This window comes from Lagopus muta, chromosome 7 (genome assembly GCF_023343835.1).
Source record: "Lagopus muta isolate bLagMut1 chromosome 7, bLagMut1 primary, whole genome shotgun sequence".
In the NCBI taxonomy this organism is placed as follows: Eukaryota; Metazoa; Chordata; class Aves; order Galliformes; family Phasianidae; genus Lagopus; species Lagopus muta.
Window position 1 is genome coordinate 49,912,337 of NC_064439.1, and position 72,089 is coordinate 49,984,425.

Here is a 72,089-nt window from a genome sequence, read left to right on the forward strand (position 1 = left end):
TGGCAGGCAGGGTTTCTATAAGTCTCTATCAGTTTGGAAAAAGAAAACGTAATTAAACACAGCATTCTTCACAAGATTAACTTGATGCTCAGCATTCTACATTTCATGTCTAAACTTTTTATGCTGTTGCTGTTAAAATCCATGCTCCAAGGACGCATAAGTTCCTCTTATAATGGCATTCTGGAATTAGTAACGAAAAAAAAAGTTGTTACATGTCAGCAGACAAGGCAGAAAATGGAGACGATGCATACAGATTTATGTTGGAAAGGCAGAGGGGTAGTTTTTGACTGGTTTTGAGTTTGCTTGTGAGAATAGAGAAAGTGAAGCGCTTGCTGCAGGCCAGCCAAAAAGTCTTTCACCTGTAAAACGAAGCAGAAGAGCAAAATGGTGGTTGTCATTGCAAAGCTCCACCAGAAGCCTCCTTTCAGTTCCAAGGGCTCTTTGTGCCCTGGGATGCTGTTAGCCCCTTGTTAGTCATTGCTAGCAAAAAAACTCAACGACACACAACTGAGTTTGGTCAGTTTGCTCAGCTGCTGTTGATGTCACTCCTTGCCCACTAAGAGTAAGTTACTGTAATAATCCTCCCTGTTTATTAATCATAGCTCTGGAGAAAGCAAAAGTCGGCTGACATCACTTCTCAAGAGGACTGGCTAACTCATGCTCAGCTTTAGTCAGCTTTGCTATAGCATCTCTCGCATGTCATATGAAAATAATTACCACCTCACACTTTCCATGTCTGACCAATCATCCTCTTTTTTTCCTCTTTATGAGGTTACAGACCTTTGCCTATTTCAAACACCTGCTGAAGGTGTAATCTATTTAGAGATGAAGGAGAACTTTTTTAACTGGAAGCAGGGACATTCCAGGAGATCCTCATAGTATGACGCCACTTGCCATATAAAACATTAGTGACATATATTATAGTGAAAACATCATCTTCCAAAGTGTATTAAAATGCTTCAGACGTAGGCCATCATAGTCTGAATGCAGAGTATTCATTGCACTAGGCAATTTGTGCTCTACTTTTGCTTTGAATAGCATAAAATTTTGCCTGCCTGTCTACATATCTTTATAAGAAGGCTGATAAGCCAAATTTCAAGGGTAATTTCTTCATTGTTGATTTTCTGAAGGATATTTAATTAGTGATTTGCTAAGAAGCCAATGTCTTTCTGTCTTGCTGACCTTGCTGTATTCCACCCAACATCGAGGAAGAGATAGAGTCTACCCTTGGCTTTTAACTCCATATTTCAGTGAGTTGGAGGCCAAAATTCCCACTTCCCACTTTGAGAGAAGTTAAGTAGGGAGAAGTTCTTAGCCAGACAGGGAGAGCTATTTCACTTCAGCAAGTGACTCTTTCTCACTGGGGAAGGAAATAGAGATAAGACATTGAGTTAAACAACTGTCACCTGTTATGGATCAGGGAAAAAGGCAAAAAGGGACAGTCATTTTTATCTCAACAAGTCACTTGTCTCTCTTGAACTTTTCAGTGTTTCAGCTTACGTGAGATAACTATGGTGATGGTCGGTTTTGCTTTCCAAGTACTGGAAATTTCTTAAAGAAAGCATCACAGCATGATACAATTGCAGAAGAATAGATTTAACCTTATATGATACAGTCTCATCTCTTACATGATAAAAGATGCAGGATTTCAGTCGCTGATACCTGTGTTCCCATCTTTCCTATGAGACTTCTATGTCCTCTCATTTACAAGGATCCTAAAGACCAGGTTCAATAGCATAAAAAGTTCCTAAATTCTCAGCAGAATTATTTGTTGAATCTGATTAAAAGAAATGGAAAATCAGGCACTTTTCTTGGTAAATTACTTGGCCTTCATTTGTAGGTTAATGCACCTTAGGCCCAGATTAAATTCAGCTAATGTCAGCTTCCAGGCATTGTATGTTTTCATGGATTTGTCTTCTTATGAGAGGTGTCATTACTGTCTGATACCCATTCTTCCTGTAAGGATTGTGAAACCATCATTAAAATAGCATCTTAATATTCTCTTTGGAAGGTGAATAAGTTTGAGCTTCTTAAGGTTATTACTGATTAAATAATGTCAGTCTTGTATTTTTCCTGAAACTTTTCTGATTTCATGCTCTTGCTTCAAAAATGCTTCTTTTCTCTTTTTTTCTTTTTTCTATTTTCTTTTTTCTTTCTTCTTTTTCCTTTTTCTTTTTTTTATGTGTGTGCATAGTGCCATACACTGAGGAAACACTGGTTTCTTACTGCTTTGCAGCACAGTATAAGAAGCTTTGCTCATTTCCTCTATTTACTGTAACCTCTTAATTTGTTTCACTGTTTCATCCTGTATGGCATGTATTCTTTGTTGAAAGGTGTACAGCATTGCTCTCCATAGTTCTAAGACACCTGTTATGTGCTTTAACAGAACACAGAAGCTAAGGCAGCCTGTAGGATGGGTCTCTTGTACAGATCATTGTCATCTGAGCACTCTGCCTAAATGGTCTGCTGATATAGTTATTTATTGTGGCACCAAACTTTCATCACTTCTAGCTGTGGCCAGCAGTGATTTCATTTTTATTTTCCATATTATGTTCCCAAATCACTATACTGAGTAACACCAAGCCTTCTGGAGACCCAGTGGAATTGAAATGAAGTGCCCTACTCTGTGCAATTCTTCATGAATAGTTCTGTTTATCAACTGTTAGCTAGATACAAACCCACCTCACGTCTCCTCTGTTGGTTTTAGCACACTGATTTTGCGTTCCAAACACTAATCAGTATTCCATGAAATCATGCAGATTGGTATTTCATAATGGTTTTGTGCGTGTGTTTTGTTGTTGTTTTTGCTTTTCAACTTAAGAAATCTGGAATCGGTTATTTTGCCTTGTTCAGTGTCAAAGTGTCCAATGTGCAAAGACAGTTTTCATCCCATGTACTTGTTTGAAACTGTACAAACCTAGCATGAATTAGGCAGATCTTTAAGAAGCAGACAGACTGCAACAAATCTAAGCCTTTTTTTTCTAAAAACACTGAATTTTCTCTTTCTTTTACAAATATTAAAAGCCAACACTAAGTGATAAATGAGCACCGGATCCAACTCCTTCAAAAATGCTGGGAAGAAAATAACTGGAAATGGTGAAGGCAAATAGATTACGGAGAGCAACATCTGTAGTCATCGCTGCAATACAAAGTTGTCCATTATGACATAGGCACGCTGTCTCCCATTTTCTCTTTATGGAAAAATAAAGGACAGAAGTATTTATCATGCACATTTGCCCTTTTCTTATTGCTGACAGAAAAAAAATTCCTAACAGAATTTGAACTGCTGTACTGCAGGTGTTCCATTTTTGCCTGATTATATACTACTTGGGACAAGAAGTGTATATTGTTGCAATTAACGCTTACTGATCATGATGTTTCATTAGTACTTTTAGCTTTCTTTATCAATAATTTGCATTTCTTTTTTCTAATTTATGTTCACAGAAATAGCATGCTGCTTCATGTTTCAGTATATCAGGTTTTAGTAGATAATAAGGGCTTCTGGGAGGGGGGGAGTGAAATTTCTGACTAAAGAACACCTATAAAACACAGCAATTTGGAGGAATGCGCATTACTATAGATAAGGGCCACTTAATATCATGTCAAGCAGACCATGCCTAATCTACAGTCTGCTTAGGTTAACCACAGGCTGCCATAACGCTCAAATGTCAATCTTGTTCAAGGCTATCTGAATGATATTCAATGGTATTAATCAGGTTATTTGTCATATATATAGGAATTTGCCTAATATTCTAGTCCAGTTTGTCTTAGAATACGCATAAAATATTGAACAAGGGTGAGTTGGTAAGCCTGCCCCAGTATTACCTTGCATCTTCCTCACGGTGGTAATAAAAGAACAGAGCAATAAGCAAAGAAACATCACGTTGTAGTGTCTTGGTAGATGAGGCAGTATTGATTGGTTTCATTTAGCCACTTTGTATAATTACAGATTATCAAGACTGCCTCTTTAATTAAGATGCACCAGGCTAGTAACAGCAGCCATCGATGTGTACGGTGTCTTGTTGAACATTCCATGGTCACACATTTGTTATAAGAGTCCCCTTGCCCAGAGCCTTGTGTCTCCTGTTTCATCCTGTGACATCTGATTTTAGATCACTTTTGAGGGAGCAGCCCTTGTGGAGCATCTTCGCCTGAGACCCTTCTTTGTAGCACAGGTTGAGGGAGGCCCCTCTGTATCTACCAGAAGTACTGGTGCTAAAGTGCAGACTGCCACTTTGGGTCTCTGGGATGAACCAGCTGTGGTCACATACCCCACATTTCCATTCCAGTGGCTGCGTGCTTATTGACTTTCAATGTGGAGTGCTTCATACTGAGCAACAGATGGCTCCTCTATCTGCTAAAGTTACTGCTTCAGTCCTCTCTCTTTCAGGGCAGAGTTCTCTAACTTTGCCAAGCATGTTATCGCTCCTGCTCAGCATCTTTGTTCTTGGATATTTCTTCTTAGTAAGATCTAAAGTTTCTTCTGATGACAGCTCAAACTGCTGGTAATAAAAATATAATTTAAAAATGAAATAAAAATATTGCAGACATCATCTCTGGCCTTTGTAGATGCCTTCCAAAGGATTTTTTTTTTTCTGGTTTTTAGTTCCTTTTTCAGACCTAACTACTCACAGGTCCCATTTTCACCCATCTTTTTATCATATTCTCTTGGAGTTCCTGAAGACTTTCAGTAAGATGTCTCATTCTGCAGCTTTTGTTGAGAAAGAATCTTTTGTAGGAGAGAGAAGAGAGAGAAGTTCTCCTCATTAGAGAGGATGAGATTTGGAAATAACAGAAGCTCCCTGTACTTTGTTCTGGGGCATCGCCGATGCTTAGAGTTCCTAGCAGTTTCTCTTGTAGCATCATTACAAATGTTTTACTGCAACACAGACTGTCTTACCCTTCTTAGGAAAATGGCATTAATGTGAATGAAAGATATGTAGGTATTTGGCACAGAGTACCTCTAATGAAACCCTGTGTGCTTTTTACCTGTTTTGTACCCAAATGCATGTGGCTGTGTAATCTCACTTGTTCCTTTTTCAAAGTACTCCTGAGACCAGCCAGAAGCCCTTTTTTTTTTTCTGCCTGAATCACACTTGCTTCCATTATTTATGGCTGCCATATTCAAAAATCACCAGTAATTCAGTGCTCTCACAGCCTGACAGATTTACTAACAGGCTGGTACCAGGCTTACTATTTAATGGGACAATTCTATAAAATCTCTGGCACGGCAGCTACCATATGATTTAAGCATGCTTAGCAATTTTAGATTTGTTTTTATTTCATATACATCCATTCCATTTCCAAATTTTCCTTTGCATTCACGCTATAAGCTTTGTTTCTACACTTAACTGCTGTATCTTCACTGAAAACCGAGGCAACATATTCACTTCATTCTGGGGGTTATTTCTCAAGTCCTCTCCCTCCCTTCTGCACAACAATAATTCTTGTTGTTTTGTTATTTCTGTTGTACAAAGGATCTTTTGTTTGTTTTCAGAAAAGTCAGGAAATTCACAGTCTGTGTGGCTCAATCTAACTTTTAACAATTTTCACTCTTCTTGACCTCTGAAGTGCAGCTCTACTCATGTATACTTAGTTCCTTCTATATACATCAATCTCTGCAAAATCCTAGTTTTCTCCTGACATCCTTGTCCACCCAGTCAGACCTGGTGCCTTTTTCAGATGTCTTTTCATATTTCATGGAATACAAGTCTGCAGTTAAAGAAAAGTAAGTTTTGTGTGCATTGGAGTCCTCAGGTTTGACAGATGTACGGCATGAAAGCCTTTTTGTTGTTGGTTTTTTTTTTAATTCCAAGCTGCAAGAGAATAAATAATCAAACAAAAAAAATAGATAAAATATACAGTTTTTGGCATTCTCTATCTATTTCAGCCATTTTTATTTTTTCTAAATGTTCATACCAGTATTATTTGTGAATGTCATTTGGAATGTGTCTTAAGCCTCATTTCCAAATGACTGACACTTTTACCAGGGCAGAAACTGCCTGTATTTTTCCTGGTTTTGTTTTCCAGTACAAAAATTCAGCAAAACTACCCTACTAATCTTCACTTTATACAAACAAACAAACAAACAAGCAAAAAACAAGAAACAAAACCCGCAAACTTGCCTATGATCGAATTTGTTTTATCCAAATAATTTCTCCTGAATTTTATTCCCCGGAGCTACACCATAATGCAGTGTCATATTAAGCCAGTACCTTCTGTCACTTGGCTATCCCTTTCACTTGACATCATGTAAGTTCGTTATACGCTGCAGTGTTCTGATTCTAAAAGACTTAATCATGTAAGCTAAGGTATAAGAAGTGTAGCAGTTTGGCTTCCGGCAGCCCCACCATTCTGCATTGTATCCTGCTAAAGTGATGTGCATGGCTCAGCATTAGATGAAAGGTAATGTAACATAAATGGAGGAGGCCAGAGAAAAATAGTTTCTTTCTCTTGCAAGACATGTACCTGTATGTCAGCTGCTGACAGGATTAATGCTGAGATAGAGGTAATGTATTTGGATGAAAAGCAAGACCAAATTTCTAGCCAGTTGTAGTCATTAAGGTTCCCAGCTCAAAGGCAATTTCTACAAACGATCGCCGTCAGTCTTTCTGCTTTGACCAGTTCTAACTTAGCAGTTGCATTCCAGTGAATTAACTTTCCATCACAGTCCTACCTGCATGGTCCTCTTCCCAAAGCCCTTCTGCACAGCAAAGGTGTGATAGTTAGAATTTGCCATCCTTCATTTCTGAGCTAAAAGAATCCAACCAATGTGGAAAAGACTGTGCAGCCTGTGATATGCATAAGAGTCTGTTCGACTTGAGGCTGTAGAAGACTCAAAACATTCTTAATAACTTTGAGAATGAGTTCTTAATGCCTAATTTTAGTGCATGGATTTTTAACAGTTGCTTTGTTTTGGGGTTTTTTTTTTACACTGTGGGGGGGGGAGGGGGGAGGGAATAAAAGCACAATTCAAAGCGAAATTTTCCATGGAACATGCAATCAACACAGTACAGAAGTTCTTCCATATACAGTCAACATGCCTTGCTGGTTGTGAGCCTAGCACACTGTGCAATGTAAAGTCCTGCCAGCCCTTCTCAATGGAAGCTGCAAGTGTCCTGAGAATAGTGGCTTAGCAAATGGAGTACTTATCTTTTTACTACTGTAAATAAAGCTTACCCCTAAAAAAAAATCAATTTATAGATCTTGCTTCCTGTCAGAGAGTAATTTATACCTTGAGACCTAAGGCTGATAACTCATAACTTACACCACTTGGCCATTCCTGATCAGGAAAGTCTTAAGCATGAAGTCGCACAGAGGCTGAATTATCTCTGGCCTCACAAGAAGTAGCTCCACCAGATCATGGCTGTGGCCATTACTGAACTGTTTTCTAAAAGCTTGTCAGTACTCACAGCATATTGTTTGCTTGTTCTTGGGGGATTTAACCCTGCAACGTGCTGAGCGCTCCTGGTAGTTACTAAGCACCACCACTAAGCACCACTGAATTGTTCAATTTGGATTTTAATAGCTGTTTCTAAATCAGTAAAAATAAATTATTTTAATCTCATTTAATGTAGATGTAATTAAAATGTACTTTCTTTGAAAGACAGCGCATGCAGAAATTGTTGGCTCTCTCCTTTACTTGAGGGGAAAAAAAGACAGAGGGCTTAGGAGCTCTTATAAAAAGTCTAGTGAGGGCTTAACATTTCTGTGCACTCCTTGAAATCAGAGATAACCAAATGATGAGATAAGTGGATGGCTCTTCTTTTCCTGTTGTTTTTAATTCAGTGAAGGCCTCCCGTTGCATATTCCTGTTGAAGTTGATGAATAGCTCCTCTGGGATGCTGTAGGCTCCACTCAATGTATTTGTGGAATACCTTCCATTTACAGAGGCCACATATTTCTTCATCAGCCCATGAGGATCAAGGAAAACTAAAAGATGTGGTAAGCTCTTCTTTTTTTTTCACTTCTGCACAGTTGTTTTATATTCTGTTTTATGACTGTGGCTAACTGAAAGCCCTCAGATTCAGCCTGGCCCTAGTGCTAGAAGATAACAGCACCTCAAACCCTAAAGCCATCTAATAAAAAGGTCCATTAGCCATTATTCTTCCTTTTTAGATTAAGCAGTCACACCATGCAAGGAAGACTTACTCGGAATGAATAGAAAGAAAGGCTATCGTTCAGACCAGTGCAAGAAACTACAGTATTTTTGATGCACTTTTTCATCTATAGCTTTAATATAATCTCAAATGATGCTTGTTCTCCTTGCAAGGCCATTGGCAGCAGACAAGCACACTGCAAAGAAGCCCCTAAATCTCTGTAGAACAGAATCAGACCATGAGAATTAGCCAGGACTGCTGTGCACTTCTGTGTGGACATCTGTAGTTCTTTCAAACCTGCCTAATGGCTGAAGAGCAGTGGCTGTGTGCTGAAAGTCATCTACAGCTGGTGAGAAGGGGATGTAGGCTGGACATGCTAAACTGAAGGCATCTTCTCTTGCCCTGCCTTCACCTTCTTCACTGACCATACCACTGCCCTGGGTGGATGCTCATCACCAGAGGTCAAATGACCTATGGATCAGATGCTGTAGATCTTCATAGATTTTTATGCTCACAGAAAGATATCTCTCTGGAAAGCATCACAAGATCAAAAACTACATAGCATTTGCTATCTGTAAAGTTAGAGAAGGGAAAAAAGTTGTCTGTTCTTCACCCAATAAGTATTCGGTAAACCACAGTAACACTGGAAATCAAGATTCATTTCTTGTAAAATGTTCTCATCAACCATCATAACATTGCATTGTCCAAAGGAGATGCACTGTGTGTCAAAATGTATTCACAAGGAACAATTCCTAGAATGCTTTATATGCCTTCAGAGTAATGTGTTTGTGTCAGATGGTATAATTTAATAGTGGCGTGGCATGGCATTTTACAGGAGACATGTATTCCTAGAGGTCTGCACACACTCTAATAGAGCTAGCTAACCAGGTGCACATGAGTCAGCAGTACTTACTGCTGTGTTAGAACTTCAGAATGTTGCTCAGATTAGAGTGTGGTACTGCCAGTGAAAAATGAAAATGAAAATGAGAGGAACATACACTTCCATCATGAACACCACTCCAGCAAGTGAGTGGGAGGTGAATCTGGGTCACACAGTCCAAGCTAAGATTGCAAGGTTTGAGGTAATGAAGAAATCTCCTGCGTCACAATAACGGAAGCTGTTTTGTTCTTTGTTTCATTTTTGCCTTCTTACAGCAAAACTCACACTTTATCTCTTAAAATCATTCTACCCCAAAATTATACTCTCCTGTTCTCAGAAGCTGATGGTGCTTGATGCTGTGTTCTTTTTATGACCCATTACAGTTCTGGATGTTCACTATTAATCATCATCTTTTTTAATTGTGTTACACGCGAACTGTTTTATGGCCCATGTCATGTGAAGAAGATGTTCTATGCACTGTTTGTGATTAAATGTCTAATTTATAGTAGCCCACAGTGCTGGGAACGGCTTACAGATGGTTCCAGATGGTCCTTTCCAGTTCTGTGTTCTTACATTTCTATTAGAGTTGATGGCTACCAGCAGCAAAAGGTAACTGACAATTTCTATAACATCTCTTCTGTCAATTAACAATGCTCTTTGATCTCCATTTCCTTTGAAAGAAAGGGACAAAATATGTTATTTGAAATCAAATGCAGAAATGAAGAGTAAGACACAAAGTCAAAAAGAAGTAGTAGGAGAAAGAAGGAAAATATTTTGTCATAGTTGGTTAGAAGGTTCTATTTTATTTTTATCATTTTGCTTTGAATAGCAGTACTTTGTTCTGGATACCAGACCGAGAGCTCACCAAATGTTTTCAAACGCAATCTAAGAACAATATCTTACCTTCTCTCTGGTATTAATAGGCTTAAATTTCATTACCCCATGCATAGGAAAGTGCCAACATTTTCCAAGATTATACACACGTGCATCAATACCTGTCGTTGTCAGTATCTACATCTAATTAATGACTTGCATATGAAACATTCCATATCTTGCAAAACAGACACGAAGTTTTTGTTGCTGCATAAATACTCCACGTTGATGCTCTTACGTGCTTTATGCAGCACATGCGTGTGCTCTGACGCAGAGAAATGAAGCAACCTGGTAGGAGGAAGCTTCAGACTAAAGGGGCTCACTGAAATGCAGAAGTGAGAGAACACCAGATCTGCTCCAGAAAAGATTCCAGACCTTCTCTGCAAAAATTAGCTCATGAATAATTAACAACATGAATAGATTATGCTGAATGTACAGTTTGTCCACATTGGACAGACACACAAAAAATACCCTGGTTAACAAGGTTAAGGTAATACTGAAGAGTTCATTTTCCACATAGTGCATAGCACTGAGTTTCATTTAGTTGTTAGTTATGGGGATAAGGATATAATTAAGCCCATGTATGTTTAAATCTCTCACTTGGGAGAGGTAGTATGGTCTGTGTTTCTGTGAACACAGTTCTGTAGTTACTACTCTTCATATTAGAATTGAGGTTTGACAAGACTCTAACTCTGGGATTTGGGAGCTGCAGGGTGGACTTTGGACTCAGGCCCATCTTTGCCCTAAAAGTTTGTACGGCTGTGGGTGAATTGTGTTACTTATTCATGTCAGTGAACGTGACTACAAGTCTGAAACAAGAGCCAAGGAGGCAACAGGACCCATTTTGTGCCACTGCCAGATCAGAATTTCCTTTTGTTCAAAACTCTGCAAGGGTCACTCCAGCATATTTAAAGAAAATAATTTCCTGTGTGCCAGTATTTACAAAGAAAATCTCTATCCAGAAGGTTAAGAGCTAGAGCTAGCCTTGTAATTTCTCAGTTTCAACTAGGCCACTGTCTCAGAGCTGATAAAGAGAGGGCAAATCATGAGACATTTATCTTCTGACACTCCAGCAATATTTGGCAAGAGTGTAGTCAAATTTAACTGAGTTTTTTTCTGAAGAGTGAACATTCTGGACCAAATCAATGATTCAGACCTGTTCCTCAAAGTATCTTAGGAAAGGTAGATTTGAACTTGCTATACATAAACTTATTCTCCCTGTTTCACTGTGCAAGAGTATTTGGCTGGAGGTGAAGCACTGGATTTTTTTCCCCATTTGACTAAGCGGTGGGGAAAGGAGCTTTAATCTTGCATCTTTTTCTATCATGGTTTTCACGCATTGGATTTTTTATTTTCTTCTCAGTCTGTCAAGGTCTCAAAAGTGACCTTGACAAGTGAAATCTCCCACTTCTTCTGAGTGTGAATAAGCCCAGTTATTTCTATGTTGATGGTTTGTTTTTATTATGGATTTCCTTGAGCCTAAGAAGCTTGAAATAGCAGCTTTTATCTTAAGATGTTTAAACTTGATTGAGTCACAATAAGTCTGCAGCTGTCTGGATATGCAGATACATATCTGTTCTTGGCACTTATGTGGCCATCACTGATGCTGTTTTTAAGCATCTTGCAATCCTTACAGGGCTTTACTCACAGTGCCCCTGCCCAGCAGGGAAGCTCTAGCTGCATTTTGCAGACAGGAGACTGAAGTACAGCACAGGGTGAGTGGCCTGTTCAAGGACTCCTGGGAAGTCCAAAGTGCAAGTTCACAGCAATGTCCACTAGGTCAGGCTTATGTCTCCTCTCACCATATAATCAGAGCGGTTGCAGGAACAAAGAAAAATGACCTTGCTTATAATATGTTAACCCACTTTTAAGTTACGTTTGGCCCCTTGGTGATGACTTAAAAAAGAAAAAAATTAAACAAGGAGAATGATCTTGAAAAAATACACATCTACAATCAATTTGTTAGCTAAGGGCAATTTCTCTTACCAAGCTGTTTTAAAAGCAGGCTGATTAAGCCTCAGGAACTTGAATAAAGCCATGCTGTATTTACAGCAGTGGAGTGACTGACACAGTAGATCCACATCAGTGAGCGGTTGCAGTGCGAAACAGTGGCAATCTTTCACCTGCAAGAATTGAAAGAAAATTTACTGGTTCAAATGAGACATATTCCTAGTTAGCTCATCAATCAATGCCATGCTATCCTATGAAATGGATATACACCATCAGTTAAGTTGTTGATGTTCATATGTGCAGTGAATCCAGGAGAGTGACCCAGACAAAGTCTGATAAAACCCATCTGAGTTATTAAAGGAAGGAGCAGGACTGATGAGACAGCATGGAGATGAAGGCAGTGATCTGCTGGAGCCATCAGCCTGCAGGTCCTGTTACAGGTGGCTCCACCTGAAACCGAATGATTTGGTGAACATGGAGTTACCTGTCCATATATTTTTCTTCTGTGTTGTGTAACAAAGGTAAGGGTGCTTTATGCATACTTACATAGCATTTCAGGCAAGGAACCTTTAGAAGCAGCTCTGGAGGCCACTGCCCGATGTTGTGTGCAGAGCAGGGCCTGCCTTGAAGTCAGACCCAGCTTCAGGGGTCGATTGTGTTGCCCAGGGTGGCCACTGGAAGGGAAGGATCATAGAATCATAGAATCACAGAATGGCCTGGGTTGAAAAGGAGCACAATGCTCATCCAGTTCCAACTCCCTGCTGTCTGCAGGGTCGCCAACCAACAGCCCAGGCTGCCCAGAGCCACATCCAGCCTGGCCTTGAATGCCTGCAGGGATGGGGCATCCACAGCCTCCTTGGCCTAAGGCAATCCCTGCTGCTGCCTGGCAAGTCCTCATGCTTCAGCGTTGGGATAGGGGAGGAGGACGGGTGCCTGTGGGGCTGGGTCTTCTGACGTTAGTCCTGCCGTAGGCGTTAGGGGGAAGACAGATATTTCCCTTTGGCAAAGAACTAGGCCTGCACGGTCAAAAAAGAACGGCATAGGGGAAGCCTGTACAACCAGAGCTCAAACTCCCAGCTCTCTGCCCGGCAGCCGCCCACCCGCCGACCGCAGCAGGCCGCCCTTCACAGCCCCAGCGAGCGGGAAAGGGCCGAGTGCCGGCTCCCCGCCATTAGCCGGTGCTGGAGCGCCCTCTGCTGGGCTGGGGGCCCCCGCTGCCGAGGAACGGGGTGGAGCGCCCAGCTCGTGGGTCCGAAGCGCAGCCTTTGCCCCACGTACCGCCCCCAGACTCCCCAGAAATCATGTTTGTTATAAGAGGATGCATAACGCAGAAGGACAGTGTAGCTAGAATACAAATTTACGTTAGGGTTAGGGTTACAACAGTCACGGCATAAGTACTATTTTCATTCATTTGAATACCTTTCATGAGCTGTCAAGCTCATTGAAACTCAATGATCAGGTGAAGACAGGGATTATTCAGCCTCTTGTGGGATGAATTCCAGCAAGATAGGAAGTGTGTAAAGAACCACAGTCATCTGCTACAGGGACCAATGAAGACTGAATGCATTAGCAAAATGAAATTGCTTTCTTTCCGGGCGCGCTTTGCTGTCACACGTGCAGGAGGTTTGGGAAAGCCGGATCATCAGGGAAGGAAAGCTCTTTAGAGTCAGAGCAGCCTGCACACTCTCATTCAAATGTCTCAGATCAAACGATCTGTCTGTTACTACCTCGTCTGGCTCCCAACATTGTTTTGCTCTCCCAGAGATCCAGGGAGAAGTCAGTGATTGTGTAAGGCTGGAGATGCCATGTGGTATGCAAGAGAGTGGGAAAAAAAGGAAACCTTTGGCTTGCAGGCCACAGAGTTGACACAGACTGAGGTTGTGGGCCAGCCACAATTATCTTGGGACTGTTGTTCTCTTCTGCTGGCACGTCATCTGCCTACAACTATGTGCTGACTGAGCTTGCTTGTCTATTGTAGTGCTTACCCTACCACTCCTTCGCCCTGTAGAGCATTTTTGCATTTCAGTTGTGGATCAGAGCTGCTGGTCTTTCTGTCCCTCTTCACTCCAGTCAGGAACAGAAGAAAAGAGATTTTCTTGCAAGTGCAAATACCACCCTAAGGTGTGCTATGTGCTCTTTGGATCCCTTGCTGCTTTTACCAACCTGCGTCTCCTTTTTGTTTCTAGGAAGTTCCTGTCAGTAGAGTATTTAAGCTTTGGTTGTGGTATTTAATAGCACAGGGGAGAGTCACCCACACAGCTCTCCTCTCCCAACCACCAGACCGCACCACAAGTACTGCAGTTCTATGGGTAGTACCCAACATGCCCTACAAACTCACAGATGGTGAAAGTAGTGTGTCTTCCCATCAGAAATGGTAAGGAGATGTCAAAGATTTGCATGCTTTATTCAGAGGCAGAGACTTGGAAATGACAAGGAAGAAACTTCCTTTGAGAATGGCTCCGAAGCGCTTGTGGGACTGGAAAGTAGATCTGTTAACCAAGATGCCTATGGGTAAAAATGTGTAACACAAGAAAAATAAAAAGAATAGCTTAGAAGAATTAAAGCTTTGGCTTCTCTTTCTGTGCTTACTTAGGAAAGGATATAAACTACCAGCAAAATGTTCTCAGCATCAGCAGAATCTCCAGTGCTCTCAGAAAGATCTGAGATGTTAAACTTCTGCAGATGCAAACTGAAATGGTATCAGATCGCTCAAGGATGCATGTGCCCTGAAATTTCACATGAAACGATACCCAGCAGCTTGCAGAATCATCGTCAGGATGCAAGTTTCTGCTTATGGCCCCAAATGTGGGGGTCTGTAAGTATTCTTTCAAAAGTAATTTTCTTGTTATTGTAGTGAGTATGATCAGTCTTATGCTGACAGCATGGGACGGTAAAGCGTAACAGGGTATGCAACCCCTTGAAGGACCTGTGGGAATGGCTGGTCCTGCTGTATAACATAACAGTACCCAAATACTGTAAATTAGCCAAGCTACAATTCACAGCTTACAGCCAAGAGGAAACAGGACTAGAGGCACCTCTTCTGGAGAGAGAGTCATTCAAAAAGACCGAGAAACTAAGAGACTGCTTTTTCCACCCTAGTTTAATCTAAAGGGCATTTCTATCCAGCTTGCTCAAAATAGGTTTATCACACAGCTATGGCTTTTGTTATCTTTGGCTTAGAGAAAGCTAAACCAAGTTCAGCTGTGTACTCAAAGAGCAAATTTTGTTCTCCAAGAGTAAGTTGTGCTTATGTACATTTTCCCTCATCATCCCTCTGTTGCTTCTCCAATCTGCCTTGGTAGAGAATTATGTGGAGGTGACCTTAGATCATTTCAGTGTCTATTAAATGCTTGGCCTCCCCCACTAAGTACAGAAAATGTGATATTATTTGCAGTGGTCTTTTTTTGTGGAGATTTCTGTGCTGCAGGAACAGTGCAGCAATCAATAAACTCATTCTACTCCTATCAGGATACAGAAAACAGATAACGACTTCAAGTCATTAGTGTAATGTTTGACACCATGTACTTTATTTCACTGTCATAGCAATTGTTTATTGAAACACCTGAGACTGATTTTTCATCAAAGGGACAATTCAGAGGAGTGAGCAGGAAAATCCCCCAAAAAGAACCACATTGCAGTGAACAAGCTCGTTCCTCCTGGCATTTTGCTGCTTCCATACGCAGAGTGGGGAATATAAATCAGAACTTAAAGAAGTAAATTAAAGGAATTTTTCAGGTCTCAGTATTTCTGTTTGAGAACTTGGTAAAGATGTGAAACAATCTTATTTATTTGATCTGTTTCCTCCACTGCTAGTAAACAAGCCTCTTGATAGTTGTCACTGTCCTATCTTCTCCTTGGAGACTCAGTTGGGTATGTGAGACAGTGTGAGCATGAGAGTACAGACGTGTCTGTGGTGCTAGATCTCTCATCTTCTTATCTGTTAAAGCTGTTATCTCCTATTTTATAACAGCAAATCTTCTCAGCAAAGCTCAGCTCTACATTAATGCTTCTATTAAAATAGGAAATAACTCCATTCTATCTGCTGAACTGTGCTTTAGTGCCCTTCTATGCTGTGGTGAGAGACCAATTCCCACACCTCACTTTATTCTGGTTGCCATCCTGGATATCTCTAGCATCTCACACAAGTGACTGGCTACGTCTGCCATCTAAGACAGTAAGCTGTAAGCGTAACTCCACTGTGCCGTTTCATCCTGTCTTGAGACACCTTTGATCTGCTTCCAGGCAGATGGTCCAAGCTGGCATCGTGTCTGGGACTCTCAGGCTGGAGGATCACAGAATAGTTTGGGTTGGAAGAGACCCTTAAGATCATCTAGGTCCAACCCCCTGCTGTAGGCAGGGACACCTCTCACTAGACCAGCTTGCTCATTTCATTCAGCCTGGCCTTGAATGCTTCAGGATGGGGGCATCCACAGCTTCTCTGGGCAGCCTGTTCCAGTGTCTCAACACCCTCACAGTATATAATTTCTTCCTAATACCTAATCTAAATCTACCCTCTTCCACTTTAAAGCCATTTCCACTTGTCAATATATGCCCTTATAAAAAGTCCCTCTCCAGCTTTCCTGTAGACCCCCTTCAGGTACTGGAAGGTACTATAAGGTCCCTCTGCAGTCTTCTCTTTTCCAGGCTGAAAAACCCCAAATCTCTCAGCCTGTCCTCATAGGGGAGGTGCTCCAGCTCTCTGATTATCTTCATGTCCTTCCTCTGGACCTGCTCCAACAACTTGGTGTCCTTCTTGTGTTGTGAGACCTAGAACTGGACACAGTACTCCAGGTACTCTTATTATTATTTTATATATATATATATTTATATATATATATATATATATATATATATATATAATACTCTTTTTACTCAGCTCTCTTATGAGAGCTGAGTAAAAAGGCAGAATCACTTCACTTGACCTGCTGGTCACGCTTCTCTTAATGCAACCCAAAATATGGTTGACCTTCTGGACTGCAAGTGTACATTGCCATCTCATGTTGAGTCTCCAGATCCTTCTCCTCAGAGCTGCTCTCAAGCCATTCTCTACCCAACCTGTGTTTGTCCTTGGGATTGTTCCAACCCAGGCACAAGATCTTGTGCTTGGCCATGTTGAACTTCATGAGGTTGGCATGGGCCCAGACTGTCCAGGTCCCTCTGGATGGCATCCCTTCCCTCTACAGTGTTGACTGCACCACTCAGCTTTGTGTCATCCACAAACTTGCTGGGCTTATACTCAATCCCACGTTCTGTGTCACCTGTGAAGGTTTTAAATAGCACCAGTCCCATCAGCAATCCCTAAGGAATGCCACTTTTCACTGGTCTCCAATTGGACACTGAGATGCTGATGGCAAAACTCTGAGTGCGACCATCCAGCCAATTCCTTACCCAGCAAGTGGTCCATCCATCAGATCCATTTTCCTTCATTTTGGCAGCCAAGATACCGTGTGGAACACTGTTGACATTTGCACAAACCCAAGGTAGATGAAATCATCTGCTCTTTCTTTTCCCACTGATGCTGTAACTCCATCATAAAAAACACCAAGTTTATCAGGCATGATTTACCCCTGGTAAAGGCATGTTGGTTCCACAATCGCCTGAATTTTATTTTGATTTTCTATGTGTCATTCCTCACAGATTTTTTTCTTTTGCTGCATAACACAACTGTAAATGTGCTATTCACATCAGTTTGCAGAATTGTGACCTGAACAGCAATTCACACATTCATACTTTCTGTGGCATCAACGCAGAAGAAGCCCCTACTCTTCAGCAGTGCACTCTGGAGATCCAGTCACACAGCTTTGCTGGCCTTTTGTGCTGTGTTTAAGGAATTGAGTTGCTGCAGGCTTTCTCAGCCATCTCCTTGTCCTGTGAATGTTTTGAGCAACTGATATACCTCACTGGGTGTTCAGCCAGTAATTTGAACTGCTGATGTTCTTCGCCTTGCACATAATGATTTGATATGAATAAACATCGACACTGTGACAATTGTTTATTAGTTTTGGCTTTTCTTTGAATTTTAGAGTAGGAATTATATGCTAAGAAATAGGTTTTTAGGTCAAATTCTCTCCTGCTTTTCCCATAGTTTGTCATTTCATAAACTGAATCAATTTTTTTGCATTTGTGTTCTTTGGAACTATCACATCTTTTATCTAGGCATGTGTCCCAGGCCAAAACAAAACTTCTCTTGCCATTTGCTATTTTTTTTCAATACCTATACGATACTCTGTTTTTCCTAAGCTGCTGGACTCATCATATTTCTCCTTCTGAGGCTATAAGGTTATGTCCATTTCTGTCTTTTTAAAAGCCTGAGATTGTGGTGATTTACATGCTCTTTGCTTACAACGTCCTTACAAAACAGTGGATGTCAGGTAATGCAAACCTAAAGGGGAGCACTGTGCCTGTGGTAGCTTTCTGACCCTGAAAGTCTGCAGGGAGTGTGCTTTATTTGTAGTTGGTGTGGGTCTAATCCATCCTAAAACCAGTTTATCTTCCATTTCTAATTTGTAGTTGCAGATAGAGACAAAAATAAAAATAATGTAAAATTTCAGTTAGAAAGCAATCCGTTTATATAGGTAAAGTGTTATGTTACGTAATACCTTATGCTGCATCAGAAATAGAGTGGCCAACAGGACAAAAGAAGTGATTGTCCCCTCGAATTTGGCACTGGTGAGACCACACCTCAAATCCTTTGTTCAGCTTTGTGCCCCTCGCTACAGGAAGGCTGCTTGAGCATGTGCAGAGAGCAACAAAGCTGGTGAAGGAGACGGAAAGCAAAGGTTATGAAGAGTGGTTGAGGGAACTGGTGCTGTTTAGTCTGGAGAAGAGAAGGCTGAGGGATCGTCTCACTGCTTTTTACAACTACCTGATCCACAAACATCATCAAGTTCAACTCCTGGCTCCACACAGAACCACCTAAAAATCGTAGAATCATAGAGTGGTCTGAGTTGGAAAGGACCTTTAGGACATCTATTTCCAATCTCCCTGCTATAGGCAGTGACACCTCCCTCTAGACTACGCTGCTCACAGCCCCATCCAGCCTGGCCTTATATTCTTCCAGGGAAGGGGCATCCACAACAGTTTGGTGCCATGCCCACTGTCCTGGAAGCCATTCCATGCCCACCACCCTCTGGTGAAGAACCTTTCCCTAACCCCCCTGGCACAGCCCCATGCCATTCCCTCAGCCCTGTCGCTGTCACACAGAGCAGAGCTCAGCGCTGCCCTCCGCTCCCTGTGTGCAGTTGCAGCTGCCATCAGGCCTCTCCTCAGCCCCTCTGCTCTGGGCTGAACAAACCAAGGGATTTAAGCTGCCCTCTACACCCTTCCCCATCTTCATATCCCTCTTTTGCACATTCTCTAATAGTTTTATGCTTTTTTATTGTGGCATTCAAACCTGCACACAGTGCTTGACGTGCAACCACACAGCGCAAAGCACAGTGAGACAACTCCTTTCCCTTGCCTGGCTGGCAGTGTGGCCTGATGCACCTTAGGGTACAATTGGCCCTTTGGGTTGCCAGGACACGCGCTACTGACTCAGACTCAGCTTACCATCAACCAGAACCTCCAGATCCCTTCACATGGGGATCTCCAGCTGCTCGTCCCCATCTGTACATATATCTATGGTTGTTTTGGTCCAGGTACAAAATCCTTGCTGACCTTCATGCAATTGCTAAATGCCCAGCCCTCTTCTGTCAAGATCTCTGCAGTACTTCTCTAGCCTCAAGGGAGTCAGCAGTTCCTCCTAGTTCAATGTCCTGTGCAAACTTACTTAGTATACTTTCAAGAGCTGTATTCAAGTCATTGATTAAATGACTTTAATTCATTAAAGAGAACTGGCATGTAAAGAAGTAATGAGATGGTTGTCAGTTTCTTTTCTCAGGTAGCAAGTGATGAGACACAAGGAAGCAGACTCAAGTTGTGTCAGGCAAAGTTTAGGTGGATATTACGACGATGATCAAGAGTTGAAGTGGGTTTCCCAGCGAAGTGGTGGAATCCCATCCTTGGAGGTATTTAAGAGTTGTTGGACTTGGTGATTTTGAAGGCGTTTTCCAACCTAGATGATTCTACAGTTCTACATTGGTGAAGTCTGAAACATTCTGACAGAGTTCTCTTATCAATACAGGCACAATATTTGTGTCCCAGTTAGGAACAAACAGAGGCTGCTGTGTTGTTGAGAGTTGTCTCTACTGTTCCTGCACTAAACAGAATTCTTACATCTGAAATGCTTGTTTGTATGCATCTCTTAATGCTACACAAACACTGCTTTGCAGGAATATAATTCAGTGAGAATTACTGTCATTCTCAAAGCACTGTATTAGCTTCAGTACTCCTACCATACTAGAATGTGCTACGTGTTGCAGGGCAGAGTGCTAGTCAGTGTCTTGTGGGCATTTCAAGGATGGCTTCCAAAAATGGCCTCATTCTCTTGCCACGATGTGGGCACAGGATGAGCAACAGAGAATAGTGCAAAATGACTGCAGGAGAAAATGCCTCAGCAAGGACTGTTGAGGCCAGAGTTATTGTAATACCATACAGAGAGAGCTGAACCAAGGGCTACCTGAGCCAGTAAAAGAAACTCCTGCAATAAATCATGTCTTTCATGTCTTTCTGCTTGGTGTCAGTTGTATGGACCATTTGCCCAGTTCCTTGGGCAGATTATCTATATAACTCAATTTAAGTTCAGTATAATTTCTCCATTATACAGAAAAAAAATGTCACTGTGTTTCAGGTGATCAAACCCCTTTTGCAAATTAAATCATCTAGCAATTACAAATCCTTCACTTTCTTCATTCCTCTGGTACTGATGTTTAGAGTATGTTAAGGAAAGATTAGTGTGGACACAGCAGACTTTATTTTCAGTATCTTATGATTTCCAAGAATGTAGATAATTGTTCCTGAAGAGATTTAATCAGTGAGTTTTTAAAAGATACCTACAGCAGGTCACTCAGAGCACATAAATGCTCTGTTTGATAATAGTGGGATGGAACATGCATGCCAATCCTTTTCTTCAATAACTTGTGCAACATATATTGCTCTTTTTTAGCTTGGACTGCAAGAAGAGGTTTATGAACCTGTGGCTACTTTTGGTGTTAGGCATCATCCCTATGGTCAAAATGAAGTGTCACACTCACTGTTTAGCTGGTGGCGTTTCTTTTGGCGGATAGATCGTCAGAGTTACTGCACCTCTTTTTCTGGCATTTTTCTCCAGATAAAGTAGATCTGAGGGTTGCACTGATTAATCTCTCCATATGTGATCTATGACATCTATAGCAAGAGTCTCTTTAGCTAATTTCAAAGCTGAGCAAGTATTAATCCTAACATCAGAGATACAGCTGCATTTCTGACCTTGAGGGCTATTGCTTCATTAGGCCTGATTAACTACAGTGTTATTTCAATTTTGCTCTGGTGTGGATTTATATCAGTGTACAGCTTTGGTAATGTGATAAATTAAATCCAGTACGCCAAAACCTGATTCAGCTGAAGTTAATAGCAGCAGTAATGTTGACCTCACGTAGCAGCATGACCTGTCTGAAAGCAGTTGAGGTGTCCTCATATCTCAACTTCCTCATGACTTTTTGGGACTGAAGATGGAAAAAAAAGCCAAAAGCATTTGGGTTTAGTTTTGTGCATGCTTTCAGCAACATGCTATCATGCTGCTTTTGCAAAGCACAGTGTATGTCTGTGGTCTGGTTCAAAGGACACAGATCTGCTACCATTTCATTTTAGTTATTGTTTGTTCTGCATTTGCTCAGCCTACCAAAAGATCTGATTTACTATCATACTGTTACCCAACCATGGAACATTCTTCTGATGTGAACTGTTTGACTTATTTTTAAGGATGGTTTCCATTTGAATTTTAAAACAAAATTGATCAAATGAAGGGAAATTTACTGGCCCATAAGCTTGACCCTTTCTTAATCAATTGGAGCTTTTCTTACTCTGTAAACCATTTGTTCTTGTTGAACTTGCTCACTGGTGTTTCATACTTTCAAGTATTTTTTGGATGATGCAACGTGGGCTGTCCCATGTGGGGATTTCACACCATTTACCTCAGTGCAGCTCTGACAGTTTTACCAGCTGAGGATTTGGCCCTGATCTCTACTTCTTTAATTTCACACAGGCTCTCTTCCAGCATCTCTGGTCAAGGTTAAATCAGCTTTTCACAGCAGTCAGATAGAACATAGTTGATGCATCCTATTCTACATTCTACACATGAGGCTTTATTTTGTGCCTGTCTCTTCAGAGATGTCTGTGTCAAGTGCCAAGCAGCTATCTAAACAGTAAGTACCTCCTTGTTACATGATTCCCTTAAAATCATATTCAAACTCCAACTTTTAGTCAATGACATGAATCAGCTGTGTCACAGCACCCATGGTGGCAAATGAAAGAGAGAGGTGACAAATGTGTGGCATGCTTCCTGAGATTATGCTGTCAATGACATGTTTCATAACTTTGGTCATCTGATCTTTATCCTTTCTTTGTGTGAAAGTGCTGGAGCAGAGACATCACAGGAAGAAATGTCACAATGCATGGGTGAGGAGCCTTCCATGTGAGGAAAGGTGTATCAGCTGTCACAGAAAATCATTCCCATTTCCCTGCTCTGGTTGTTTCCAGCCGTGGTGGATTTTGACTAAGTGACTGTCTCTAGCCTTGTGTGAATAAAATATCTGTACTCTCATCAAAGTAAAGAGTACTGTGCATCTGAAACCACATCTTATTTGTTTAGGGGATAAGCATTAGGCCAACCTGCTGGGCACCTGCCGTTTGTTCTGGGCGTCCTTAGGAATTCATCCTGAAACTTTTGTCATCAATTTCATAGCATAACAATTCCCATTCTGGTATCATGGTACTTATTTTTACGGTGTTCACACCAAGTAACGTACATGATCTTCAGAGACATCTTCTGAATATGGGAAACGCAGTTAACTCCAGCTGTTGTTGTTGCTTTTTTAATTGCTTTAACCCAGTGAGCTTGGGTGAATTATTCCCACTGTTTCCTGTGTTGTGATAGTGCAGTGCATAGTTTTGTGTGACATCTCAATTTTACTATAACTAATACGGAATCCATAATACAGCAAAAGCTTTGGATCTGACATAGGAAAGATACGAGGATAAAGAAGAGCGAAGAGTGAATGTTAAACATTTTAGGGATTCTGAGATTCTTTGGCAGTAGCACTTGTAGACTTCTACTCAGATCAACGCCACATGAAAATGAAATTGGCCTCATGCTTACCCCAGCTTGCCTTCACTGAAATGAATCTCCAGCTAACTCCCACTGGTAAATCCACACCAGGGAAATATTTGGGTATTTTTCTAAATCATTTCTGTAATACCTTTGTGCCAACAGAGTGATTAAAAAAAAACAACAACCACAGCTTCGGCCAAGATCTGAACTTATTTTCCAGTTTCCCATATGGGAAACTTTATAGTATGTGAAAAGTAGAAAGGACACCTGCTTCAATACAAGTCATGTTAAAGTTCTGCTGGGCTTATGTGAAAAACAAAATGTTCACTATTCTATCCAGGACCAGTCGAGAGGTTGTACTTTTATGTCCTACTGCACAGTAGAAATGATAATCCAAACACATTGCTTTGGATTATTGTTGTTTCATTCCTCACCTGCCTTAAAATAGCTTTGTTGCATGCCAGCATCTCAGCAAGTGTCCAATCCCAACAGCTCTATCTGCCGGTTTCCTGCCATACCCATTAAACCACACGTGAAGTGTTCCCCCTGGTACGTGATCAACTCATCTGTCCTGGGAAAACAGCAACAACAGTAACAACTACAAACCTGTTTGTTTGCACTGGATCATCTTTAGATGAAGATGCTTGTGTTGCTAAGAATCAGAGGGATTTGTAAAGAGGAAGAGCATATGTTCACTCTGCTGAAATCTCATGAATACATCAAGGGCATATTGTCTCTCTGCAGAGGGGCAAGGCAAATTTTCCAGCTTTGGTAGGACAGGAGAAAGAATTAATACTCTTTAAACTATGGTCTTGTTTGTTTCCTCCTTTGCCAACCTGTTATTTTCTAGTTTTCCTCAGCACTACTGAATTCCAGCTCAAACTGATCACAGTAGTTTCATAATTCTGTGTTCATACTTCTGTGTGACACCTGTCCCTCAGAGATGAGGCTGTGCTGCACGGCCTCCAGCTTTCCCTGATGACAGCTCTCAGAGCAGGGGATGAGGGGTCTGTCACTGGGGCTGGTTCTGAAAGAGCAGTCAACAGCAGGAAGGACTTTTTCTGCTCACAGTAAAGATGGGCAGTCTGTCTCCCAGACCTGCCCTTATGCAGAATCTTAGGGGTAGCCTGCTGGATTAACTGTTCTGCACCATCTGTAATTTCTCTCTTTTTGTCCCAATAGCAGTCTTCAGCTGCAACTGTTTCCACTGCAGAATGACTACTTTAAACCCACTTAATCTGAAGCAAACTGTGGAAATCTGAATAATGGAGGTCACTGGGGCCTCTGAAAGGAAAAGTAAATTTAGGATAACTTCACAAATGCTCAGTGTATTTGCTGTTCTGTGTTGTTTATCCATATCAAGTTTCAATTTTTATAAAATTGTACTCTGCAGAAAAGCATGGGACAAATTTATTCTGCGAGTTCGAATACTCTTGGTTCCAAAGTTCCTGAACTTCTATTGCTGGGAGCATCAAAGTCTGAGCCAAGCTGAAGGGCAGCCCATTTCTGCAGCAGTCAGCAAAACCCTTGATCTCAAATTTCTTGACTCATCCAAAATCCAAACCCCGGATCACACTTCACAGCTTTAGCCTATCTCTCACACTTCTATTCTGCTTTTATCCAGAGTGTGTTATCAAGAGGCCACCTGCAACGTCACTGATGCCAGGGCTGATCTTTAGCTGGAACAGCAAGTTGGTGTTGCTGGGCATAAGCAGAAGATATGAGCAAAAATATTCTGGTAGAGTTCATTGTGTTTTTGGCTAGACTCAATTTTGAGGCTCAGCTTCTTATCTCTGCTACTGCCAGAAGCTACAGGGCTGGCTTTTAGCATAGAAGAGATCCGCTGCTCTACCTTGCTGCTGAGCATAGAAAGAGGTTAACTTTGCATCTCTCTGCTCTTCTGTATCTGTGCGCTTGCTGTTGAACTGGATGGTTGTTGTGGTAAGACCACTGATTTTCTTCCCATGTTCTTTCACTGTAGTCACATGTGGCCAAGCTAACCCCCACAGTGCGACTGTTTTTTCCTATTTACGCATGTTACTAAGAAACATCAGCTAAGGATATGTTATTACAAGTTTGGGAATGACCCTATTCTTGGCATAGGGCCAAGCCAAACACTTTATTTCATTAAAAAAAGCAAAATGTGATGGAGTCAGTAGTTATAATGATGATTGGCAAGCAGAGGAGGAGTGCTACTACAAAAAAGAAAGATGGGAAATTCCAATAATCCTAATTAATAAGCATGGTCATTAATTCCATCAGTGGGATTATAAAACAAATGTCACTCTGCCTTAAGAGCACCATGGGCAGGAAAGAGCACAGGAGGAAGAATGTGATTAAGGCATCTTGATGTGATAAATCTGTTAACATTTAGATAGATAGATATATAACTGTTATTAAGATTGATTTTGTGAGATTCATTAAGCTTCGTCTTATAATAAAAAGGGAGGGAAATTAAGAAGCAGAAATATGATTTAAGTAGCAATGAACAGAGGGGGGAAAATGACAAAGTATTCATATGAAATAGACAAAGAAGACTCTAAAAAGCATTTATTTGTCTCTAAGCACAGCACAGAATGCTTTCTCCTTGTCGCAGCAGTACTGTTGTAACCTATTCCTTGGCCCTTCCCTTCTCCTCTTTACATATACGAGAGGGAATACGCTGCTTTCTCTTTGACAGTCTCTTGCTAGAACATATGAACCACAACATTCTAGTAACAAAATTACCCTGTCTTTGCGGTTATTTTCTGAAAAGGGACAGTAATTCAGAAATGACTGTTTTCCTCTCTTTGTACTGACTAGTTCATTGTGGACTCTAAATGCTGGCGTGAGACACGCTGACTGAGCTGGAGTTGAATTTGGAGGAGATGTTACTGGCGAACCCACTTGCACTGTTCTGCTTGAGAGTTTGTCAGTGTTTCAATTGCAAAGCACTCCTTGTGGAGATTTACAACTAGGTTATGGAAGTTCCCTCCCAGCTAAAATTTGCACTTCTTTTAACTTTTATGAGACAAACACAAAATAGAAATCAGATTTTTTTCAAGGGATATATTTCATCATAGCACGTAGAGATTTACTCATTTAAATCTCATCCTTGTTTCAGGGAGATTCCGTTTGCATGTGTAAACATAAGGACGTAGGGAGAAATCTTTGCCTGGTGGCTTGTCCCTAACCTCAGTGGAGCCCAAAGACTAGTGCTGAACTATACTAGCCAACTTAGCTCATAGCCAGTATCCTTCTTTTGCTGACTGTGACTAAACTGCTTTTTTTTTTTTTTGGTTTGTTTTTTCAGTCTTTTGATCAATATAATTTCAGTACACCTCCTAAACCAGTGATGGAGGAGAGGAAGAATCCATTTCAATGGATTTCTGAAACCGAACTCAAAGCAATACATAACAGAGATTAGAGTCTGAAATAGGTGCGTATTCTTTTCCTTTATCAGAGCTACAGAACTAGCAGCCTGAATCCAAACTGATCAAGACTAATGATGCCCATCAGCCATCTCCATCTCTGTGAAGAACTGCATAAAACAACAGCTGGGAAAGTGCTGAGCCCACAATATCCATAACTGACTTCCACAAAATGATCTCCATTGTCCTGCCATGTACAGGGTGTATTACGCATTATAACAAATTGACATTTCACTTGTTTGTGAGTCCTATTTCCTGTTGGATACAAGGATTTAAGCGCTTTTTTCCTGTTGCTCTTGGTGAGCAAAAGCTGTATTTCAGTTCAGGAGAACTGTTTACAAGCACACTGCATACGGCTAGCTATAAGAGAAGTGTATAAGCTGTTATGTTAAAAATTCACTTCCTTCCTGAAGCTTTAGCAGATCTATCAAAGATTTATATTTTTTCCCCAAAGTACTGATTTTTCTACCACAGTTACCCTAATCTCATGGAAGATCTTCCTAAGCAGCCAGAAGCCAGACCCTAAGGTAGTTGTGGAGAGAGCTGTGGGCTACACAACTAAAGGACAGTGCAGTTGAAATGGTGTCAGGTCTATCCGAAGCACAGGCTTTTTGCAAAAACACCACAAAAATACTTAGGCTGCCATTGCACATTTCTAATAACACTGTTGCTGTTTTACCAATGCAGTTTTCAGGGATTTAGTTCTCTTTTTAGACAGAGCCATGCTGTATTTCCTTAGCCAATAACTAGGGCCATGTGAAATACTCTCTGTCAAATCCCAAACCACCAAACACTGGCCAGGTTTCAGTTTTCATTATGAACTCAAAATTCAGACCAGGATGGCCTGCTGAGGAAATGGTCTGTTAAGGTTCACAAACCTTGCAAACAAACTTTGGCCCAGTTTTGATTAACCCCACCTTTAACTGGAGGAAATAGGTTTTCCCAGGCCTTTGGCTAAGCCAACCAGGCAGACCAAGACACCACATAGCCACTGCTTCTTAGCAAAATTTGTAGCATAGTCTGGCACTTTACGTCTGAGATGGTTAACCTGTGGTAGAGCACAGCACCAAAAAGACCATTTAAAATGATTTTGAAACATGCCTCATTCTGAGCATAGAAATGGAACCAGCTAATCAGAGCTGTGCGGATAGAGTGTTCAGGCTTCTTGGTCTCCATCCAACAGCACTCAGAGTTTGAGGTTTTAAGTTACTCCTTGGTTATTTATATATTCAAAATAGAATGGCAATTTTAACTTCTAGCTAAACAGATACAAAAATGAAAACTGCCCTCACCTCCAATTTGAACGCTCTCACTGTTACAACATGCTGTGTGGGGGGGTGTAGGCATGACGCACACACTTTTACTTTTGTTTTTTTGTCTGGCCTGGTGTTATATTCCCGAGACATTGCTTTATCAACAGATGAAAGCCTTGGCACTAAAATATTGCAGTGTGGCTTACATTAGTGGTAGTAGTAGTCTGATCCAGAATTACCCGCCCAACATGCCTTTGAATTTGATTGAACTGACCTGTCGAGATCTCAGACATGGCTAATCTTTGCTCTCTGGCAGACTGTCTTCATTAGGACATGGCAGGATCCTGCAGAAGCGGCATTCTGCTGGGATGGTGTCATTTTGCTGCATGCAGAGACTATGGTCAGTAGGTTTGTTTGGTATCTGGCAGCGTGGTGCACAGTGGAAAGAGAATTGGACTGTTTTGGTTGGTTTATGTCGCGTGGGTTTTTTTCCCCATTTTTTGTATATTTGTTGGTTTTGTTCCCCCCCAGTATGTGCTAACTCCAAAGCTGGAGTTCCTCATACCAAGTAGCTCTACACACAGTGCCAAAACAGACAGACTCTATGGGAAGGGAAACTCTAAGTCTGAGGTATTGGTTGTGGCACTGCTGAAGCCAATTATGGCTGGTAAGTATGAATGAGGCTGGGTATTGTTGCAGTCTGTCACCTCTCACCCTAGTTAGTACGATAGTACTCACAAGGCATCCCACGCAAAAATAAAACCTATCTGAAAAGCTGTTAGAAGCTGATATGAGGTGACTTGCTTGATTTGAAATATAGAGTTATCAAAGAAATGAGTCCTGTTCAGTTCAGCTGTATCCATAGAGCTGCACTAGTTTCTATGATTGCTGTGGGTTTGTAAATTTTCCATGAAAAATATTTTCCTCTCTTTCTCTCACAATATCCTAGTTTATCTCTACATTCAGAAGAATTCCAAGTTTCTGCTCATGATGTTCTGTTCAAGTTTATTTCACTGTAGTGAGTCACGTAAGAGAAGTACAACAACTTTTTCCTGTCTGGCAGAATGGTTGAGCTGTTCCCATCTTAGTGAAAGAGAGGAGAAAGAATGGAAAGGTGTAGAGGACTTGATGCACACATTTCTAACACCAAACATCAGAATATTACCAGTATACTGGGACATGGATTGAACATATTAAAAACAAAACAGAACAAAATATTTAGAATTTATTAAAATAAAACCTCTGATCCCAAATATATAAAGTGATTTGTCACAATCACCATCAGAAGCTGTTCTTCAAATTAAGACTACCTGGAGAAAGGGGGAATACGTCAGGTAGAGGAAAGATTTGGAGAGAGCAGGATCCACCAGAACAAAAAGGGGAACTGACAGCAGATCATGCAGCGGAGTAATTTAGTGCCAGCTGGGAAATGTAAACAGGGTCAGAAGATGGCTGGGCAGGGGAAGGATGAGAGGGAGGGAAAAGTGTGCTAAAGGAGAAACTGAGATCAGAGAGCAGGAGAAAACTGGAAGTAGCTGGCTGGGTAAAGATCTGAGGGCACACAGCTGATGAGAAGATAAGTATGAAGACTGTTTCTATCCTACGTGTGGGAATGCAGGAAAGGGAGGTATGGCAACATAAATAGGCAGAAGGTCAGTAAAATTTATCACAGAGTGGCAAGAATGAGTAGATAAGAAACTGCAAAATAGAATGCGATTTCAGGTAGTCTGGACAATGAGACTGACTGAGGAAAAGTATGCATAAAAGGACTGAGAAGCCAGATGTGTTAGACAAGGAGGGAAACATGCTGGGATCAGTAAGTTTCTTGAGAAACATGAAATTGGGATGCTGAGTCAACAGCAGGGAGGCGGTAAGTAAGGCAAATCTGTTGGGGAAGGTGAGACAGGAGGAGTAATGCCGACATGGGATAGATGAATAGCCAAGGAATATGGAACAGTACATGTGATATTTAGATCTCACGGTTCCTCTGCTGTCAACAGATATTTGCTTATATACTAGCACAGAGTGTGTCACTCTACATCAGTGTTGCCAGTAGGGAGGTCAACAACTTATGAGCTATCCCATTAAACTAAATTTCTTAGATCTGTGTGGAAAATTCCTATGGTCATCAGTGTAGTGCTTTTCAAGTAGTTACATGATGGAACTCTGTTATTTCACTTTGCTTACTACAAATATTTTTTTGAAGATAAGTCTCACGAAAAATTATACTTTGAGAGTTCTGTTCATTTAAGCATCTGACAGTTTCAAACTTTCCAAACCCTTCTGAACCCTTCAATCGTGATTACATTTCCCTATCCTATCCCATAAATTTGTTCTCTGATACCATCTTTAATTGCAGGAATATGCATTAATTCTTCTGTTTTTTCCCACGGGGCACCTACTCCCCGACCTTCTTTGGGAGTGACTCAGAAATGAGTACTGGTGCAAGGTATTGTCTTTATTATCTGTTACAAAAACTGTGAGATGTATAGTGATGGAACGAGGGGATTGTAGGATGAAAAATGCCAACCCGTGCATTCTGTGATGGTTGGATACTGGCTCGTGTAGATTGTGTAGATTTTTTTTTATCTTTCCCTCTACCATTTGGTCTCTCTGCTTTGCCAGGGATCACACTTTTCCACAGGTGGTCACTAACTGTGCATTCCTCATTTCTGGGGTCCTGACAGGAGACTCTAGGGTCTGGTTTTCAGTAATGCTGAGCATTCACAGCTGCAGCTAAAGTTAGTGATACTAGTGATTTAAATGCATAAAGGACTATGTAATGTTACGTACTCTGAAATGTCGATATGATAAGTTTTAAAGGAAATGATTCGTGAATTCAACTGTCATGAAGGATGCAAGGATTTGAACGTGGAGAAAGTTTGGAATTTCTCCAATCAAAAGCATAAAAATATCTGTATCTTGGATCCCAACAAGGAGGGGGCAAAAGTTTTACCAAAAAAGGCCCCAGCCCTAACTGGATGAAAAAAACTTCTCAAAGGGGATATTAAGAGTATGCAGGGAGGTTACAAGTGGTGGAAAAAAGGATCAGCCAGCAGAGAAAGCTGTGTCTTGGAAGTCAGGAAGTTTAGAGACAAAGTAAGAATTGCTAGGAGTCAGGCTGAGCTGTACCTTCAAAAGAAGATCAAAGCAAGCAGCAAGAAGTTCTTCAGTCACAGACATAAAAAAAGACCAAGGGGAAAAAAAAGAAAAAGAAGAGAATGGGGAAAAAAAGCTGGAATGCTCTGTGAAGCAAGGGTATGGCGGGGATTTTATTTCCAAAGTATAACTCCAAAAAACCCAAATAAATACGTGACGTCCATTTTCAAATAAAAGTGCTGGTGGTCACGATGACAAATAGGAGTGAGGATTCGGAAAAATCAAAATGAAGTGAAGCAAAATTCAAAATACTTATTATTTTATAAATGAGGAGAATGAATATCTCCACTTATGAATGTTGAAAGTACAGGCAGATGAATTTGCAGGTCATGTGCAAAGTAATTTCATAAAATCATAGAACCACAAAATGGTTTGAGTTGGAAGGGACCTTTAAAGACCATTGGTTTGAGTTGGAAGGGACCTTAAAGACCATATAGTTCCAAACCTTCTGCTAGTGGGCACGGACAATTCCCACTAGATCAGATTGCCTGAGGTCCCATCCAACCTGGCTTTTAACACCTCAGGAATGGGAGCATTCACAGCTTCTCTTGGCAGCCTGTTTCAGTGCCTCACCACCCTTTGAATAAAGATTTTTTTATATCTAGTCTAATTCTTCCTTCCTTCAGTTTAAGGCCATTATCCTTTTTGTTATCACTACATGCCTTTGTAAAAAGTCCCTCCCCATCTTTTCTTCAGGCCCCTTTAACTACTGTCTTCCCAGATCCTCTTCCTCTGTAGACTGAACAACCCCAGTCCTCCCAGCCTGTCTCCATAGGAGAGGCTCCAGCCCTCCAGTCACCCTCTTGGCCTCCTCTGAACCTGCTCCAACAGGTCCATATCCTTTTTGTGCTGGGAGCTCTAGAGTTGAATGCAGTGTTGCAGAAAAGCAGAGCAAAATGTCAGAATCGCCTCTCTCACACTGCTGGTCACACTTCTTTTCAAGTAGTCCAGGATATTCAAGGTTTTCTGGACTGGAAGTGCACATTGCTGTCTCACGCTGAGCTTCTCAGCAATTAGCATTCCCGAGTCCTTCTTAGGACTGCTCTCTTATCCATTTGTCACCCAGCTTGTATTTGTGCTTAGGATTGCCCTGATCCAGGTGCAGCATTCTGCATTTGGTCTTGCTGATCTCAATGAAGTACACTCAGGCTCACCTCTCAAGCCTGTCCAGGTACCTCTGGATGGCATTAGCTCCCTCCTGCATGCTGACCACACCATACAACTTGGTGTCATTTCCAAACTTGCTGGGTATGCACTCAGTCCCACTGTCTGTGTCACCAACAAAGATGTTAATAAATTTGACAAAATGTAGTAAACCTTTAAAAAAGCTAGTGCCAGGTAGTCAACAACAATAAATGACACATTACTCTGAAATTGTATTTAATATTTCTAGTAAATTGAAAGCACATGTTCAATGCTCCTGAAAGAGAGGAATTTTGATTTGGGGTGTTTACTTACCTTCTAGGCTCACCTCCATAACATGCAGCATTTTAGGCTGTATATTTTAAAGATAAGGACAATCGTAAATGGTGGGGAAAATAACTAAATTGAAGCTAGGTGTATCAAATTTTGTCAAGGCAGGATAATCTGGTATCTATATTTTGTAATCTGTGGATATAGTTTACATGTACTTCTCTGAAAATCTCTTGCAGATTATGTGAAGATAAGCACTAAAGAGGCAACAGATGACTTAGTATTGCATCTTCAAGGTGAGTAAAGGGTATATAGGGATGGCCAGTACTGATGAGTAAAAAACAGCTGGTGAGAGAACACAAGTAGATGTCTGCAAAGAATTTTTACCTCCTAGAATATTTTTGTTAATGATGCTGTCTCAGTTTAGCTGCATGCTAATGAAATTTGCTCTTCAAGATGGGAAGTGCTGCCAAAGGAAGGAGAAACCTAGATATGATGTGAAGATTTGCATGACCCTGAGGGCTGGATTATTTGTGAAGTGAAGCACCTGAAGAGCTAAAGCTACAGATTTCTGCTCTAGGCTGGTTCTCATTGATTTTCCTGTGAGAGAGGAGAAAAAAGGCCTGGGATTTGGGTTTACATTGTGAAAATAAGTGTTCGTGTCATCTGAAGGAGCCCAGGAGGTAAGAAACAAGTTTAAACTACATCAGGAAAGATAACTACCGTAAAGATAGGGAAGTTCTAGTACTATTTTAAAAGGCACAGATGAGATCCAGAAGGGTAAACCAGGTACAGTTCTGGCCTTGGTGAAGAATGGTGGATTTAAACTAGAACTCATTTCTTTCTTAAAAGACAAAATAAAAGCAGTTTTTTCTGGTACAATAACAAGGCTGAAGCAATGAGTAGCTAACCACTCTTAAGTACAAGTGAAGAAGTGGAACTGGTTTAAAGGTAAGGGAGAGATAAGGAGAGTAGTCAATACTCGATTTCAAGAAGAGTTCTCTCACCTAAAGGAAATCAGCAGCAAAAGAAAGCACAGACAGAAGGCATTAGACAAGGTATTGGAATGAGCCTTGTGAGTATCAGAATGGTACTGAAAACTTTATAGTAGAAGAGAAAGGGAAAAAACTGCTGTGCTGCAGCTAGCATTCCCCAGCACATACTGACTTTCCTGCTGCTCTCTCTATCCCTGACTGTCAGCAGCCTGGACTCTTCCCTTCAAGCTCCACACAGGTTGCTACATATTCTCTTTTAAATACGTTTGTTGTTGCCTTGTCCTTAGTGCCAGTACTTAATGATTTTCTGAGGCTAGACATTGCAAGTACGTAAGTCACAGAAGAGACAAGGAGTCTTGTCTTTCCAGCCCATTACAGCCTTATAAGTATCACAGATGTTCAAATATACCAGTTTTGAAATGAAACTCCGACTCCTTTATTGTTCAGTGGTGCTTTCATGACTGCGTGATTGGCATATCTTATTTCCAGTTAATGGGTAATGCTCTGTCAGATTTTCTAAATTCTGGGCTTGACTCCACTTATAACACATGGAGTTTCTTCACTTATTCCACAGGAATAAGATACATCCCAGAGTTCTGAGGGAATTGGCTGATGTAGTCACCAAGCCACTCTTAATGATATTTGAAGAGCCATGGCAGACAGGTGAAGTCCCTGGTGACTGGAAAAAAGGCAATATCACACTCATTTTTAAGAAGGGTAAATGGATGACCCCAGGAACTACCAAATCTGTCCATCTTGTCTCTGTGCTGGGAAAGACCATGGAGCAGATCCTCCTGGAAGCTATCTTAAGGCCCATGGAAGGCACACAGGTGATACAAGAGAACCAGCATGGCTTCACCATGGGAAAATCTTGTTTGGTCAACCTAGTGGACTTCTGTGATGATGTAACTGCATCAATGGACAAGAGAAGAGCCATTGATGTCATCTATCTGGAATTCAGTAAGGCCTTTGACACAGGCCCACAATTGGGAAAATTGGAAAAATATGGATTTGATGAGTGGATTTGTCAGTGGATGAAGAACGGACTGTGGGACTGAATCCAAAAAGTGGTGGTCAATAGCTCAGTGTCTGGATGGAGATCAGTGACAAGTGGTGTCCTCCAGGGGTTGGTGCTGGGGCCAATACTCTTTAATATCTTTATCTTTATCAACAGTGGGATCAAGTGTACGCTCAGTAAGTTTGTGGATGTTGCCAAGCTGTAGGGTACAGTTGACATGCCCAGGGGACAGGATGCCATCCAGAAGGACCTAGACAGGCTTGAGCAGTGGGCCCAGGAGAGCCTCTTGGGGTTCAACAAATACAGGTGCAAGGTCTTGGACCTGGGTCGAGGCAACCCCACTACCAATAAAAGCTGAGTGTTGAAAGGCACTGCCCCTCTACTTGCCCTCGTGAGGCCTCACCTGGAGTACTGTATCCAGGTGTAGAGTCATCAGTTCAGAAGAGGCATAAGCTTGTTGAAGCGCGTTCAGAGAAGGGCCTCAAAAAATGATGCAAGGGATGGAACATCCCTCCCATGAAGACAGGCTGAAAGAGCTGGGGCTGTTCAGACTGGAGAAGAGAAGGCACCAAGGTGGCCTTTCAGTATCTAAAGGAGAGCTACAGGAAAGAAGGGGATGGACTCTTCAGCAAGATCTGTGGTAACAGGACAAGGGGAAACGGTTTCAAACTTAAAGAGGGTAAATTTAGGTTGAACATAAGGAAAAAGGTTTTTACTGTGAGGGTGGACAGGCACTGGAACAGGTTGCCCAGAGATGTGGTGGATGCCTTGTTCCTGGAGGCATTCGAGATCAGGATGGACGGAGCTCTAATCAATGTGATTTAGATGTAGATGTCCCTGTTCGTTGCAGGGTAGTTGGACTAGATGACCTGTAAAGGTCCCTTCCAACTCTAAGGATTCTATGATTCTATGACTCTAATCACATTTTTCTTTGTCTTATATTTGCTGTTACCACACAACCATGGGCTGAGTTAAGCTTGAAGTTCCATCCCTAACCAAGTATCTCATTTTGTAGGATAGCCAAGGCCAGATGACTTAAGATGGGTGTGGGAAGAAGGCAGAAGTAGTGAGACTTCCTCAAAACACTCTTCAGCCTCCAGGAATCTGTGGCTCGGGTAATTCCCGAGCCAGAGATGAGGTTTTGTTTTTAATAGCTCTGATGGATTTTTCTTCTGTGAATTCGTTCATGAATTTTTAAATGCAAGTTAACTTGTGGTATCCCACAACATCCTGTGGCTAGGGGTTAGCTGACTTTACTATGAGTTAAGAAAGGGGAAAGCTACCTTTTCATTTGCTTGCAAAATGCTTCCTGTTTTTTCATTTGATGCCTTCCTGCTTGTATACAAAAGCAAATAATGTGTAGTTATTTCCTATTTACCATGTTCATGCCACTTGTGATTTTACAGGCATCCATCATGTTATCCCTTAGGCTGAAGAGTCTTTGTTTAATTACTCCACATACGGAAGCTAATTAGTACATTTTATCAACCATGTCATCCTTCCCTGGGTTTTTACCATCTTTACTGATTGTTTAGATGTACTGGACAGTGGTTTCCTCCTGTGATGGTTTGTATTGGGATTTCACGTCCATCTTGTACTAAAAAGTGTACTGATTGCACCTTTGAATTCCCAAGAGCTCAGTCAGCTCGTGTTTAGGTTTTGAAGACTTTAATGTGTCTCTGTCCACTCCTCAAAGCAGTTCTCTGAGCTGACAGTTTTGAGTCATCTTTCTCAAAGTGCTTCCTCCCTTACTTCTGTCTCCCTCTCCCTTTCTCTCATACATTCATCCTCTCTGGCCTTCTGCATATCCTTCTTTTAATGACACATTGAGTCCCTGCATCCAAAGTATAACACATGCATCTCCAAAAAATAAATCTCTTTCTGACAAGTGTAGAATTATCAGGTCAAGTCTTATCTAATCTATCTCTCCCCAACCCTTGCATGCCGGTTCCTGGTTTATTGTCACTTCGTATTGTCACTTTCTCTCTATTTCTACTCCCAAAGTTCCAGAATTTCTCATCCTTGTTGTCACCTGCTTTACACTCTATGTGTGCTAACTTCCCTGGTGTACCTGTCATGACTTTGATGGTGTTGATGCCCCATGTCTTTCAGTGTTCAAGAGACGTCTGAATGATGCCATTAAGAATGTGCTTTGACTTCTGGCTAGCTCTGAAGTAGTCAAGAAGTTGGACGCAATGAACTCTGTAGATTCCTTCCAACTCCTCTCCTCAACTGTTATTCTGGGAATACCCCGGAGCAGTCTTCCTGAAGCTGATGATCTTGAATTGACCCCAAAGATGAAAATGTATGTGTGCCACCAGTGAAGGAGGCACAGCTCATGCCTTCAGCCCAACTTGCCTCACCAATGCACAGGGAATGAAAAGTATGGAAAGAAGTAGGCAGCCATCCAGTAGCTGCACTGAGAGATCTTCACCCTAGACACAGTTTTTGGCCTCTTACCTGCGTGCCATCTCTGGTTCAGGGTGAAAACACTCATCTTCAAGTGCCTGTCAGAGAAGAGGAGCAAGCTTACGAGGAAAACAAAAAAGAAAAAAAGGAAAAAAAAAGGAAAAGGAGAAGGAGAAGGAGAAGCTTTGCTCAGTTACTTCTTTCCCTGCTATTTCTTGCAGTTGTCTTGAGGCCATGGAAGTGAGCTACTCCATCTGAGAGCTGCTGCCTTCTTAGCCCCACAGAATGAGGAACTCTGGGACAGTCTTACTCTTTTCAGGGTCCATTCAAGACCACTCCTGTGTGGTATCATTTCATGTTAAGTGCCTAAGGCTAAGAGCTAGGGGGAAGTAAAGCTGAGAAAATCAGCTGACCATGAATGTAAATCAGTGGTTTCCTTCTTTCATCCCCTGGTCTAGTCTTTGCTTTTATCCCTGTTTCTCAGATCTGACCAGTACCTCTCAGAGATCAAAAGATGTCTGGCTTCGTCTTCTCTGCATTCAGATATATTCCACTCCTAGCACTTGCTTGGGAAATGGTTGTGATTGTTACTGTGTAATTAACTGGATAGCCAGTTCTTGTTATCTTTGGCTATTGCAATAGTGCTGTGGTGAACTACACACTTGGTGCTTCTGAATCCCTCAAGTCAGTGAGAGGTTTAGTACTTACTTACCAAAAATCTTGGATAGCTATGTTCATGACAGCAATGTTTATGCTTAGGGTTAAATGCCAAATGCAGTGACAAATAGTCAGGTGACTGGCAATAATTCCACTGACACAATCCATTATTGGCATCAAGAACAGAGCATTTTGGCCCAAAACAATTTTGATAGTAACCGCCCTGTCACTGGGGGTGCAAATCTTTTCAGCATTCTGCTATGTAGCATCCTTCCATTTTGCTTTCAAGTCTTGTGATGACTAGACTGGAATTTTATTCTGTGCTGAATTCTGTCTGTAATGGTTACTGTAGGACTACAGTCAGTGAATTTATCATGGCTGCATTTTGAGCTGCATATGGAGAGTCATTTCTGGCTTCAACTTGTCTTGTGTGGTCTTAGAATGTGGTTTTATATGCTTGAGATTATTGAACAAAGCCATTATTCTTGTTCCTGTCTCATACTGAGAAAAAATTCTGATTAGCTGTATGATTTTCACTGACCTGCTGCTATTGGTGATGTGGTGTGTCAGTGACATCAGATTTTGCACACTGGTTTGCTTTTGTGTATGCATAGGTGTGCATGTATGTGTATGGGATTTTTTCATTCTCAGAGTTTGCACCGTTATCTGTTTCTTCTGAATAATTAATCCAGTCCTACATTATTTGCTTAGCAATGTTGTATTACCAGCAGAATGGAAATCACTTTCTTATTTTCTACCAAATATTTGTCCAAATATTTCTTAAGGCCAAGACTGGCATCTGTGCGAACCGTTTGCTACTTTATTCCCATGTCCTAGTCATCCCTAACTGCCCCGAACCACAAATCATTTGCTCATTCCTGTTCAAGCCATCAGTCTAGCCCTCTGGGCTTTGCAGAATCTAGCAATAAATCTAGCTCTGATGACCCAGATCTTCTGAACCCTGACCTTAAAATTAAAGTTAATGGTCCAGAGACCCCTAACAGCAAGAGGATTAATCATAAGCCATTTGTCTCTGATAGCCCAGCTTCTAGTCCTACAGGTCATGCAGTACCCAACAATTAAACTGTCTCAGTCCTTGCTGTCTCAGAACTAATCTGAACCCAAACTCTAACTTTCAGCCGAACCTCGAAACCAGTATCTGACTGAATTAAGCACAAATCTTTGGACTGTGGCACAATGAAGAAATTCTTGGTTAGTCTTGGCACTGATGACCTCAGAAACAGAAAAAATATAATTGGGCCTAGCTGCTGTGGAATACTTAGTGCTAGCCCATGGACTCATAAGAGGAAGCCTGAATGAGTAAGGACTTCTGCTTGTTATTATGGTTTGAAATGCTACTGAAACTAGCTGGCAGAAATGCTTTGTTCTGTGGCTGTGATAAGTTGGCAGGTTATAATAAGGAGCAGGTTTGAGTAAAGAAAATGAGGAACCGATAAATTAGCTTTACAGCTGGATCATTTCCTCTCCAGTGAGGCAAGAAAGAAGTCTGGAGCGAAAATCTTCTAGTGCTGGAAACAAAGAAAAGAACTATGGGCACTAAGAAAGATGCTGCCGTGTTTCCCAGATCCCCAAATTAACCTGGAAATCTAAATACTTAATGCTGACCTGAGCCTTATTCCAGTACCTACAGAAAAACAGTCTTCTGCTGTGCAACCTACAGGAACACTAGACCTGATATACTCTACATTCAAGAAGATCTATCTGAGCTGTCTATCATCCTTTTCCTGCAGAATGTGAAGAATGAAGAAAGATAACTGTCCCTCTGTGTCTCCTGCTTGAAATCTTATCTTGTTCTAAATGCTGGTGACTTAATGCTAATATTAAACAAAGTTAAAGACCCTTCTTGTTCCTTCTCTATCACTTGGTCTTTGACCACGACAAATCTACAGTCCTGTAATAGCTACCTAAAATACTCAATCTGTGCTATACTGAATATATACTGTGAACATATACTGTGCTATAGCCTTACCCAACAGTTTTCCTGTGCTAGCAAGAAGATATGACATCTGATTTTGATTTGAATATGATTTATTCAGAACGTTAGCATTTAGTTTGGGTTTACAGGGAGCATCAGGAAATAAGAAACTTAGTCCACAGAAAAATTCTACTGGTCTACGTCTTGAAAGCCAAAGGATGTCTAGGGTGCAGGCAAATTGCTTATCGTTAGTTTAAGCCTAGTGTTACAAGCCTTTCTTCAGATTGAGCAAGGTTTGGGATCAAAGAATCCTGGCTTTAGATTTATTACTGAAACTCAGGGCTTCCAATGAGGGAAGACAAAGATGTAGCTTTCAGAGGCAGAAGTCTTACTGTGAGTCTGATTTCTGTTAAGACATTCAGACGTCTCCTTCAGGGTAGGGTTTAGGAAGCAAAAACTGCAAAACTAAATCTATTTCTGAATCATACAGCCACTGAGAGGGTAAGATGTTGGATGAAGTTAGTAAGGAAAAAGAATTTATGACTAATTTCTTATCCCTCATCAGACCTGACTATATTAAAATGGAGTAGGACTAAACAACCTGCAACTTATAAGAACCAAAAAATTAATCATAAACTATTTGGCCTGCAGGCTACTTACCTCATGTTGGCCATGTTGGTAAGTTCCCAGAATAAGAAAAGTCCCTGAAGTTCTAGACTTCCTCATCTTACTTCTGCTTTGAAAGACAAGTTCTTAAAATGCTGAAATTACTCATCAGTTATCTTTTCCTGCTAACTGGGTCCCTTATCTTACCTGTCATTACTTGCTAAGTAATGCAAAGTAATGCAAAGTATTCAGACTTTCACCCCCCTTAGCTGCAACTCTGAAAGGGAGCTTTGCCTCTTTACAGAAGCCTTAATCATTTCTGTCAAATAACTGCATGACTCTGACACAAATCCTAAAATTCAGGAGTAATATTAGGGTTACTCTTTCTTTTCTGAAACAAAATCTATCTGTACACCTAACCATGTTACTAACCATAATCCAAAGCAAAAATCACAGTTACAGCAAAAATGCAGTTAATTGTGAACTAAGTCTTACTGCTAACTTCATCTCTCCTCTTTATCACAGCAAGACTTACATGTCTTGGAAATAAATATAATTTCAGATTTCTCCACTCCCTGTTCTACAAACCCTAAGCATCTGAAAGAAATGCTTACACTCCAGTAAAGTTGAAATTTTAATGTTTTATATTAGAACCAGTGCTGTCATTTTTTTCTTAAAACCTTATCCTAACTGTAATATCAATTCTGAGCCCAGTCAGAGGCTAGAGAGAAAAAAAGTCAGTCACACTCTACTTCCTTCTTCTTTCTCTAGCAGTGCCTGGAAGATTCAAGCCTGTGTCTTGCCTTGGATTCCCTTATGCTAAGTTGCAACCTGTGAGCTGACCCCTCCTCTAGCTTGAATGCAAAGTAACCAAAGACATTTTACAGTACAAACATCTTATATTTTCCATTGCAAACTCCCATTTTTAAGCTGTGTCCTTCAGCTACACATTTGAAATTCCAAGATTCATGAAGGAAAGCAGCTCCTTGCTTCCTGATCCCGGCCCTTGCCAGAAGAAGTTTGCTGTGCTGCTGTGCTACCCTGTTCCCCTGTGCCCTCAGGCAGACCAGTGAGTGCTGGCAAAGCAGCAGGTGAGCAACTGTGGGAAGCTGTGAAGTTTTCTAAAGCAACTCGTGTGCGCATGGCTGGTGAAATTGAAATGCCTGCCAGGGTTGGTCTTCATGGAGACACCTCTAATTGGCTGCTGCAGCTCTCCCTGAGCATTCGGTGTGTGGTAAAATGTCCTTCCTGGCTCTTGCTGTTTCACCTGCTGAAGTTTTAACGGGACATATTTTTTCTTAAAGTAATGGTAAATCGATCCCTCCACTTTATTGTTCTTCTTTGCAACACATATCTTAGAAGCTCACTATAGACTTTCTGGCAGTGGTGGACTTCACAGGATCTAGCAGTAGCATGCTATCCTCCTATTTTAAAGCAAACCCAATATAACTCTTGTGCTTTTTTGAAAGGTGAAGGTCAGGGCCATGTGAGTAGAGCAGACATTTTTATTTTAGAGAGCACATCCCAGGGGAGGTTACAAGGAAGGTTTATGAAATCAATTTACAGAATGGAGGGAATCGATAGGACTAATTTGCCCACTGTCCTTTCCAATATAAAAGCTACAGTAATCAGATGAGCTTATAATGAGAAATGTTTAGAAATGCTGAGTAACTTGGTTCTTTGCAGGTCATACATGTAAGGCACAGCATTCCTAAGCTGTGGATACTGAGTTTTTACATGGACTTTAAGTGAGACTGCACAAGATCATGAAAATGAAACGAAGTCTGAATATTGAGGGCATACTATCAGGCTTTCTCTTTTTTATACTTTAGGCATTTCTTTATGAACATTCCCAGAGCCGTATAGACTTCTGCTTTGACTCTCTATGACCAGTCCCATGTTCCTAATGTTCAAGTCTTACACGGCTGAACACAGTTTTTCTGCCTCAACAGACTGTACCCTGGGACAGATTTCTTACACTCTTTGTACTTGTATTCAGTGGCTGAGAATGTTAATTTCTGTCTTTCTTGTTCTTCCCACAGAATGTACACTGAGCCATGATTTTCAGTCTGGCTGTGTCCTGAGTCACTGTCTTCTCTATCATGTATCTACGTGCTTGTTCTGCACACTACTGGCTGTCGCTGTTTTGATTTTTTCACAGAATCATAGAATGGCCTGGGTTGGAAAGGACCACAATGACCATCTAGTCCCAACCTCCTGCTATGTGCAGGGTGGCCAACCAGCAGAGCAGGCTGCCCAGAGCTGTCTTTTCCTTGGACAGCTCCTTGCTGTTGACGTTTGTATGTGTTTCCCCAGCATTGGAGATGTTTCTCTTGACATATTCTCGAGCAAACTGAAATCACAAAAAGTGAAGTCTCAAAAAATGATGCAGTTTCTGATTAGAGAATCTTCTTCATCTCTGTAGTTGCTTGTGGATATCAGAGTTCTGCACTGTGTACCTCACGTATCTAAGTAACCTTCTTCCTTATTTCAAGTAATAATAAAGTACTTTCCCCACCTCCATCTTAACTCCAATTCCTATTCACAGTGTTCTGCCTAAAATCCTGTGTAATTTTCAGTTATTCCTGTATTTCCCAACCAAAACACTAGTTATGAGATAAGGACAAACTCTTGTGTTATTAATTCTTATGGTCAGTTCTGTACTCAGAATCTATTTTTTTCTCACATGATGTCTGTGATTATGCAATGCTGTTTGTTTAGAAATTGAGCTTTTCTGTGGAGTTGTATTGCTTCTCTCATAGATTTTGCTTTGTGCACTTCTTACACATGCGCCATTTCTCAGTGTGTGTCACTCCCTCATCACTTCTACCTTAGGTAATGAAATGGCAGGATTTAATTATCCTTCAGATAAAGAAGCTCATTATTAGAAGTCTGTTCACAGATGTTGTGTGTCAAATCCAGCTAGCATGATGACTACATTATGCAAACAGACTGTTGCCTCCTCCAGACTTTCTTCTCTAGTTCGCCCTCCATGCATATTGCCACATCTCCAAGAGAATGACTGAAGCAATCTACACAATTACTGGTACACTCTGCACCCTTTTGAGACAGTCTTAAGTAAAGACCTCAGCTAGAAGAATTTTGCTTACACGTCTCTTTTTGGTGATAGGGCTACAGGGCTATGCTCCATCGTAACCTAGCTCAGCAGAAGACATTTTCAGCTAGCTTTTCAGCAACAAGATGCCATGCAACTGAGTTCTCTGATTCAACTTGGGATGTGGGTATACAAGCAGGGGTAAGGGAAAGTTAAGCATCGTGGAGCTGGTAGATTGTTTGTTTCCAGACTGGTCCTGATTTGGATTTGATTTCTGCTGATATCTGATCATTGATCCAAACAGTGCTACACCCGAGGGGAGTAGCAGGCTGTCTATTTAATACATGGATTGTATCTTTTGGTTCCTTTGAAAATGGCAATATTGTAGTGATGTATTTAGCTTGATGTTTCTCTCATGGCTTGATGTTATTTTCAATTCACTGGTCCTTGAACTGTGTTGTTTTATAGAGAGAGGTTTATTTCGTGCAATCTGTGCAGAGTTCATGTAATGTGCCCTACAATCTCTCCTTCCTCCAATCACTTCCAGCAATTTGGCATTACTAAGAAGAGGGGGACATATTTTGTTTCATTTCAAACCCACTCACACACTTCTGAAATGAGGAACAGAAATCCAACAGGATTAGATTTGTTTTCTTTTTAAAGGGGGCTAAATGCCAATTTGGGCTGCTGTGAAGAGAAGGAAGTCCTGAATTAACAACGTAAAAGTTCCTGGCTGTGGCCAGACTCTCTTCCTACGGAGAGGGGAAAAGTCTCATGTTTTCAAAGAATCCCACTTCTTACAGCCACACTCTGTGACTTCTGGAAAGCTCTCCCACTTTTCCCAGTCTCTTAGGAAGCAGTTCTGCTCGGGACATAAATTGCAGTCCTTTGCCCTCATTCACACATAATCCCTGCTGTGGATCTATACTTGCATTTTTTCATTTTTGGAAGGGGGAAGTAATGGAAATCTGTCACAAGGCAGTTGCTGCATTTCTTTGCTTTGAGAGGTCTGTTTTTACAAATCATTAACTCCCTGTCATCATCATTTTGGGTCAGGGAAACCTGGAGCAGAGCAAAGGCAACTCAAGTGAGAGAAACTGAGCAAAAGAAATATGTCCCAGTCTTGTCTGCTGCTGCTACCACTGCAACCCTTAGTATAGGCTGGAAGCAGGGTACATGAAGCTGGAGGGAGTATGGATGACAAAATACTCAGCTGCAGCTCTAGGCAAAATCTTTCTAGCCACACCAGTAGTGTAAAACTTTTTTCTTAGGCTCCTTAAGGAAGTTGTGTCCTTCACATAAGGGGCTTGGCTGTGTTGGAGCAAAGACAATGTAGATTTGTTTATGGTGGTATACTTTGAGTTTTGCTGTCTTTGCACTTTGATCTGTTTCTTCACTTTTGCTGCATTTCAGAATGGATAGCAGAGCTAGCCTAATTTTCTTTCAGTTTTTCTTCTCTGAGTGAGTACAGCACCACTTACCATACCAAACTACTGTCTTCCCAATGGATGAAGATATTCTGGAAGGAGAAAGGGTTGTGTGTCTCCCTATGTGATGATTTAGATTACTTATTTGTTGCAGCTGCCCACACTATAAGAATTGTGCCTGTTTGCAGTAATTCTACACACCATTTTCCCCTCCACTTCACTTAAAGCTGCCACTTGAAGCTGCAACAACAGTAGGTTGGTCACAAGTGGTGACCCCCAGGGGTCAATCTTGGCTCTGGTGCTCTTCAACATCTTTATCAATGACACAGATGATGGCATCGAATGCATCTGCAAGTTTGTACATGGCACCAAACTGAGCAGTGCAGTCAATAGCAGGGGGAAGGGAAGCATCCAGAAGGACCTGGACAGGCTGGAGAAGTGGGCCCATGTGAACCTAATGAGGTTCAGTAAGGCCAAGTGCAAGGTGCTGCACTTGGGTCAGGGCACTGCCAGGTATTGATACAGACTGGGGGAAGATCTCCTTGAGAGCAGCCCTGCACAGAAGGACTTGGGGTCCTGGTGGGCGAGAAGCTGGCCATGAGGCAGCAGTGTGCGCCTGCAGCCCGGAAGGCCAGCTGTGTTCTGGGCTGCATGAAAAAGGGGCGGCCAGCAGGAGAGGGAGGTGATCGTCCCCCTCTGCTCGGCTCTTGTGAGGCCCCATCTGCAGCGCTGCGTCCAGGCCTGGGGCCCCCAGCACAAGATTCATAGAATCATAGAATTGCTCAGGTTGGAAAAGACCTTCAAGATCATCGAGTCCAACCACAACCCCACCATGCTACCCTAACTCTAACAACCCTCTGCTAAATCACGTCCCCGAGCACCACATCCAAATGGTTTTTAAACACATCCAGGGATGGTGACTCAACCACCTCCCCAGGGAGCCTATTCCAGTGCTTAACAGCCCTTTCTGTAAATAATTTTTTCCTGATATCCAATCTAAACTTCTCCTGACGCAACTTGAGGCCATTTCCCCTCATCCTGTCACCAGTGAGAAGAGACCAGCCCCGCTCTGCTGCGATCACCTTTCAGGTATTTGAAGAGAGCAATAAGGTCTCCCCTCAGCCTCCTCTTTCCCAGACTGAACAGCCCCAGTTCCTTCAGTCTCTCCTCACAGGCCATATTCTCCAAGCCCTTCCCCAGCCTTGTTGCCCTTCTTTGGACCTGCTCCAGCGCCTCATTGTCCTTCTGTGAAAGATGTGGGGCTCTTGGAACAGGTGCACAGGAGGACAACTAAGATGATCGGAGGTCTGGAGCCTCTCCTATGAAGAAAAGTTGAGGGAACTGGGCTTGTTTAGCTTGGAGAAGAGAAGGCTCTGGGGAGACCTCATTGTGGCCTTCCAGTACTTGAAAGGAATGTATAAACTGAGACAGGGGAGGTTTAGGTTGGATATTAGGAGGAAGTTTTTCACCCAGAGGGTGGTGAGGCACTAGAACAGGTTGCCCAAGGAGGCTGTGGATGCCCCATCCCTGCAGGCATTCAAGGCCAGGCTGGATGTGGCTCTGGGCAGCCTAGGCTGCTGGTTGGCGACCCTGCACGTAGCAGGGGGTTGGAACTGGATGAGCACTGTGCTCCTTTTCAACCCAGGCCATTCTGTGATTCTATGATTCTATGACAACAGCAAGGACCTTGCAGCTTTACGGTGAAACTAGGCAGTGGTGGGTGAGGAGGAGAGCAGCTAGATATCTGTGGAGAGCAGGAACTCCCCACTCCCAGCTGCCAGCATCATTTCTGCTCTCCTGTGATCGTTTTCTCTTTCCCTGCTGGGCATTCAGAAAGCTGAGGGGGGGGGGCTGATGTTCTAGAATCAAAGAATCATGGAATTGCTCAGGTTGGAAAACACCTTAAAGGTCATGGAGTCCAACCACAAGCTAACCATACTACCCTAGGTAGCATCGTAGTGTCTTGCAGATTTGTGGTCCAAGCAGCAATGCAAACCTCTTGATCTGACAAGTCACGACTCAGGACAGCTTCTTTCAGAAGCCTTGGCAGCTGGATTTTGTTTTATCTTCTTTATCTTTTATTTCTTTTTCCTAAAAGAAATGGTAGATTTATACACGATATGCCAGTTGCAGCAGCCAGGTCCTTGAGAGGGAAGCACCAGCTACCACTATGTGTGCAATAAAAAGCAAGAGGCTTAAAAACCTTGGCACCTACCAGCAATTCTCCCTGCTTAGCTGGAGGAAGAGCTTTCCCTTGGGGCTGTTCAGATGTGGGACAGGCAGCGTTCTTGCCACACTGTCCGGTAAGGTGGCTGAGGTTCAGAGGTATGGGAGGAACAGGAGTGTTTTCATTCCCCTTGTCCTGTGACCGACATCACCATGACCATTTTTCCAACAGAAGTGGTGGAGTAGGAACATAACAGGAGAGTTAGGAGTCTTCTTACTCTCTCCATCTTTTTTTCAATGCCTGGGATTTTACAAAACTCTAACTCTGAAACATATTAAGAGACCGAGCTGCTTACAAAACCGCCAGCTCCGCAGGGTTTGCTTATCCCTGGTAATTATCACTTAATATTTGGCCCAGTGCAGCTATCTTTCAGTCTTATAAGGATAAATGTATTTGTTTCACTGCTATCTGAGCTCTTTCTCAACATAAGACTGAAACCTATAGTTTATTATTCCTGGACAGAGGCCTACACACACTATGTGTTACTTCTGTAGTTCCCTCAGTCAGTGAGAAATGTTTTAGTATTATTATCACTAAATATTTTGCCAGACGTTGCGGTCTTCCAGCTTTCACAAAGATAGGGAGGGAAAGGATGTGTGGCTAAAGTGCAGGCTTAAGAGATGGGAGACAGGAGGCCCTTTTTCCTTATCAGTGCCAAACTGCTCAGGGAGAAAATTCCCCTGGTAACGAGAAAGTCTGTAAGGCCCTTAACAAGCTACTATCTTCTTGTACTCATATTTCTCATCCCATCAACTGAAATGAAGCGTATCATTACCACAGGTGCATTTAGCAGTAGGACTCAGGTCTAAATAACCTGTGCAATGCTACTGTTTCTTGAGCACAGCTTTCAGCATTTTTTCTTGGTGCTCTTGGAGCTGTACAGACCTAAGTTGTATTTTTACAGCAGAAGTGAAAGCTTCTACTCTCTAGACTCCATGCTAAATCCATGATTTCATTGTGCTTAGTAGCTTCTTAGTCACTGTATTTTATTTTTCCCTGTTTACATGTATTTAGTCTCTAGAGTTGGTCTGGAACTACGTACAATGGAGCTTACATGCATAGGAGATCGATACCAATTCACTTAATAATGCTGTGAAAGATACAAATTAAGAAGCAGATACATATCAGGCTGACATCTCCCACGGTTTCCAATGGTTTCCAGTGGAAATGATAAGTTCTAGATGCTTTAAGACCTACAAAATCTTTAATTTATGCAATATTGACAATTTTATTATCTTCATATTACATTATTATATTAATATTAATATCACACTGTGTTAAACTAAAAGTATGGTGTCAGAGCTGGATGAGGCACAATATCAGGGCAAAATATATTTGAAAGAAGGAATAAGCTGATTTCAAACTTCTGAATTCTCTAGTGCCATCACACTGCTTTCCTGATTTGTCAGTCCCAAATCTTGCAGTAGAGTTTATGAGACTTTTCTTAACAGCTGCCTGAAAATACCACATGTCGGTCACCTCCTATGAGAATACATGTCCATAATTTCTTAAGAAATGCTCCACTGTTCAAAGAGCAGGAAGCTCATAGGCAGCACCGGTGGCAAAAGAGCCAGAGGACACATTTGCAAAGAGCTGGCTCAGCAGCCAGGGGCTCTAGCTCCCTCAGCTGCGGTCTTACCATGAAAGGAAGAGGGTTGAATTTGCACGACTCACCGAATTGCTGCTCTTCGTATCTCAGACGTTCTGTCAGACTGCCCTGCAGTCCTCTGACCTCAGCAGGAGCTGCTCATCTTCAAAACTCAAGCCTTTTAAGGTACAATTGAAGCGTACTGGTTTTAGAGCTGAACTCGGGGGAATTCCATTCTACTATATTACCCATCCACCTGACCTCTGGGAGATGTAACTGGACCAGGAAAAGAGCAGAGCTCGCATTTTGGCAGAGAAACGGGTCACAGGTGGATGTGGAAGGTCTGTGCTGCCAAGTGCAATAGGACGCTGACCCTGTCCGCCCACTTGGCAGCTGCTTGCCTCTCCCAGCAGCAGGGGCCATAAGGACCCATACCTCTGCTGGTGGTGAGCAACTTAATAGTTCTCCTAATGGCCTACATGCTCTGTGTGCATCCCATGAAATGAGTATGAAAATGGTTCATTACCTGCCAGTGTCACGGGGTCAGGTTTTTCAAAGGTTTTTAGGTACATAAAGTTGCAGGTGGACAGCTAATGATGTTTACAAAAGCACTCGTGTGCCAGATTCTCATGGATTTCAGCGTGGGTTAGGCACATGGAGATAGAGTGTCTTTTAAGCATCCAAGTCCTTTGAGAAGTGAAGTATTTTGCATTTACTGTAGTGTCCTGCAGGGTGCATAAGGCTTATTACTACAGAGCAGCTTGTGTGCTGTAAATCCAGCATACTGGCTTACCCTGCAGTGACTTGTTCGTCTTCCCATAGCTGGTGGAACGAAATCTGCTGTGTACATCCCACATATCTACCATCTGGGCAACAATGCCTATTTGTTTTCTGGAAGCCTTCTCTTGAGTTTACTTTTCTTATTAAGAAGGGAAAAAGAGAGAAAGAGAGAGAAAAAAAGAGAGAGAGAGAGAGAGAGAGAAAGAGGCATCAGTGTCCAGCACACAGCACATTACCAACTACACTGCCAATTAACGTGCCAGAATTCCCTTGCTCACACATGTTATGTTGTTTTGATGTAACTAAACGACAGTTGCATTCAGCTGCTTCTTTCTATGGAAAAAACATCTTCAAAAGAGCAGATGAGCACGACCCTCTTTTTCGTTTTGTTTCCCATTACTTTAATTGTGTATATATTGAACATATCATCTATCGTGGAAAATTGCTTTCGTCTCTCTAACATCTGCAGGACACTACTGTGGCAAAGACTAGTGCATCTGCTCGCACAGCTTTTGCACTCCCCGTTTGCTATTCCATTTCACACTCACAAATTTCAAACCTGTGTTCCTAAAGTTAGCCTGTAAAACCCACTGAACTCATTGGAAAGTGCAGGTGCTCAGCAACGCAGCAGATCAGGCCATTTTTGTCTAGGTGTCTAAATATGCTTTTACTGGCTTAGACATTTGAACTCAGTGTTTTTGCTCTGGGAGCATTAATCTTGCATCTCAAGTGTACACTAAATTCCAGTTTGCTTCCTCTGTCTCAGTCTGTTAAAAATTTTGTTCCATGTTTTTATTAATACCATTCAGCAGTTTTTCCTTGGCTCTTCAGCCACACTGCTTGCTCATTGGTGAGCCCAACATGATCCACAAATAGTGTCCTGTGTGTGTTATTAGATGAATATAACCCTGATGCCAAGGCCAATATTTCTTTTTAATCTCCTTGCATACCATCTTCTGCTCCTTGTAATCCTTGCAAACTAGAAGAGATTCTGGTGTGACCAAAGCGTTGGAAGGTTTGTGCAATTAAGGCTGAGGATAATGTATGCTGTGAGTGGCCCTGCTTAATCCTGTGACTGTCTGTGTGCAGAGCATGCATATCATCTCCGGATGCCGTGGTACACATGTTAACAATGGGAAAAGTACTCAGTGGAAGAATGTAACTTTCTAACTCAGCTGCTGCAGTTGGCAGAGGCCGTTCCTCAGTCCGCAATTTGTCTTGGTCTTGTGACTGCGTGTGGAAATGCCCCAAATTGTTTTTCTTACATTTTCACCTGCAGGGCTTTAAATGAGAGACAGGAAAAGCATTTCAGCGGTATTTAAATAATGTTTTTCTAATTGCACAAGTTGCTTTAAAAAAAAAAAATGCGTTTTTCAAAACATTGGTTTCAGGATGAAAATATGCTAGATGGAGTGAAGAAGGAGGAAGGAAACTGCAGAGTTCCATATGCTGAGATCTTTTTAACCCACTTCCTCGGTGAGCGAGAGCTGGTTTTAAGGGAGTGAAAACAGATTTGAAGGTGCCTCCCTTCAAAGGAGCTGCCTGTTAATCTCTCTAACAAGTGGGAGCCTTTCTGAGAGCCATTGACAGCCTGGAATATCTGCCATGGACAAAGACATTCATGGCAGGGTTCAACCAGTGGTTGAATCCACGTGAACCAGGGAATCTGGGAAAGGATCATGGAGAAAGCTTCTAGCTGGTATGTTTTCAAATCTGAATAAGTAATTCTGTATAAATGCCCAAATGTCTAAAATCTCACATTTAACATATTCAGAAGAATCTGAATTATCTCTCTTTCCCACAGGTAAGTTCCGAGGTTCCCATGACTTTGTACTGGAATTAGGCTTGCTAGGTACTCTGAAAAACAAAAAGGGAAAGAAAAAAAGAAGAAAAAAATTGATGCTTCAGAATCAATTTTGTTAATTAGCAAATCACACATATTTTTTTCCCTTAAACTAGATGTCCAAAAAATAAAAATAAAATCTGAAGTGCCAAAACAATGAAATGTTGTGCAACAATCAGCTGAGTCCTTATTTTAAGCACAAAATCTTGTGTTTTCACCTGAAAACCAGTGTTCTGGTTTTTGTTGTTGTTAGTTTGTTGCTTGGTTTCAGTTATTTGTTGGTGTCTATTTGGGGATTTTGTTTTGTTTTTATTATTGTTACACAGATTTTCGTTTTTCTTCCTTGCTTGGTAGAAATGGCTTCTTTTGAATCACAAACAGAATATCCCTTCAGCCACCAGTAACTCAAACCCTTGGTAAAACCAGCTCCAGGCTAAATTCATCACAAGCCACAGGTAAGAGGGCAGAAGCTTGCAGCAGTGTAAACATAAACATTGATTTTGTATTTGTACGTGCGCAAGTCGTTTACACATTTGCGCCTCAATCCTGTGTGCAAACCAGAGGAAGGATAAAATGTGCCGAAAGCTGTGGAAATTGAACTGGGAGAGTCCTTGCAGATTTATTAAAATAAAACAAAACAATGCTTCTCTAAGTTTTTCCACCCCTGGCTGTATTGTGCACGTCGGGTCAATCCTCTGCTGAAGTCAGTGGGAGCTTGCCTGGTTTCAATGGAAATAGGTTTTGGTCCCTCTGCTGTAAATCCCCTGTTAAGGAGAATCCTACTGATCAGAAGTGACTCATTCAGAAACAGAACTTGTGATCTGTTTGAAAAAAATCCTTCTCCATATTTAGTACTGCTTAAAATATGTTATTTAAAAAATAGCATAACAGATTATCTCATGAAATACAACTGAAAAGTTCCCTTCTCTTTTCTTTTTTTTTCAAACGCAGCCTTTTCCTCTCTGCCCAGCTCCTCCTACTCAAAAAAAAAAAAAAAAAGAAAGTGAAGTATACAATAATGCCAGTAATTACGTGTTACGAGATTTTTATTGCCTTGCAATTTATTACAAATGTTTTTGTGGGTGGTACAAAGTATTTGAACAGGTTTTCAAACTAGTCAGAAACGTATTAAATATTGGTGATTGTTATTACAGGTTGTGTTTTATGGTCTACGGTTGATTTATGGGTACAAAAACAAAAAGTCAGTGCAGCGTGGCTCTCGCAGCCCTCTTCTTGTGGCAACACTTCACAACGCAGAGCAAGCCTCTCCCAGCTGAAGAACAAAAACTTATCATTACAGGAGCAGAAACAAAGCATTATGCACACCTTGCTGCTTCCATTACCTCAGGTAGGATTTGCAGGCAGTCAGTATTTCCACAGAGCTGTTTTCAAACTTTCCGTGAATCTGAGTAAGAAACCTGAACTGTAGATTTTGGATTCAGGATGTTTTGCTCAACTCGATGTTGAAGATCACTTGCAAAGCAGATGTGGAAATATCTTCTGTAAGAGAAAAGTATTACTGGTTTGATATATTCCCAATTAAAAATCTGTGTGATACATCCAGGGAAAGGCACCAGGCACGTCATGCCTAACAACTAGAACATAAGGTTACCCAGATTATTTCATGACACAGAGCTCTTACACTGTGCAGCAGTGACTACTAATCAAAAAAGGACTCGTGGATATATTTGCCCTACAGATGTCCTGCAGATACCAGGTTAGCTAGCTGATTTTCTCAGAAGGGCTAGTGCAACCTCCATATCCTATACCATTTCAAAAATAGATCGTAACATCAACCACACTGTGCCCAGCAACCCCATTCCCATTCTCTCCTCATTTATTTTATTTTCACCATTGATCACTCATCAGAAATTGTCCCTGTCCTGATTGCTTTGAGAACAGATAAAAATGAACTGCATCTAACCGCAGAAAATCTTAAATGTGAACAGGATGTTTTCATATGAATAAGAAACATGCTTCTGCCTGGAGCAAAAAGAAAAAAAAGAGAAAAAGAAAAAAAGGAAATTCAAATGCAATAGCTGTTTATGTATGTAAGGATTTTCCTGACCTTTCTTTCCCTACAGCTGAGAGGAAACTGTATCTCCCTGGTAAATTTGAACTGGGTACTTTCTCCACCCTGTTTTCTGATGGAAAGTCTTGAGGGAGGAGGCCGTGGCTGTTGCACACGCAGAATTGGTATCACCTTCATGAACAGCTTGGTGTGGCTGAGCATGCAGAGCTTACAGATAACCCACTCACTGTCCCAGAGACTGGGCACTGATTTGTCTTCAGCTGCCAGAGGTAGTCGTGACTGGGAAATGAGTCACATCTCCCTCTGCTTCTGTTGTTGAAGCAGAGGGATTACCAAACTAATGAGCTGTAGGGCTGTCTAGGTTTCCCAAAATGCAAGGTCCCAAATTAAAAAAAAAAAAAAAAGTCATGGCCTGGGCTTTGGGCCATCTCTATGTACTTGCATTTCAGCCAGCAGCAAAAGGTTTCTGCTTCATTTCAGCCTTCAAAACCCATAGGATTTTTTTTCTCACATTCTCAAAAGCAGTGAATAAGATTGGTATTGCTAAGCACGAAGAAAGAGGTCCAAATGACCCTCTGGACTGACAGGAGAGAGGAAAAATCCCAAGTAGAAATATATTCAAATCCATGGTGGGCTGATGAAGAATAGTCTCATTTTTTATCTGAGTTTCATTCTGGCCCTGAAAGCAAATCCTGTCTAGACCAAGCAAGGATCCTCATGGACTTTTTTTTCTCAGCCCCTTCCTTCCACCATGCTGTGCCTGTCAGTGTAATCCCAGACTCTGCCTAAATGAGAAGATGATGCTGCACACACAGCTCTGCCCCAGGTTGCAGACGAGAGAAATATCCTATATCTTAAGCTACCTTTGGAAAGTACAAAAGGATTATACCACTGAGAAAGGGAAGTATCATCCTGAACGACAATAGAGGCTTTTATTTATTCATCAGTCGTTGGAGATTTTTGGTTGAATAATTCTGTTAGCTGTAAATCTTTGGCACAAGTTTAAAGTCTCTGCAGAATCCATTAAGGCACAAGGCTGTAGCAAAGAGGCAGTTCACTCCTTCTTTAGACATTTAGCTCCCATTTACATCAATGGAAATTAGATAATTCACACATCTGTTTCTTCTAGCGTGTGCTTGGAGTGCTGAACTTCAGCACTGAGAAGGGCTGATTTATATGGCTAAGCAACTCACCTTCAGAAGTGAGGTGCAATTACAGTGAATAAAATTTGGCAGTCAAAGTGGAGGCACCTAAAATCCTTAATTGTTTTTAATCTATTTTGTATCTCCATTTGCTTCTCCATAGATACAGACGCCCCCCAGAATATGTATTATTCTCTAGGTAAGTTTGCATCTTCCATCTTTTTAACTTCAGATTTAGGGTGCATTGATAAATATTCCTTCTCTTAACTTTGAGAAGGGTTTGATTTCCTTCACTATTCCTTGATGTCTCCTAAATGTTTCTTTTCATATTTGCTATTTGCATTTTTCATATTTAATAGTGGAAATACACATGCCCATACACAACCTTATGCACCCATAATTATGGCATAGGTGATTACACTTATGGGCTATGAATTTTTTGCTTGCTGTGGTAAAAAAATACACTTTAAAATACAGTTGTCTTTTGTAATATTGATAACACATACATTTCAACATCATATAGACATCACAGACGTATGTTTAAATTCAACACAACTCAAAAGACAAACAGCTGTTTGAGAATATATTCTTTTAAAGAATGTATTCTTTTGTGATTGGGTGAGCCACCTGCACTTAAATTTCTCATCAGAAATCACTCTTTCTCGTCTTTTGATGGTTACATTGTTGGTTGCTTTGTTTGTTGCTGTTTTGTTGGTTTGCCTAGATCACTTTCAGACAGTTAACTGCAATGAGGTTTCAGAAATAAATATAATAATTCAGGTGGTGTCAAAGCAGCCTGAGCATCCTGCTCTTGCAAGGTGCAAGTGCTCTGAGGGCGATCTGACTCTTAACTCTGACAACAGAGAAATCACTCCTATCTTCTTTTGGGTGCTAGGGCCTCACAGCACCAATCGCTAATCAACACTGTGGTTGTGAGAATCTTTATCTGCACTGATATTCCTGCTTAGTCATATCACAGCACACAGCCCTGCCCCAGCAGTGAGCCTTCTCCTTAGGTGCTCAGTGTGTATTTGGGGCAGGGAGTGTGGCCCTATTTTGTATTTTCATGGACACATATGTAGACATCATCAAGGCAACTTGCTGGGTTGGCTTTTCCTCAGAAATGTGCTCAGCAACCTTTCCAGGCACTAGCTAGGAGAAGCCATCATGATGCTAAATGAGGACTCCATATGCTGAGTACGGGAAGCTACCTAGTATCCTTTAGCTACTGGCCTTTCTCGTGGGATGTGGCTTTTTACTAAGAAAGGCAGAAAGAAAGCAGCCAGGAGGTCCTGACTGGGATGCTGCTAAGGGGAGAGGCTGAGCAGTCATCACTCGTGCCTGAGTGTGTGGAAAAGAGAATGGGCTCACCTGCTCAGCCCAGCCCTTGTGTTCAGAGGAGGGGTGACTAAGTGAGGATTCCATCCTGTTTCAGAAGGGTTGAGCTTTTCAATTCCTTTTAAGAGTACCCACATTTGTGATCAGACATTCTTCTGCTCAAATGTTGCTCCTTGTTCCATCATGTTGTTAAACTGGAGGTATGGAAGTGCCCCTGAAGCCCCAGGGCTGTGCGTGAGACCCACTCAATGTGGAAGGGATGGATGTCTATTGAGGTTCACCACCCTGGAAAGAGGTCAGAGGTGGCCCTGGATCATGAGAAGCACAAGGAGAGACTATTTGACTTGAATGTTGGGGTTGGAAGTAAGTGGGATACCATGGATGGAGCCCACTCACAGCAGACTGGTGACCTTACACGATGGGACTGAGCCAGGTTGTGACAGATGGTTTCCCTGGATCTGAGACTGGATCCTGGCTCTAACTGTTTAGTTAATTAATTGTGAGGCACATACAAATTAAACTTGGTAAATTTTGAATGCGGTATAAAAGCCTCTGGTTTTGTAGACAGCTTAAATCTGATACTGATGTAAAATGATGAGTGTAATGTAAGTTAATATTAAATTTTAGAGTTTTTCTCCTGGGCCTTGCCTATTGTTTTGCAGGAGCAATTCTGAAAGGACACTACTAAAAGATCTGTAACAGAAGTGGCGAGTTTTGTTAGTTAGGCAAAACTGATGGGATGGTGATGTTACTGGCACTAACTAATAAGTATCTTAGTAAGGTTCAGCTCTAGCTGCTCCTCTGAGTAAAACTGGCTTGGTGAAGTATATTTTTCCATAGCAGTCATTAAAGTATTCTATCTGGTGTCAGTGAGGCTAAAGGTCCAATTTCTGAGGCTGCTTCCTGAACTGTCGTGCACAGTTAAGACAGAAAGAAAAAAAGACAGAAATACCCACATAACCCCATGGTGATGGACTTCTCTGTGCCAGTGGGAGCAGTGGGTCATCTGGGTTCACTGCTGTGCTGTAGGTGCAGGCTGCAGCTTGGGGAAGGGCTTTGATTGCCGGATGTGAGACAGCATTTTGTGAAGTGACTGGAGCAAGGGGAAACTTTGGCTATGAAGACTTTCCTTGCAGACACACCCTCCATGCCAGCCCTTGCAGGGAGTCAATTGTCCCAGCTAACCCTCCAGAGGAATTGCCTCCCCTTTGGTGAGTTTCCAGATACTGCACACACTTTGAAGTGTTGGTTGCTTGCTTGGTTTTTTATCCGAGCAGCACAACAAAAGGAGTTGCCACAGCCCAGTCTCAGGGCAAGAGCCCCATCCCATTCCATCACTCCTTTCAAGATGTGAGTGAGCCTTCTGCTCCCAGACAGCCTATTTTACCTCCATGGTGGCTTTTTCCAGCAGGTTTCCAGGAATGGGAACAGCTGGAGAAACTGAATGTTATGCTTCATTGATTGGGAAAATTTGCTGTACTGCAATATTAGTACTCACTGCCTGTTGTGGTCACCAAGCACTGTCATCAAAGCTGTTTCAGAAGGCTGGTAAGGAAGTGGGATGCACTGAAGCTCTCACACTTGAGCAATACAAGTCCAGAAGGGTAATGTGGGGAGTATGTTTATCATGTAAACAGTGAACTGTCTGTAAAAAGGGAAGTTTTAAGCAGTGATGGGGATGTGGGAAATGAGAAACCATGAATTAATGAGAAACTCTGTTGAGGCCAAAGTAATTTACTGATTAATCTTGATTTCACTTCTTTTGGTAAGAGTAAAGGGGGACACTCAGGCAAATAAAGATGACGTAGCATTGCATATAAATCTTTTATTGACATGAGTTTTGAGATTATTCATAAATTACAGTAGCAATTTTATGTTTCTCCTGGACAGCTGTTTCAAACACATTTTCTGAAAATGGAAATCCTCTCCTGTATGTCTACCTGTAAGTCTTCTGTAGAATATTTATGCTTCAGGGGGGATTTTGAAGAATTAAAAAAGTCACTAAAAATACCTGTGCGGTGACTTGACTGGAAGCAACCCAAATTTCCAGTCTGATTTCTTGGGACCTTCCAAGCATAGCAACAGGTTTCTGTAGAAAATCAGGAATCTCCCCTTTCTATTCTGCTAACAAACAGTCCTCAAGGCGATGTAGAAAATTACTTCCTTCTGATATCAGTATTTAATCTGATAGCTTCTTATTTTTTAATTCCACACAAAATTTCTGGAGAGGATTTCTCCAATTTATGGAAATAATGAGAATAGCAAGATGACAGAAAATAGCTTTAAATTCAGGAACATAAGATACAATTCTACATGCATTTTTTAGTGAACCTTCTGGAAACTGACAGTTGATATGACAAAATGTCCATCACAGACTAAATAGATTTTGGGGTTACAACTTGTAGTCCAGATATGTGCTATTTAAAAGAAAAGAGAGTGAGAGAGTGAGTTAGAAAGAAAGAGAAAGGGAGAAATAGAAAGAGAAAGAAAAATGAGAGAAAGACAGAAGGAAGGGGGGAAGGGAGGAAGGGGGGAAGGCAGGCAGGCAGGCAGGGAGGCAGGAAGGCAGGCAGGAAGGCAAGGCAGGCAGGAAGGCAAGGAAGGCAAGGAAGGCAAGGAAGGCAGGAAGGCAGGAAGGCAGGAAGGCAGGAAGGCAGGAAGGCAGGAAGGCAGGAAGGAAGGAAGGAAGGAAGGAAGGAAGGAAGGAAGGAAGGAACTTTTTTTACTTTCCAAATGTGAAGTTCTCAAATTAGAATGGTGTATGTTGCTGGCTTATTTACAGGATGGAGATCCATTACCTAGAAAGAGATTGGTGCTTTATATAAAAGAGAAACCACCATGGTTTCCAATTGGAAACATCTTTGTGCTCTAATCCTACCACACTGAAAGATGCCAGACTGTTACCATAGCAATGCTATTTTGACACATCGCTTGAGCAAACTGGCCTTCTGATTTGAAAGACCATCCTTCATTCATTATATATTGTTTAGAAAACAAAACTTCACTCTCTAAATTTGCCAGGAGTAATCAGAGTTTTCTAGGTATACCAAGATATTTACATGAACAATTTTCAATAGAAGGAGCCAAATCTCATAAAGTACTGCAAGTTGCATCTGTATCCAGAACAGGAGTTCATATAAATTCACTTCCACATGCTTTACCTGCTGTGTTTTCTCATGCTTCTTTCTTATTCTTGTTCATTTTTCGCTCAGCTTAAGAACAGAATGCCTAAATAAATGCTTTCTGTTACATCATCTATATAATTAAATTAGCATACAATATTGGGCCCTGTGTTTCTGAAGCACATTACCATGGTTTCAGTAGACCTCATGGAAAGATGAGTTAGAAGAATTATCTGGCTGTTTGACCAACTAATTCAAAAAAGAAAATAGGAGAAAACAGGAGTAAACTTCTGTCTGTAGATCATCTTGATGAACTCCACGGTAAAGGAGAATTAGGGAAGAAATTTTCTCAGAATTATTTCCCTGATCCTGCCTGAGTGAGAGGTAGGAAAGCTTTCACATAGAGAACAGGAAAGAGGGGAAGTACAAAAACCAGCAAGTCTCACGTCTTCCAGATTTCTGTAGGTGAACAGAATGACAGCCACTGTAGTAATTGTATTGTAAGGCGTGTTGAGTCATGATGGCAGAGCACAGTCGATACCAGATTCTGCATCCCACAAGATATCTTAGGGCCTTCTGACTGCTCTGTACTTGAGCCAATACTATTATGATGCTAAATTAAAAGTTAATCTAGCCGCTTCATCTTCCAAAGGCAATCCTCCATTTAAAGATTTGGCCTTCAAGATGAGAGTAAGGCAAAATCTCCATATGTGCAGGTAGATTTATTTATTCTGCTGCATGCTTATGGAGAAATCAGGGCATGTTTAGCTCATGTGTAATTGCCATGCATACATTGTTTCTAGAGTGTTGAGGGACGTGGTTTAGTGGGAGCTATTGGTAATAGGTGAACGGTTGGACTGGATGATCTTTTAGGTCTTCTCCAACCTTGGTGATTCTATGATTCTATGATTCTAGAGTGCAGCTGGCTTGCATTTGACAGCTCAACACACGGGAAAAATAATATTTTGTTGCATCTGTCCCTCTGGATTTGGTTCTGTTGCTTTTATGTGTTGCAATGTAAGGTAAGTTTTGCAGAATTACTGTAAAGATCAGGGTTCAAGAAATGAGAAAACTTAGGGAGGCAGGGAGTGCTGCATCATGAAAATTGTTTCTGTAGTATAGCTTGTACTTTATGACTAAATGATTAACTCCTTGAAGTTAGCCATTTCATGTGATCTAATAATGCAGAGGTAATGCACTAAAAAGGTAGAAGCACGTGAGAGGTGACGTTCACCTCCAGATTGCATCACATGAGATAAAAGCAGCCATTTGAGGAATAAGTTTTTTCCAACACAGAAGAGGTAACAAGGGAATTTTAAATAAAAGTCTACACAGTTTGATACACTTCTGAAACTATTCTGAACACTAATAGATGAGACGTGCCCACGGCGTTGATAATTCCTATCAAACTCTACACCCAAACATTTTTAACTTCCCAGGTGATACAGATTGCCTGGCCATGTTCCAGAGCATCAGAGCTCACAGCGTTTCACATCTAGTACTGCAGTTCTGATGCTGTGTGTGTAAGCCAAGAGAGCAATTTCTGCATGTAAATCCTGCTTGGGTCGAGGTCCTGTCTGAGTTCAGAGACTAAAATTTCAGTCCAGATTTGTTTACTTTGAAATCTTGCCGGATCTCTATTGTTTGTTATATTCTCTATGCCTTTTAATGCAAGAGCTTAGTGCCTGTAATAAATTCACAGGAGACCACAAGGAGCTTCTTGCTAATTTTTCACCACCTAATTGAAAATAAAGTCGAGAGGTTTCTTGTATTTCCATGATGCTGATGGAGAAGTGGTGTCCCTGAGACTCATAAAAATGTACTATCTGTATCACGTCTTATAACAGTAAAAATTCTGGTTGGGAAAACCATCCCCATGTTCCAGCCCTTTCCTGCTAATGGCTCCCATTAGGTGATGCTGTCATTATACTTACTGGATCAAGTTAATGTGAAAGCTCTGATAATCCCTCTGTCTAGTGCAAGAAAGACCTAAATACTTCTCTAGACTTCCAAAGAGAAATTTAGAAGACTAAGTAGAACTGTGAAAATATCTAACCATTTTTTGTATGGCAGGTCTTTTGTAGACCCCTAAAAAATGATGAGCAGTGTGATGGTAACAGTATAAAAACTTCGTTTCCATTGATATTTCTACCATCAGATCAAAGCATCACAATATTTCTCCTGGTATCAAATTGGAAGGAGGTTCTGTTTCCATCAGGGGCTGAGAACTAAAAATACTAGCAGCCCCATTCAACGTCTGCTTTTTGCATGGTTCCTCCACTACAGAGTGCTATTGGGTTCTTATTATCCTCCTGATAGTCACAGACACTCAGAAACACATCCCATGGGGCTGTGTGCATGGACGTGTCTTCAATAGGACTTTTCATACAACAGTCCTCCACATGAGCAATTTGTCAGAGTGAGTCTCTTTTGCTCTAGTTCATATGTTCTTGAAATCCAGAGGGGGGTCTGATTTCATGGGTCCAGCAGAGGTTTCTCACAAAAAAAAAAAAGAAAAAAAAGAAAAGAAAAAAAAAGAAGCATTTTCAAGATATTCAGAACCACAAATCCAGCCCCCATTGAATTTTGGTTTCCCTTACAGGTCGTTATTGTTTTCAACACTTTATGGCAGCGCTGGCCAAAATCAATCTTTTACAACTTCACTTCCTACTTATACTAAAAGAAAAAGGTTGGGGCACTTAATTAGAGCTATTTATATTTTCAAAATGAGGAAGACATTCTGAAAAAGAAATTGTTTTTGCAGCCAATTCAGGGACCTTCTGTCTACAAAATCTGCTCTGGACACTTTCCCACCGCAACTTTCTTTCCATTATTAGGAACTTACACCATGTTGTATTTGACTTGGTATTTTGCCAGAAAATGTTCTTTAGGTCTCTATAGTACAAAATCTGACAGAAAGCATAACACAAGGAAAAAAAAAAAAAAGGTATTTTTAAGTCCCTACTTTTTTCCATTTTCCCATCAGAAATTTTTTTTAAAATATATTAGTAATATAAATCCATCTCTGTTCCAGTTTTTGCTGTAGTTATTTATACCCTTTAAATATGATCCATGTAGAGAAGTCCAAAGTTATTAAATTTGTTCAGATAGTCCTTCAATCTATTCAGGAGCTGAGTGTACCTGGCACAAGCACCGAGTATTTCCTTTAGGTTTCTGAGCTAGAAGCAAGACTTGAGGTAAATGATTTTCTGCTATGATAATGATGATACTACCAGACGTCCTGAGTGGAAAAGGCCAGGGAGGTTCCGATTCTGACTCACGTTCTGATATTGTCTCTTTCTTTTTTAACCTAGGAAAACTCAGCTCAGATTCCGTCTGTGGTTTTCACCAAGAATACTGCTTTTCCCTTCTTCCCGCACAACTTTCCAGCCAGATTGACTGAACTGCAGAAAGGTCAGATGACTTACTTGGAGGGTAAGCTATGAGTCAGGAGCACAGCTAGCATTGAATCAAATCCTTTCCTGTCTTCCAGTCCAGCCGCTAGACAACACACAATTGCTTTCATTGACCAGAGAGCTCTAATGAAGTCAGCATTAGCTAGCGTGAGTCTCTGAACAGTGTTAGTGTTGGGAGGAGTCCCTGAAAATCAGGCACCTTCCATTGGCAATCAATTTGATATGTGACAAAGAGCAAACCTCGTGTCCCTTTCTTGACATGCCTTGTGTCCTGTCTGTGCATATTGCCATTTGCACACTTAAGTCACGCAGCTCCGCTCCCATTTGTATCAGGAGCCGTTGTACACAGCTCCATTTGGAGGCAGAACTACAGTCTTTATTCTCAACCTTCTGGTCTTAAGATCTTCAATGAGAGGTTAGCTGCCCCTCCTTTCCAGCTGAGAAGAGGGGAAAAGGCCTATTATTCCTTTTTTGTCATGAGATCACACTTGGGAAACTGTTCAGAAATGCTGGACAAGATAAGCTGAATAGTCCATTTTGACCTTATACTCCATCAGTGTTTGGTTTTAGCTGACCTAATATGCATCTGCACAAATGCTAGATGTCTAGAAAATTTCCAAGAAAAATAACTAGAAATTAAGGCTGGAAAGAAGCTTGAGAAAGCATCTATTTTATCCTCACCTACGCCAGGATAGGCTTTATCTACATCATTCCTAGCAGGTCAGTCAGCTTCAGGGACCTCCCAGAGCTACCTGTGATATCACTCACATTGTTAGACGTTAAGGAAACCTTTATTGCTTTGTTGCTCTCCCTTTTTAAAATGAGAGTGTGGCACTTTCACGTATACGATGTAAATCAACCAAAAAATAGAACCCAGGCCTTTTGGAATGGCATTACAAAGTCAGTAAAAGTCACTTACAGGAGTAAATGTGTCTTCAGCAAGAATTCCCTCGTTCTTGTGGTGCTTCTTCTCTTTGTGCTAAATAATGCCTGTTTCTGCCTTTCACCTATTAAGGTCCTATTTTCAAAGATTTTCTAAGTATTATTCTATGAAACTGCCTGCACATGTGAAGAAAAAGTAATAGGAAAAAGAAATAGTTATCAAATGAGACTGGAGATCTGGCTTTTCAATTTTCCAAAGCCAGGAAATTCGTACTGAATCATCTGACTCAATTTGCTGTGCTGTGCTGTGCTTCAGTGTTGTAGCTCATAAAGCACACAAGATAACCACTGGTCGGAGATCCTACAGTAACCCAGCAAAATGGGATGAATGGAGAATGACGTTCCTGCTATAAATCATCAGCCCTGCATGCATTTATGTGTTATAGACAAGACTTGCGAAGCAGGGAAATACAGGACTATTACAGAATACCAGAAGGAACTTTTTAGAATGTCTCTTCTGCTGATAACTGGCTAGCATCTCAAGAAATACAATAATGACAATAACAATAATAATAAAAACCACCTTTAATATAAAGTCACCACGTAAATTAGAAATGAGAACAACTAATGTTAGATCATCTTTTCCATCCCCCCAACACTGTGGAATTGTTCCCTACAGCGTGTTCCTGAGTGTTTGTCCAGTCTTCTCTGAAGTAGCTTAAGCAACAGTGTTTCCATTGCTTCTCCTTGGAATCCTACCCCACGCTGTAGTAGATCTCGCTAATAGGAAATGTTGCTGTAAAGCATAAATTTTCCTGCTCTCAGTTCCATCTCATTAATCCCACTTATACCTCCTTCTCCAGTCCTAATCAATTCCTTTGCCTTTAAGTGTTTATATCCTCCTAAGACTTATGAGGAATTATCATATCCCACTTAGATATCATCCAGCCAAGATACTGCAAAGCCCATTCCCTTCATTTTCCTTCAGCCCACATCTAAGCCTTGGATCATTTTTTCCCCTCTCTGAAGTCCCTTCAGATTGTCATCGAGTTGCCCTCAATTTGAGCTGAAGAGAGGTCTGGTCCCTATACTGCAGCCGGAGACACAGAGATCGGGTTTCCAGAACGCTAGCAATCCCCAGCTTGCCGCAAAGTCAGATGGAGACGAGTGGCCACGGAGACCACTCAGGAAGAAAAAGGAAATAAAGAAGAGTGACAGTTTGCAGGGGAAGAGTCATGTGAAACATCAGCAGAGCAGCATCAGCGGTGGCACAGAGGGAAAAGCCCCACTCCAGAAGTGCCCCCAGATCGTCACGCGCCAATGTCCGCGACCTCGTGAGCAGCGGCAACTCAGGTTAAGCGTGTGCTTTGCAGATGGACAAAGCCCAGTCTGTGTACAGGTTTTTTCCTTGTGGCTGTAAAATTCAGAGGTGGGAGAGAAACCTGGGCTGTATCATAGACTGCCGGTGGTCCGCCCCCTCCACCCAGCGCTGCAGACCGTCCAAAACATTGTCATTGCACCCCAGAAGGCAAGCAGGCCTGGGATAGATCCAGAACGGATTACAACATAATCCAATTCACAGGGAGGGGTATTTTTGAAAGAGGATTATGTGTTTTGTTTTGTTTTGTTTTTTTTCCCTTCTGGCTGCCTTCCAGAAAATAAATAAATGCTGTAATTCTCATGTAATGTTTTTAGAAGGCATGGCGATGGAAAGAGAAGGCTCTTTTCCATGTCCATGTAAGAGAGCGGGAGGAAGAAAGCTGATTTTTTGCAGCAGTGTGCCAAGCAATCTCAGGATATGCGAGTCAGAAATGCTGGTGTTTCCCACTGCGCATTCAAGAACAGCACGAAACTGAAGAAAACGGTGCTGCATTTCTAATCAGAACAATGTAATACGGGTGTTGGGTCTGCATCCCAGCATCAAAAGGCCTCCTCTTGAACCCTTTATGACCTTCAGAGAGGTTTGCATAATTATCTTGATTAAAGGCACAGCACAATTTTAGCACCAAAGCCCACAAATTACCAAGGCCCGCATGTTTTGCAAAATAATACCATTCATGTGATTATTTGTTTTGCTCTAATCATTTCTGAAATATTACTCCATTGCTTAGATTTGAATTGCTGGTTGTAACAGACAGCCAGTTTGCAAATAAAATATAAGTCCCTACAAAAATGTTCCCATTGCATGAGAAAATGTTATTGGATTTCCCTGGCGTTACAATGCTGAGCTTGGTCATTTGTACTAAGAGGTACAACTGAATAAGGCCTGAAGCAAAAGTGTTTTCCAGTCTTGTGTGCTGTCATTTCACTGGGCCTTCTTCAGGCTTTGCTTTCATCATTTTGAGTTTAGTAAGTTAATCTCTGATTTTCAGGGTGGGAAACGTAATATAAACCAGACTAAGGATACAGGATAATAGGTAGCTGGACTTCCATATCCAGGGAGAATTGGGTCTTCCTGCAGAGAGCACTCTGGGTTCCGCTTTCTTTCAGGTACCCATGGGGTGCACGTGGGATCTTTAATGAAGGGAACCACTATCCCAGTTCTCCCTGGGAGGAGAGGTGGGGCAGTGGAGCACTGGAACAGGCTGCCCAGGGAGGTTGTGGAGTCTCCTTCTCTGGATATATTCAAGACCCTCCTGGAAACCTACTTGTGTGACCTGGTGTAGGGAACCTGCTTTGGCAGGGGGGTTGGACTTGATGATATCTGGAGGTCCCTTCCAACCCCTATGATTCTGTGATTCTGTGATTCTGGGTCACCAAGGGTAGAAACCTTGGTGCAGGCAGTGCACCCCAAAGCATGGCCAGAGAGGAAATACCTGCCAGTTGAGGTCAACTATAGGCAGCCAGCCCTTCAAGCAGGTGACTCAGCTACCTCCTGCATGCTAAAAGCAGTCTGTCTTGTTGTTTTCTCCCTATTCGCACAAGAGGCAGTAATTTCTCACTGCCTGAGGGTGGAGGTCAGAAGAATGCTCAGAATGTCCCAGGCCCAGACGGAGAGCTTTTTTTATAGGATCCTTTTCCTCTGCCAAGCACCATTTTTCCACACAGCTTTGGTATGGGGTGGCTGTGGGTCCCTGCTCATCCACGGGCCTATTTTGACTCTTTTCCTGACATATTCTCCACCTTTCAGTCGATGAAAAAAAATGAAATCAGGCAAGCGCTCTGAATGAACATGGTCCAGTTCATGTGTATGCTTAGCTGTGTTAGGCTGAGTTTGCATCTAGCTTCTCCTCTGTCTGGCCCCTGGTTGCTTCCAGACCCTTGTCCACATGGTGCCTACAGCCCTCGCTGTCAGCTGTCCTGCTGCACAGATTTCTGCAACCCTCTGCTGTTAGCACACCCTCATTGCTGCAGAAAGATCTCGACTTAAGACCTTCATGTGTTAAACGAAATTAAGGAAGTTGCAAAATCTGTTGGTACAATAATAACAGTGGGTGTTCTTACAGAAACCAGTATAAGCTGGTTGAATGGCACATCTGGGATGGTTTTAAGAAGAAACTTGATTAATACCACAGATGACTGCTATTTAAAGCCGTTTTGATGCGTATTTGAGGGAGGTTCAGTTTACCCCTAAGAAAAAAGCAGGAGTTAATACAGACAGTGAGTGTACATGATCCCCTGGGCAGTGCTGATCGCTGCCCGTTTAGATCAGATATTTTAAAAGTAGGGAACTTGGTTAGAATAAATAGGAAAAAGTTCCAGCAGGGCAAAAAGTGCAGGAGAACAGCAGCAAATCCCTCCCCTCTCAGATAAGAGATTTAACCTGAAGGTTTGGTGAGAAAGTATCAATTGGAAAGCAAAGATAAGGAAAAGAGTGTGAATCTGCTGCTGCCCACTCTAAAAGGCTAACAAACAAACAAAATATCTTGCCCAAATGAATTGCGTACAGTGATTACAAAGTGAGATTTAGTTTGAGAATGAAGTGGGCTGTGACAGCAGGTAAAAATCTGAGGGGACATGAGGATCAGAGCACAGTGATAAAAGCTGCTTGTTGAAGGCCATGTATGTCAGCTGAGTGCCCACAAAGAAGAATTTTGGAGCAGATAAATACATCTGGTTGGTCCTGATTCCAGCGCTCCCATTGCAGAGATAGTCAGGGTTGAAGACAACGGCTGGAGGAACTTGGAACGACACTTCAGTAAAGCAGTGGGACCCCAGAGTACTCATGCGAAGGAAGTGAAGTGTGAAATATGTGGGATGCTGGCGCAGAGATGTTTTCTAAGTAATAAAATATAGCTGTTATTAACCAGCACTGGAAAACCCACACAGTGGCTATTTGTAAGAGTGGATCCTAGGAAGAAATCTTTCTCTTCACAGGGATAAACTTCACATTTACCCCTGGGGAAGGAGGAGGGCATTAGCAGTAGAGTGATGGACCGCATAGACTCTGCTCAGGAGGTTCAGCTGTGCTCTGTGCTGAAAGATCCTGAGCCAAGTACCTTGTGTTCAGCAGTGCAAGAAGAGGAGTGGCAAATCCTCCATAACACACTCAAACTTCGAAGCTGCCTGATGGCAATGGGTGTGTTCAGCAGGGAAAAGGATAGGATCTTCTCTCCGTAAGGGTAAGATCAGTGCAGCCTTTGGGACACACAGATATTAGGCAGTGCCCAATTCAGCATACTGAGTAGTTACAGCACCATATGGGAGGCAATGATATTGCAGCAATAGATGCAGTGAACTGCACTGTGATCAGCAGATGCAGCTCCTTCAGCTTTAATGGGCTTACCGCAGTTTCACACCAAATGAAGTGAAATGATGTAGTGATACAGTATGTCTGCATTAAGCAATGAAAGACTTGAATGTATGTGATACTTTCTTTTCATTTCGCTCTCTTTTCTTCTTTCCATTAAAATACCTACATGTGCTGTGCTGAGACTCGTTTTATTCCTATCAGCGGTTGCTGTTCTATTTGCTGTGAGATGCATGTGGGTTCCTATGCCAGAAACAGGCAAGGCACAGCTCTGACTGGGAGCTCTGTCAGCTCTCCTCTGAGGAATTTCACAGCAGTTTTGGACACATTTATCTTCACTGAGAGTTGAAGGGAAAAAACAACAATAACAACAACAAAAAAGCATCATGTGTGCACAGAAAAGACAATTTTTCCAAACTTGATTAATCTCACATTGCCCTCACTGTGCAGACCCCAGCTCCTGCAAATGGAGTGGAGCTGGGGAAAAAAGAAATGAGAGGAAACCAAGCTGAGAATCAATGGAGGAAATGAGGAGACAACAAGCTAGGGAGAATGGAGCAGTGATGGGTAGGCAGGCTGTGGTAGCAGCACTGCTCTTAGGAAGGAAGAAAGCTGGGGGAAATATTCCTTTGCAGATAAAAAAAGACCCAAGGATGTGGAGCTGTGCTGACTTTCCTCAGCATGAGAACATGCTCTTCACATAGCTGTGTACCTAGCCAATCCCTTGCCTGAAAGACAGGGAGGAAAATGATATTAATCAGAAAGACAGGGAGCAAAATGGAGCAAGGTGAGTAGGGAAGATGAGAAGCAACAGAGAAGGCAGGGGCTGAAGAAAGCAGCAAGAAGTCATTCCATGGTCCTCCTCCTCCTTTTGCCTTCTGCCTGGCTGTGGCTGGAGCACATCTGATGTGTAGGCAGCACTCAGGGCCCAGGAATTTGTATGGCCTCGATATTTGCAAGTTAGTAGGGATGCTTTTGTCTCGCCAGTATGAGAAACAGCCTGAAAGAGTTCAGGCCTGGAAGGCAGTCATATATTTGGGAAATTGTCTTTGGAGTTGACTGTATGGTCCAATATAACTTTAAAGAGGACAGTATGCTATTGCTTTACTTTTTTTTGGCCATGGCTAAACAAAGAAAATATGTTGCAAATATAAGAGGTATCTACTTGCAGCTTAGCAGGCTTAAAAAGACTGATTGTCTGGATAAAAATCAAAGTTTGGGATTTCATATTCCTGTAGGCTGCTTGGATGAAACATGAAAAAGAGTTGCCTTTAAAAAGTCCTTTGTGCAGAAAGACGTTGCTGACTCCTTCAGCTGCCCTTGCAGCTGATAGCTGCCTGTCAGTTTGAAGTTGAGTGGAGTCTGAGGGGGTAAGGAGATGTGATGTGCTCACAGGAAGCAGAGCAGTTTCACTGTGAGAACGTCTGCTCTGCTTCTTCCTCTTTGCCACGTTGTCCTTCCTCTGGAGCTCACTGATTCTGCATCATCATTTCAGTTTCATGTACTTCTGCCAGACCGCATGATCTGTCAGATCACTTGATTTGGTGTACAAAGGCAGAAAATGGGAAGCTTGATGGCAGTACACGAAAATGGGAAGACGGTCATTGCACTAGTGATGCCCTTGTGAGTCTTGGAGAACCCATGACGTAGGACAGCAGCATGGGAATCATTGCTGCAGTCACCTGGATAGAAACAGCATCCGTGCAACAGCAAGGGCCAGGGCACACACCTCTGTACAGCTGCAGAAGGGAAAATGAAGCATTTGTTCTGCTCTGAGCAACAGACAGGGTCAGTAGAGGTGGTGTGGGCCTGCCTGAAAAGATTTTTTGGGTTTTTTTTCAAACGTTTTAGTCTGTTCTGTAGTACCATCACCAGTAACTTGCCTTTGTATGTAGCAGCACGCAGCACTGCACTTACCCCAGAGTGATCCTTAATCATGACATTATTCTCTAATATGTCAAATGCTGCTAGGAAGCTGGTCCTCAGTGGGAACTAGCTGTGTGGAAGGTTTCAGCTCTTTGAGTTTAGCTGTTTTTAATTATCCACATAGATAAGTGTAGACATTTATTTTCTTTGAACTAGAAAAGGTTTATTTTCTATTTTTAACCCCTGAAGACAGCTGACTATTCCAAATGAAACTCCTTGGTCCAGAAATAGCCTTTTCTTAATTTATTTCTGTCCTATGAGGACCAAACCTAGTTCCTTAGGCATCAAGCATTAACCCATACTTACTCAGTTCAGCTTGATCATATTCAGACCAGTTTTGTGTAGATTAGTAAGAACATAATATTTCAGTGGGGCACTGAGCAGTTGCAGCTGTCTTTTAGGAGGGAATCCTGCAGCATCACTCACAAATCAAGGCACGGTGTGATTCTTTTCTGGATACATGCTGCTCAACAGGTATGAGGGCGATGAGATCTGCTTCAAAACAAACACGTATGACCAATTTTCTGAAAGGGCTCAGCGTGTTACCATTAATGTCACAATGGCGAGAGGCTGCGTGCTAAGGGCTTTACAGAAATTTGGCCCTTGTTTGCATGCAAATGGGGGATCGAGCTCTTCAAAAAATCTGGTGGCAATTGTGGGTGCTGAGTACTTAGGAAGCGGTGGTGGTCTTGAAGTATTGCTGCCATTATTCCCTGATTTACACCCCTGTCAGCCGTTGGTTTTCAGCAGAGTTGCACCCTTCTGTGACTGGAGTGGCACTCAGGCTGTGGGCTCCTGCTGGCATTTACAAGTCAGAGCACATATAGATGGCTTTTATATTTTATTTTATTTTATTTTATTTTATTTTATTTTATTTTATTTTATTTTTTATTTTATTTTATTTCAGAAAACGTTTTTGAAACGTATCCCTCTTGCCTGAATCTGGACCGCTGCTGACTGACTGCCAGCTCCCAGATTAAATATAAGTCATTATGGAATGTTTTCCTCACATGGGAAAGACTGGAGTGGCATGGTGTTAGTTTTACCCTCCAACATTAATTCTAATTACCTCAAAATGCAAACATGTTTGAGTTTCCAGCAGATGACATTATTTTCTCTTTGACATTAGACATCAAAGGAAGAAAAATAAACACGGGACAGTGACAGCATTAGGCCTCTAGTCATTTTTCAGAAGGTTTTTCATGTTCTATTCCAGACTGATTCTTCTTTAAGTCTTGTCTTGGACATTAGGGAGGGGAAAGGTTTACAGACTCAGAGACTGATGGCATCTTTTCCCTTCCAGTTCTTTCTAAATAAGAGAGTAAGACAGGGGGAGAACAGAAACAGTCTGGTTTAGATCAGGGTTGGAGTCTTGGTTTTTCAGAGACTCAGACACACACACCCCAATACTTTGGTTATTTTCTCAAATTTATTTTTAACTTTCCTTCTGAAAGCTCATGGATGGTACTGCTGAATTTCAAAACTGCGATAATTCAAAGAGACCAGAAATTTGAGGAATATGGAATATTTTTCCTCTGCCCAACAAACAAACATTAGAGCAGAACCTGAAAGCTTTGCAGATGCTTGCTACTCTCTGAGCATTGCTGCTCAGTCAGGTGTCGCTGATGCTAAAAAGTGATGTTCCTAGGTGTCCTCTCCACAGAGCACCAATCTGTCAGGCCATTCCAGCCCGCAGGATGTGAAAATAGACTGACCAGTGAAGCTGCCTCTCCTCCTGTTTTCAGGGTTTGGGATGTGCTAGCTTTCACTTCCATGGCTTTTGTGAAGCCCTGGTGCTAGCAGCCCTAGGTTGCCCTTCATTGCCACACATCATGCTGGGCCCTGTCCTGCAGCCAAGCTCTGCTTGCACCTACTTTAAACACTGAGTCTGGAGCTCATGCTTGAGCTTCTCTGCATCTGTAAAATGTGAATAATGTGCCTGTTGAGCCTGACAGCATGTAAAGAAGACACTGCCCTGTGATCACAGATCCTGTCAGCATTCTGATGATGCAGGCTGTAGAAAAGTCTCTATACCAGGAATCAAATCAGGGGTCACTTCCTAGGGACTGGGATGCCAAAGTGTCTTGCAGAACATGGCTAAAGTGACCCAGCACTTTACAGGGTGCTGCAGGCAGCCCGTCTGTGCCACTTGTATCTCACTCTCAGCCCTAAATTTTACTCCAGTGTTACAGCAAGGCTGAGATGGCACAGCCTGATGGGGCTGCAGCCATAGCAGGGCACTGGCCTGTTCAGCAGGCTCTGGAAAAATGCTTATTCTGCCACACGGGGAAGGGAGCAGAGCTGAGCAACGCCTCCCCACCAACCGAAAGAATTTTAAAAGTGTAGAAACAGATTCATTTTCAGTTAATAAATAGCAACAAACAAATAAATAAATAAGTGCCGAGCCCCACAGTCATTGCCTGCGGTGCGAGCGCCAGTGTTTTGAAGTGCTCTCATTGGGACGCCACAAATGTTTGTAATAAAGCTGACTTGCAAATCTTGGGCTGGAGCCTCTGGGCGGCTCAGCCAATTTCACACCCATCTTTCTGAGCCGTTTTCCTTCACTTCATGCCTAGGCCCCTGGGGGCCCAGCAGGGCTGCAGGCAGGGTGGCTGGGCCAATGGCAGCATCCAGCCCACCTCGAGCCCTCCAGGACGCATTTCTTTCTGTACTGAGCTAGCTGAGGACAGCAGGCAGATAGCAGGGTCAGATAGCAGGGTCAGAGGATGCAGTTAGATTGCTTTTGCTTCTCTCCTCTGGTCTGGCGGAGAACAGGAC

The 72,089-nt window shown here is 41.9% G+C and overlaps 1 long non-coding RNA gene across 3 annotated transcripts; it reads left to right on the forward strand.

Moving 5' to 3' along the window:
* The first annotated feature begins 28,998 nt into the window (after positions 1-28,998).
* LOC125696309 (uncharacterized) lies at positions 28,999-54,140 on the forward strand. 3 transcript variants are annotated; one of them, XR_007378272.1, is made up of 6 exons: positions 28,999-29,302; positions 32,462-32,518; positions 50,312-50,619; positions 51,118-51,218; positions 51,918-52,111; positions 54,101-54,140. It is a non-coding gene; the product is annotated as an uncharacterized LOC125696309 (long non-coding RNA). The 3 variants fall into 3 exon arrangements; XR_007378274.1 differs by having other exon boundaries at positions 50,312-50,396; XR_007378273.1 differs by lacking the exon at positions 50,312-50,619.
* The last annotated feature ends 17,949 nt before the right edge of the window (positions 54,141-72,089 follow it).